The 72,089-nt window shown below is 41.8% G+C and overlaps 1 protein-coding gene across 2 annotated transcripts; it reads left to right on the forward strand.

The window, feature by feature from the left end:
- Nucleotides 1-8,587: 8,587 nt before the first annotated feature.
- On the forward strand, nucleotides 8,588-44,189 carry TBC1D30 (TBC1 domain family member 30). Of its 2 annotated transcripts, none has more exons than XM_069490371.1 (12): nucleotides 8,588-8,744; nucleotides 11,985-12,046; nucleotides 12,583-12,648; nucleotides 14,570-14,695; nucleotides 16,356-16,541; nucleotides 20,756-20,924; nucleotides 23,098-23,266; nucleotides 27,112-27,217; nucleotides 34,870-34,982; nucleotides 36,957-37,096; nucleotides 39,878-40,084; nucleotides 43,205-44,189. In XM_069490371.1, the coding sequence occupies exons 1-12, from the start codon at nucleotides 8,588-8,590 to the stop codon at nucleotides 43,987-43,989; spliced, it is 2,286 nt and encodes a 761-aa protein (XP_069346472.1). In that variant the 3' UTR covers nucleotides 43,990-44,189. The 2 variants fall into 2 exon arrangements, with proteins under 2 accessions (XP_069346472.1, XP_069346473.1); XM_069490372.1 differs by having other exon boundaries at nucleotides 43,277-44,189.
- Nucleotides 44,190-72,089: the final 27,900 nt, after the last annotated feature.

Raw genomic sequence — 72,089 nt, forward strand, 5'->3', positions numbered from 1 at the left:
TGAGGAATTGCTGATAATGCATGTTGGAATGTAAAATACATTGTAAAACTTATTTATATTGCAAATAATGAAAATATATTCAAAGACCAGAACTTTCTAATAAACAATGGATTGCATTTGGTAAACTTTTAAAAATAAAATGGTTGAACCAAATTTTAGAAAATTGCATGCATTATTTAAAAAGCTATACTATCAGAGGAATAGGAAGATTGAAAAGAAATTGCACATTTAAACTTTGCTATGAAAGGTTGATTTCTTGTTTGCAGTGATCTTGCAAAGTCCATGACTGTTGGGTAATTAATGCTTTATTAATTTATGAAGAGCAGGAAAGGGCTAGTTCGTCTCCATTGTGGCACATTATCTTTAAGTAACATGTTAAAAAAATCAAGATGATGAAACATATGAGCAATTTGTCAGTTTAAATGGATGTTCCTTCTTATGGGCTTCCTGGAGTGGTTTTGCACTAGATCTCTAGGCCAAATTGGCTGGTAACATAATTAAAGAGCAAAGAAGCTCGTGTGACCTGATGGCATTGTTGTCATCTCTGTCATCTGTTGTAATCTATGACAATGTTGTCATATAAGTTTGAAATGTCTTAAAAATATTCTAAGTGCCTTTTTACTATATATTACTGATGGAATAGGTAATACTTGTATATAGAGCTTACTGTGTGCCAGGCACTATGGCAAGTGCTTTATCTGTATCGTTTGCCCCTGAGAATAACCCCTATGACGTAGGCACTTTAGCTGTCTCATTTTCTGGGTGAGGAAACTCAGACAATTAACTTGCCCAAGTTACATGCTACTGAGTGGTGGAGCCAGGTTTCATACCCAGGCAGCTGGTTCTAGAGTCTGTGGGTTTTTTTTTTTTTAGCTATTATCGTACACTGACTGCCATTATACCTAGAATTTCAAGAACATTTCATCTGATGAATAGAGCAAATAGGTAATATTTGAGTTTCACATATTTTGCAAACTTGTCAGGGAGACTAAGAATAGTAGTTGTGGATTTTTTTGTACATTGTACAAATGTTAGTCAAAATAACTATTTATAAATACATCTGCTAATTACTCTTGGAGTTGGATAAAAAAGTCCTTTTTCAGGGAGTGGGAAGGGTGGCTTTCTTCTTGATATGATGAGTTCATGGTTTTATTTCTTTTTAATGTTCATGTGCTAAGTGTCAAATGTGTACAGAGCCTCATGCTAGCTGCAGGCAGGGGAGGGGAGAGATAAAACAATGAAGTTTATGATCAATTGAGAGGAAAAAGTCTGCCTATAAATAATACAAGGGGCATGAATGAATCAGGTGTTGGGGTGGTGAGAAGTACAGCATATGGAAATACAGGTGTTAAGGCAGGTCCCATTTTTAAAAGTCAAATCAGCAGGTTCCCAGTCTGATATTCTTTGTGTGCCATAGATACAATTAAAAAGACATTTACTTCCTAGCACTCTGGGAGGCCGAGGCGGGTGGATTGTTTGAGCTCAGGAGTTCGAGACCAACCTGAGCAAGAGCGAGACCCTGTGTCTACTAAAAATAGAAAGAAATTATATGTTCAGCTAAAAATATATATAGAAAAAATTAGCCAGGCATGGTGGCACATGCCTATAGTCCCAGCTACTCGGGAGGCTGAGGCAGAAGGATTGCTTGAGCCCGGGAGTTTGAGGTTGCTGTGAGCTAGGCTGATGCCACGGCACTGTAGCCTGGGCAACAGAGTGAGACTCTGTCTCAAAAAAAAAAAAAGACATTTACTGAGTGCCCACTATGTACTAGGCCCTGTGCTAGAAAATTATTTTGAATTTTCCTAAAATACATTGTGGTACTTAGTTTTCAACCATTAAAAGAAGGCTTAAAATTGAGAGAAACCAGAGGTAATTTTTTAAAAATGATATAATCTATTCCCTCCCTAGGAGCTTGCATAGCTGATTGATGCTGGCATTAGGCCAGACTGATGATGTACTGCCAAGTGATGCTGTGTCATGAGCATGGACTAAAGACAGTTGTAATTAAAGGTGCCAGCAGTGCTATATTCAGTACATGAGTATAATAGGCCACACCTGCACTGCTTCTAGGAGAAGAGGAGAATAGAAAAAGTGTATTTATTAAGAGCTATCTGCTTCCTTAGGTGTTTTTCTCTCTTACCAAAATTTTAGGTTGACTTTTGAAAATGAGAACATAAATTTGACCATTAGCAAGGTCCACCATTAGTGGTGGATTCCTGTATGTTTATAACAGTAAAGATAAAAAGTAGATATTCTACCTTTTCAAATGCTGAGCCCTAAAGTGACTGGAATACCATAAAATTTTTCTTATCCCCAAATATCTGTCATCTGTGTAATTCAGGAGAGTTGCACCTTCCTTTTAATGGAGTTCATTACATGATTTAAAATCCCTTTATGTTTATTCCCCTGTGATTCACCCGTAACCTGGCAGCCAAGGAGAATGGACTGGGATGCGCATGCGTGAACAATGACGCCTTCACTGTACTAGTCAGTGGGGCGCTAGACTCCGTTGAGTGAGCTTGTGTACTGTGTGGCTGTTGCATTCAAAATGACTGAGCCAGTAGAGCAACGGATCTGCATCACATTTTGTGTTAAGCTTGAACATTCCTCCGTGGAAACTATTCCGATGACTCAGAAGGCTCTCAGGGACGATGCAGTGAGTGCAGCACAAATAAAAGTGTGGCACAAACACTTCAAAGATGGTCGAGAATCTGTTGAAAGTGATCCACATTCTGGGAGGCCTGCAAAAAGCAGAATACCTGAGAATGTTGAACATGTATGGGTTAGGTGAAGAGACACTGGGAGAAATGTGTGAGGTCTGAAGGTGCCTATTTTGAAGAGGACTGTGGTGTCATTGTCCTATGTACAATGTTTCTTGTATCTTCTTCAATAAATGTCTCTAGTTTTCATATTACATGGCTGGATACTTTCCAGACAGACCTCATATATTTCTTTTATTTATTTATTTTTTATTTTAGCATATTATGGGGGTACAAAAGTTTAGGTTACGAATATTGCCCTTGCCGCCCCCCTCCCCCTGAATCAGAGCTTCAAGCGTGTCCATCCCCCAGACAGTGCGCATCGCACTCATTATGTATGTATACACCCATCCCCTCCCCTCCATCTGCCCCACACCCAATTAATGTTATTCCTAAATGTGCTCTTAGATGATGATCGGTGAAACTAATTTGATGGTGAGTACATGTGATGCTTATTTTTCCATTCTTGGGATACTTCACTTAGTAGAATGGGTTCCAGCTCTATCCAAGAAAATACAAGAGGTGCATATCACCATTATTTCTTATAGCTGGGTAGTACTCCAAGACTGCATATATTTCTAAGCCAAACTGATCTACCTTAGTAGATATGAGAAACTTCTCCTTTTGTATCCCTCAACTGGATCAAAAGACTCTTAGAATGGCTTGGTGTAAACAGTTGGGGAATCTCGCCTAAATGATTAATCATGACCAGGATAAACAATGATTTCGTCCTCTACAGTGATGAGTCTGTCTACTAGCTCCACTCTTGCTATGGAAGTAAAGAGCTAAATACCATAATTATAAGAAGAGCACAAATAAGCTTTGTTCTTGGCATGTTTTCAGGTGAAATTTAATAGCTCAATGAATTTAAGCTCTGGGAAAACGCTGGAACATACAATACTTAGAGATAATGGTATCTCTCTGAGTATTCGCATAGTATTTTAAAGGAACTTTCACACTGTCCTTATCACTATCCACTCAGTAAACAGTAAGCTCTTTGAGGGCAGGGCATGTACTGTGTTCATACTTTTATTTCTCATAGGTCTGAGTACAGTGCCTTTCCCACAGCAGCTGATCAATACATTTTCTTCATGAGTGAATGAACGAATAAAAGAAATACAAAGATGTCTTTATAAGTTAACATAAACCTAGCTCAAGTAGTAGTGAATCAATTTCAGTCATTTTGAAGCAAGAAAATACTTCACAGAAAATAACAGGACAAGAAAAAATAATATGATTTCTAAAACATTTGGTGGGTTATGTGTCTGAGGTTACGTGGATCTGGCTGCAGGGTATTAAGTACATTTCCAGTATGGCATTGTGAGTGTGCTTTGGTATTGGAATTTTAAAGCCCCTCTGTTCCATGCTCGACAGAGCCCTTTCTCTGAAATTAACAAAATACGAAAGCCACACCTGATTGTCTTAAAGGATGTCTATGTTTAAATAGAGAACTTGTTATGACTAAGAAAATCATATAAAAAGCAAATACAATGTCCCATGTATGTAATGTGATGTCATATAATTGTAAAGTTTTTTTCTTCCTCCTCAATTTCTTCCTGCTGCCCTGCTTCTGTGTCTCTTTCTTGAGGGGAAAGCAGTTACGGCAGTGAGTTGAAGGAACTACTTATTAAGGCCCTGCTTCTAGGTGGGTCTGAGGAGAGTGTTAACTTCTTATGGAACTGGCCATGGATCCTGTCCCTTTAGGAGATGTCACTCTTTACTATTGAGGAGCTGTTCACAGACCTTCAAAAACTATGGGGAGAGTGGGGGCAGGGATATGCCACCAGACCCCCATCCTTTTTATTAGCACAAATGCAAAATGTCCCCATCTCCTGCCCAGTGGGCGATAGCATTAGATTTGGTGCTCTGGTAAGATCTCTTCGGACCCTCAGAGATGTGTGTGCTCCCGAACACCTGGCAGGGAGCGCTGTGGCTGGGAGGATGAGTTCCAGGCCCACTTCCCTGGAGCAGTGGTTTGTGTCTCTCCTCGCAGCAGGCTTCCGGAGCTTTTTCTCTTGGTAATCGCCACCACTAGTTCTGCTCAGTTCCTGAAGATAAGCACGTAGGCCCTTTTTATTTTAAGACTTTACTGTTAAACAAAAATAGCAGTATTAGGAAATCACAAAAGTCTCAGACTTGTTTCCCTTCTGGAAGCCCCTTGGGACATAGCTTGTATTCCTTATGTTGGGCTTTCTTTTCCTTCTGACTTCTTCCCCCTTCTCCTGTTAAAGAAAAAGTTTGCTTCCAAGGAAGCCTCATTCCCAGCACGTAGGCCTGAAGATGCAGGAAAGGCCAAATGGTCCATAATTTTTTGTTTTAGCCTGGGGGCTTGCAACTGAGGGGATGTCCTGTGGGTACTGGCTCTGAGACATTCAGAGCATTTCCTCAAAGCCCTCAGTTTGAATCCAAATAACAGTTTCTCATCTAATGCGAAGTTTTCATTGGGCCTTCCTTTCTCCAAATTCAGCTTAAATTGTAACTATTCTGGATCGTGCCAATGTATAGTTTGTCCAAACGTGAATTCACGGATATTATTTGATTAAATAAAGATCCCTCAATTAGTAATGGGTGATGGCAAATTGGCCTGGCTGCTGACATCCTGGGGCAAAGTCCATGCTGGCTTGCTTCCTCTGTAAGTTGAATTCAGATAACATCTTTTGCTTTTGGAAAACAATATTCCAGACATGAAATAAGAAACTATGAGTCACACAATAAATATAATAGTAGGTTTGTGCCATGGCTGCTTTTAGAGGATTGTATTTTAGTGCTCGTTTAATTATCTGTTTGCTATAGAAGTTGGCAGTCCTGCCTTTTCTCTCCTGTAAACAAAATAATATTAATTCCTTCGCTACTTATTGCTGTAATAGTAGAAACTCTTAAATATTTTTAAAAAAACAGATTTAGATTTGTAATGAATCTAAAGGAGGTGAAATTGAATGTTGCTTTTGAAAGTGAACAAGCTCCTTAATATTATTTAGTAAGAAAAGTATTAAAGAATTTCAGAGAGAGGTCTTTTTGTCAGCCCTGACACATGGGTGAGTTGGCAGTCTAGGGTCTAGACTTCAGCTTCGAAAATCTGGAATTTGTTTTCTTTAGCTTACTGAGTGTTGAGTGAAGTCAGAGGTGTTGACTGCTGTTAACTGGTCAGTACCTTTTCTCCTCTGCAGCAAAATATATATGGGAAGCCAAATAGCAATCAGAAGTTTGCTTGCTGAGCGTGGCGTCAGAGCCAGAGGGAGGTGGATAGTCTGAGTGGCATGTGTCCCACAGCCCTGGGAGCTGGATGTTCTCCCTGCTTCAAAGGCTTTGTTGTAGAGCAGAGCCAATTGCTTCTCCTCTTGGCTGGCCCACTGCTAGAAACTGAGTGTGAATAGCCTCTCTTGTTAAAATAGAACACAAAACCCTCTAAGGTTTGAGCAGATGAGAGCTCTGGAAGACGAGACTGTGCATGCAGTTATCAGCTTGTTCTCCTGGATTTCCCCTCTCCTGCCAGTTGTCTCCCTTTTATCTTGGGTGTTCACCACCATCATCAACTCCAGGGGCATTTTGTGGCGCCCTCTAAAAAATCAGCCAAAGGCAAACATCAGATATCTTCCTTTTGTTCTTGGCACAGCTGAGATAGGTCGGAACAGCAATAAATTTCTTATTAAAATGAAGAGAAAACTGTAAAAGCATCAGGCTGATGATAGAGGATAGATTTTCTGAGTTTGGTGCAAAAGGTTAGGAGATGCAAGCTAAACAGTTAATCATAACCAGGTTAGACAATGATTTCATCTTCTAATGTGATGCCTTTTTCAAAGAGTACTGACTTTTTCAAAATATCTTTACCTCAGGCAGCTACAACTGAATAGCTCACATATCCTTTATCAGCCTGGTTTACTTTTGCAGATGACTCATCTCATTTTAACAGACTCTTAGTTCATTCTTAGAGTTGTACCATTTCTGATGTTGTCCTTAAATTCTAGGGGCATGCCACAAAGCCCAGAATGCACTGATTACAAAATAAGTGTGCCAGAGTTGTAGGAATGACTTGTTTTTCTGTCTTGTTCAGAATATCATTATGAAAGCATTTAAAAAATATTCAATATTTTTTCAGTCCATAGCAGCCATTGTTTTTGATGTTCAAATTCATCTTTGGCCAATAGGAAGGGGCATAGTTAGTGGCTCTTGTATCCTTTTGACATGACCCCATTAATCCTGGAGCATTTCTTTCCTTTTTGAGTTCATCAAGATGTTTCACACTTGTACTTTTTCTGGCCCAGACCTGGAATCAGTCACTCCTCAAAGGAGCTTTTTGATCCTTTTAGTGGAGAATGGTCTTCACAACCTGGGGCTGGGGGGTTTTCATTGTTGCTGAGTTGGCTCTACTTCTAAACCTATTTAGTGGCTATGTGGTGGTTTGTGTGTGTGTGTGTGTGTGTGTGTGTGTGTGTGTTTTGAGATAGAGTCTCATTGTGTTGCCCAGTGGCCTGATCTAGATCACTGCAACCTTGAGCTCCTGGGCTCAAGTGATCCTCCTACCCCAGCCTCCCAAGTAGCTGGGACTACAGCCATGTGCCACCATGCCCGGCTTTTAAAATTTAACTTACTAGTATAACATGTTATTCCAAAATCAAAACTATAGAAGGCACACCAAGAGAAGTCTCCATTTTTCATTCGTGTCTCCTCCATGCTGTTCCCTCTTCTGTACCTTTTTTTTAAAAATAGTTTTTGGTTTCTCTATCTAGTGTTTCTATTTCTAAATATTAGCAAACACAAGTATCTTTATATCCCCCACACCCTTTCCTTCCTTATTCATTTTTATGGTAAATAGTCCATTGGTGAAAATACTACATGTTCTCACTTATAAGTAGAAGCTAAGCCATGGTACACGTGGTCACCCAGAGCGGTAATAATGGACACTGGAGACTGAGAAAGGGGGAGGGAGGAAAAATTACCTATTGGGTACAGTGTACACTACTCTAGTGATGGGTACAAGTTCATCCGTGTAACCAAAACCCACTTGTACCCTTAAATTTATTGAAATTTTAAAAAATGCTCTACTGGTGAATATCGTAGTTTGAGTTTTTTTTTTTTTTTTTTTAAACTAATGCTGGCTAATAGTTCAGAACTACTGGAGTCTGGCTGGAGAGATGAGGAAACACTGCCTTTTAAAACTTTATATAGGAACAATTTTTTCTTGAAGCCCACTTTTCTAAGAGAACCCACCATTAAAAATTGTTTTTCATGCTCTCCATGCCTCCCTAAGCCACCAGGAAAAGAGTTCAACGCAATTGGGGATGACACTTGTGTTTCACCGTCTGTCACATTCGTTCTGCAGCGGGTTGACGGTCCCTTCCCAAGCTGCTCGGATGAGGTGGGCAGTTGCATCTTGCGCCCTTTGGTGCCCCCTCCAGCCCCTCCTAGACCTTGGGAGAAGCGCGGAAGTCTCTGCCGCTGTTTCTGGCCCCCGAGCGCAGTTGCTCACCCGCCGGCTCCCCGCCAGGGCTCGGGCGCCCCGCCTGCGCTCAGCGGTGCCGGGATTGGGGGCGGGAGCGCCGCCTCCGTCTCCCGCGCGCTCGCTCCCGCCCTCCCTCCCCGCCCCGAGCCCTCGCCTGCCTCCGCCGTGCAGGCTCCGCACTGCAGATGCCCCTGGCTCCCCTGCGCTCGGCGGCTCCCGAGGTGTCCCGCAGGTCCCCTGGACCCTCGAGCATCGGCTGTACTCTCGCTGCTCCCGAGGGACCCTCGCCTGCGCTCGTTGCCGAGCCCCGTGAGCGAAGCCGTTCAGCCGGTGGGGCAGCGGGGACCGAGGCGGACGGTGGCCGCGCCGGAGCCCGGGGCGCTCTCGGATGCGGCAGGACAAGCTGACCAGCTCTCTGAGGCGCGGGGGAAGATGCCTGAAGCGGCAGGGTGGCGGCGGCGTGGGCACCATCCTGAGCAATGTGCTCAAGAAGCGCAGCTGCATTTCCCGGACCGCGCCCCGGCTGCTCTGCACCCTGGAGCCGGGTGAGGACCCGGGGCTGCAGATGGGGCGCTCCAAAGTAGCTTGGCGCCCCGGAGCTTTTGCTGCTTGCGCCTCTGCCTCAGCTGGACTCCGCCTAGGCCGGGGAGCACCCGCACGCCGCCGGGTGCGGACCACCGCGGCTTGTTGCCGGCGGGGCTCGGTCGGCCTGGGAGGGCAGAGCGCGCGGAGGAGGGCCTGGGCGGGGACAGCGGCCTCCCGAGGCGCAGAGCACCGGCTGCTCCCTCCCGCTGCTCGCGGACGCCCACCCCGCGGCCTGTGCGCTCGGCCTTCTCCGCGCACTGGGGAAGTGCGGGTGGCTGCCCCGGCCGTCAGAGGCCGCGCCACCTATTGTGCTGCGGGCTCGCAGGAAGCCAGACCTTGAAAGAGGTGTGTGGGGCAGAGACAGGCAAAGGTTTGACACTAGAGGTCGGAGGGGAAGGCAGCGGCTGCGAAGGCAAAAATCGGGTGTGTTTTCCGGAGAGTCCCTGCGGCGTGAGTGCCGGGGTCAGCTCGCACCGGAGCCTCTAGTTTGTGTGTCCAGGTGGGGAGCTGGCAGGCGATCCTTTCCATAGGTGAGGTCCGGGAGTGCGTCTGGCGGTGCTAGGCCAGGCCCTTTCTGCCAGCAGCCTGTGTTTACATGTCCCTGCTTCTCCAGGCTGCATGACTCCGCGCTAGCTCCGCCACCCGGCATCCCTCCCTGGGGTTTTAAGAGCCCGGCCCTGCCGCGGGCTCCTGGGCACGGAGGTTTCTGGCACGGGGTGGCCGCAGAGGAAGCCGGCTGTACTCGCACTGGTGCTTGGTGCTCACCTGTCCCTGGAGTGGCCCCAGCTGGGCTCCAGGCGGGTTCGTCGTCCCCAACCCCCGTCTCCCGGTGCCTTTGGGGACTCGCTATCATAGAGCTGCAGGAGAATCGGCCCAGGCACTGAGTCCCGAAGGGTGGAACGCGTCGCTGCCTTTCCGAACCTCGTGGTTCCTTTGTTTTTCTCCCCTAGGAAGTATCTAGTTGCAGAGGCTGTAGTATTTATTCACCGTCTTCCTTTACTTTTTTTTTTTAATCTCCTTCCCACATTAAAACTGTTTTGCATTTCTGAATCCGGAACAGCTGTGATTATCAGATGAAATATAAACCTTCTCCCCTCCCTTATTCAAGTTAGAAGAAAAGGGGGTGAAAATGACCTGGTTTAAGCTTTTGCATGCAGACGCTGAAATGGTCAATCCCAGTTAAATCCTCTTACTCGTTTTTGATCATGAGAAGATAGTTGTGGTTTTGACTAACTAACCCGAGCTGGGTTTCCACACGGGAAGTCAATAGGCGTGACTCCCCCCAGGTGCTCTGAGAAAGTCAGAGGAACATATTCGGTCCTACATACAGGGAATCCGGGGCTTTTAAGTGCAGCGAGAGTAAATCGGCACGGGACCAAATCTGGTCTTTGTTATAATAAAGCAAGCGTCATCATTCTGTGCTCCTCCATTCAGCACCCTGCGTCTGGACAGCAACCTCACAACAGGTCTTGTTTTAATGCCTTAAATCTAGCACTGTAGCTGGGGGCACCCCGGTGGCCGCTGTATCCCCGCTCTGCACTGGGGTAGCACTTCATTAAACCATCTCAGAGAGATGAGGATCCGTGGGGTACTTAATATTCCTTTGGAGAATAAAATCTTATCTATCAAAGCAGAGTATGGTTTTGACGCTGAAGCTTTGAAAAAAAAAAAAAATCAAGGCATTGATTGGATGCTTGGGATTCTCAACAGCTTGACTTTAGAAATGTAGGACCCAACTCATGTATTCACGGGGTTCTTCCAGGGCTCCAAGAAGGGCATCTGCATACTGTTGTGGGCTTGGGCAAATCAGATACATCTCTTTCCAGCTTCTTGACTCCATATATATATTTCTGTAAAAAGACCAGTCTACTTTACTATTATTATCTTATAAATTTTGAAGATTGTTCCTATCCATACCAACCCCTAAGCAGTGGAAGTTGTGGAGAGGTTTTCAATATGCCTAATCTGCAATCAACAGTCTTACAAGCAAAAAGGTCATCATTTGACTTTAGCAAGAAACTGAATGTTATTGATAATGTTTGGTATTTCTTCTTGAACTTTTGAACAATGTCTTTTAAAAAGTGACTTAAAATGTCATTTCATGGATTGTGAAGTTATAGAAAAAGTATAGCATTTTCAGATTTGAGTTTTTAAATAGAATTTAAGCAGAAATAAAAATTGTCATGTATTTTCACTTTGATAACAACACATAATTCTAATATGGAATTCTGAATAAAAGCCCAATATAAATATTAAACATAGAGTCTTTATATATTTTCCCATTTACCTGTATTCTGTAGATTTGGGATTTGAGTTGAAGAAGTTTATCTAAAGTTACAGATTACTTGAAGTTCAGTTCTATTTTTAGTTTGTAGTCTATATTAAACACACTGTTTTATCTTCAGTGAATAAGTATATCAAGATAGGATTTAAAAATATATGAACATTTCCACATGGATTGTTATAATGATCATCCCATAAGAGGGAAGTCAGTGATATTATTTTATAGCTTTTGATACTCCATTGAAATTTCCTTAGTATTAGTCCATGCAAGTGTCCTAGAAAAACAAACTCTGTGAGAGAATTCTCTTCCTAAATTTCACAAATATTAATTATACTATGCTAGGTGATTTGTAGTTAATCATCACAACAATCCTCTGAGGTAGACGTTTTTATCCTCATTTTAAAGACAAAAGAATTGAAGCCTGGCATGTTGGTACAGGCCTGTAGTCCCAGCTACTCAGGAGGTTCAGGCCAGGAGTTCAAGGCTGCAGTGTGCTATGATCACACCTGTTAGTAGCCACTGTGCTCCAACTTGGGCAATATAGTGAGACCTTGTTTCTTTAAAAAAAAAAAAAAGGAATTGAGGCGGGCAGGCTGAATAATTTGTTTGAGTCTAGGAACGAAAGTTGAATGGAGGTGTGTGTGACTCCAAGCCTGTGGTGTCATTTTTTGATTTTGCACTACTCCAGGCAGCTGTGGAAACCAGCATCCTGTGTGATAAGCTACATTCTATTGCCATAGGGTAGTTTCCCATTTTAAAAATCAATATCCTTTTTCTTTTAACAAAACTGACTAAAATTTAGTAAACAAATGTTTTAGAACAATTTATGATGATACAGTAGAATCAAGTTTTTTTATTTTTAATAACTTGTAGTCTCAAAAAGTAACTATTTATTTTATTTTATTTTTTTTTTTAGGAGTTGATACAAAATTGAAGTTCACTCTCGAGCCATCTTTAGGTCAAAATGGTTTTCAGCAGGTAACTTTACTTTTGGTTTTGAAAACACTCTTCTTTAGGGGTACCAACAGGGTGTGTGGAGATGTAGTCTCAAGATGGTAATATTAGCCTGTTCTTTGAGATGCATATGAAGATAAGTCACTTTTGAAAATGTATTTCAGATAAAATAACTTTTGAGCTACAAGTGGCCTGGGTTTATTATACTTGCAATGAAAAATTTTGTACTTTCTATTAATGGTACATATGTAAAAAAATTTAAAAAACCAAATGTCTATTATTCTGAACCCCTAATACGTGTTATGGTTTCTGAATCAGAGCTTCCCAACCACTTTGTGTGTGCTGCACATGGGTCACAGGTATGTTCAGGGTGTCTAAGGGCGGGACTTGGGGCAGTAATAGCCCCACACCAACTACTGGCTGAAAGAAGCTTTAGCTATTACCCCCAGTGGGCAGTTCAAATTTTGTTATACTCTGTGGATGTCAAGATGGAAAAAGTTTGAAAAGTGCTCATCCAGGTCAATGTTATCACTTCCCTGATACTTCTTTTTTGTTCCTAGTGGTATGACGCTCTCAAGGCAGTTGCCAGACTATCCACAGGAATACCAAAGGAATGGAGGAGAAAGGTAAGAGGATTCTTAGGGCTGAAACACAAAAGGACCATCACTCTGTCCTCTTTTAAAGCCTCTGAAATGTCAAAAAGTATATTGTAGATGTAGGACCTTAAAACCTGTCTCTTCATTATTCATTCATGTACTAAGTATTTATTGATTATCTGTTTTGTGTCTGGGTGCTAGGGGTACAGCAGTGGAAAACAAAAACAAAAACAAAACCCCCAAACAGACCAAAGTTTTTGTCCTCATGGAGCTTATGATGAATAAAATATAAAGTATGTCAGATGGTAATGGAGGAAATAAGTGTCAGGGATAAAAATAAAGCATAAAAAGAAAAGAGAGGAGGGTTTGGGAGCAAGGGGGTAAGTAGGTGGAATTTTAAATAGCAAGGTGACATTTGGGTAGGGCCCTGAAGGAGATGATAAGTCAGCTGTGCAGCTACCTGGGCGAAGACCCTCCCTACAGGGAAGAGCCAGTGGAAACACCCTCAGCCCTCAGGCGGGAGCTTCTTGGGACTATTCAAGTGAGGGCGAAGGGGGAAGCAATAGGAGAGAGGGTCATGAGGGGATGTGGTGGGTTGGGGGTAGCAGAGCATGGAGGACCTGGCAGGCTACAGTAGGACTCGGGCTTTTGCTCAGTGTGAGATAGGAAGCACTGGGAAGTTTTGAGCAGAGAAGCGACATGATCTGATTTACATTCCAAGTGGGCCACTCTGGCTACTGACTTGAGAATATGAGAAACAAAGGTAGAAGCAGGGAGACCGGTAGAAGACTTGCAATAATTCAGGCAAGTCTTCTGCTGGTGAGGATGGGTCAAGGTGGTGTAGTGGAGATGGAGAGAAGGGATCAAATTCCAGATATATTTTGAAGACTGAGCTGACATGAATTCCTCTTGGATTGAATATAAAGTATAAGAGGGATGTCAAGGATGACTTCAGGATTTTGGCCTGAGTGATGGGAGGGTGGAGTTACTGTTTACTTAGATGGGAGGATCAGGTTTGTGTGTCTGTCTGTCTAGTTGGTGTGGTGGTGGTGGTGGGTTAAGTGATTGGTTTCGGATCTGTTAAGGTTGAGATGCCTATTAGCAATCTAAGTTGAAAGTATCAAGTGGGCATTTGGACATGTGATTCTGATGCTTAGGAGAGAAATTTGGCTAGAGATATTAAGCAATGTTATTTCTGCTAAATTATGGTCAAATACCAAAATTTGAAATGTGCTCTTAGGTTATTAATTTATAAACCCAGTCTTTATACTTCTAGAATTTGAACATTGAGGGTTCCTCAAAATGTACACTAAAAATGGCATTATGAAACACATCTTTCAGAAACAGATTTTCTGGTTAAGATAATAAAAGAAGTAAAAATATTCAGTGACTCTTTTTAAAAGTTATTCATTATGGGAGGCCATCTGTCAGTTTTGTGTGTGTGTGTGTGTGTGTGAGAGAGAGAGAGAGAGAGAGGGAGAGGGAGGGAGAGAGGGAGGGAGGAAGGGGTAACTTAAAGGTGGAGCCCACTCCGTGGTGAAAAAAGGACCATTTACCATGAGTGACCATGTGGCTCTTGCCCAAGTGTAGAGAGCAATTTGGAGCCATGTAAAACAGCTTATAAGATTATACAGCTAAGTCAATGAACTGGAATAAAAATTGAAACTCTTTTTGGCTTATTTTCTTAACAGTATTCCTAATGCCTCAATTGTTGCTTGACACATAGTAGGAACACAATAAATATTTATTGAAAGAGTAATATGAAAGGACCTACATAATGCAATTCAGTATAGCAAAAATTTCAATGAGGCTCTTGTAGATTTCTACTTATGAGCTGTATCTGGTCTAGGAACAGTTCCCATTTTCCTGTTGGGTGCAATAACTATTTTCTAATAAAGGTGAAATTATGTATTCTACTTTAGCATTCTTCTTTGTCTATGTAACATTTTAGGTTTGGTTGACCTTGGCAGATCATTATTTGCACAGTATAGCCATTGACTGGGACAAAACTATGCGCTTCACTTTCAATGAAAGGAGTAATCCTGATGATGACTCGATGGGAATTCAGATAGTCAAGGTAATGCCCCTGAGCTTGGTCTGTCATCCTCAACGTAGAAGAAAGACTCTAAGAGCCACATGTTTTTTGGACAGAGGATCAAATGATCTCTACCTTATGGTCTGAATATCTGTGTATTTTATGCCTTGTCATTTCATTACTTAATAGGTTTGTTATGGGGAACCTTGACTCTTCATAAATTTAAATGTTGCCAGTAAGAAGAAAATGTTAGTGAATGAGCTTCCATTCATATTCATTTTATTTGCCTTCCTCACAGGATAGGAGATTGAAATTCCTTTTTTTCTTTCTTTAGCATGGGTCAGTGCTGTCAACTGGATTTTTACATAAAAGTCACTGATTGAGAAATTTAAAGTTAAGTATATTTCATATTAGAATCATTTGGCTCTTATTAGGGTCTTTGATGGTTTCTTAACTGTCAGTTTATAAAGATAGTTATGTTGACTGGTGGGTCTACTTTAAACCAAATGGTTGAGGATTCAAGCCAGCTGTGCAGGTAGATGTGGTTTGCCTACGGGATTATTACAGTTGATTAGAGCCTGGTGCTAGAAGCCAAGGATGCTGATTCCATTTGATCCCAGTATTATCCTCTTACGTAAGGTTCTAGCACATGTTTTAGTATTTTATATGGGTACATTACAGTGTGATGCTAAGCTGGGGTTTTAAAAGGAAAGTTTTTTCATCCAAATTTTGGCCATCACAAGATGGCTAATGTTTTGGCATATTTGAAGATACTTTTTTAGGAAGGAAGTACTAAAATGAGCTACTTTCTGATCTAACTTGGTCTGTTTCAGATAAATGCTAAAAAAATTATGGAATTTTACATTGTATACTAAAAAACATTGCATTATCCACACTTCAGCTGTTTATTTGAAATTTCAGAATATGTTTCACAGATGAAGTATCTCATATTTGAAATATTTTCTTTCTGTTTAACTTGTGAATGAATGCACTGCACATTTGGTAACAATCATGCTATTAAGAGGATCTTTTATTTTCTTACTGAAGTGAATGATATGTCAGTAAAATGACTTCAGCTCCTGAAAATTGTAGTCTCTGCATGGTAATTAAATTGTAGATATTGCCCTCATTAAATACTAAAGCACAGCAAATGTTTCTGGTCTTCTTACACAAATTCATGAAATAATTTGGATAGAATGATTTTTTTGTCTTTCTACAATACAGATTGCATATTTTGCTATTTTGGTTTTATTCCTTAGTAGTATTTAGAGTTTTGATAGCTAAATATACCATTTTTTTGTGAAAGGAATAATGTTAACATCAATACATGTGTTGAGATGACTATTGTATCTAAGGAATATTATAAAAACTGTCAATCTGTATGAAATTATGTGATTTTTACTGATTCTGAGTCAGTTTTTATATCAATTCTGGAAACACTTTAAGTAGAAAATTTGCCTACCTGAAATTCCCCTTGTAAATCTCTCTTAGCGTATTAGAAAACATTAGGAAAAAGAAAACTAAAAAAGTGCATTGACTCATGTGTATAAGGTGCATATACATTTTTAAAAACTAAAATCCATGTTGATAATATGACTCTAGTGTGAGGCAAAAAAATAACTGAAAGTATTTTTTTGGTAGAGAGTATTAAGAGGTTTTTTTTTTTTTTTTTTTTTTAAATATTGTTTCCCTTCCATTTTAGGACCTTCACCGCACAGGCTGTAGTTCCTACTGTGGCCAGGAGGCTGAGCAGGACAGGGTTGTGTTGAAACGGGTGCTGCTGGCCTATGCCCGATGGAACAAAAATGTTGGGTACTGTCAGGGCTTTAACATCCTGGCGGCACTAATTCTGGAAGTGATGGAAGGCAATGAAGGGGATGCCCTGAAAGTAAGTATCGGGCTTGACAAAGGCAACTGACATTCTCCTGAGTGAGAAATTGGAACCATAATTCCTCTTCCTTGATGCCTTACCCTTTTCCATGGTGTTTGCCACACCTTTTTAATTACCTCTGATAGTATTTCCCCCAGGTTAGAGCCGTGTCAAGTGGCAGACTAATGTAGTTGCCAATGGTGAGGAGAATGATGATGTGTTTAGTCTCCTTTATAAGACATCGTATTTTTAAAGCAAGTTAAATATTAATCACATTAATTATCCAATGCTGGGTAACAAATTAGGTGCTCAAAACAGCAAACATGCATTGCCTTCACAGTTTCTTTGAGTCAGAAATCTAGACGTGGCTTAGTTGGCTTAAGGTCACATCCCTGAGGTGTTCAAACTGTTGGCTAGGGTCGTGGTCTCATCTGAAGGCTCAGTTGGTGGGGAAAGCATTCCCTTCCAAGTTTGTTCACATGGTTTTTGGCAAGATTTAATTGATCCCAGGCTGTTGGATTGAGAGACTCAGTTCCTTTCTAGCTGTTGACTGGAGGCGTCTTTTAATTTCTTGCCATGTGGGTCCCTTCATCTCACAACTTAGTGGCTGACATCCCTCACTGAGCAAGAGAGCAAGCAAAGCAGAAGAGTTTAAGTTACAGATTTATAGCTGAATATCAGAAGTGACATCCCATCATTTCTCCACATTTGTTAGAAGCCAGTCACCAGGTCCAGCTCATAGCCAAGAGGCAGGGCTTACACAAAAATGTGACTACCAGGAGGTAGGTATCATATTAGAAGCTGCCTACCACACCAGTTATGCTGAATTCTGATTGAGTTGTCTTATTAGGTTGCTTTACTCTTTCATATTTGGAGTAAGGTAAGGAGGAGTTGGGCTGAGAATGAGTGTCTGTGGAAGGTGTTTGCATGGAGAAATGTTATGGAACTGAATTATATTATTATCTGTTAATCTTTGAAGCCTAGGATTTTTTTTTTTTTTTTTTTTGAGACAGAGTCTCGCTCTGTTGCCTGGGCTAGAGTGCCGTGGCGTCAGCCTAGCTCACAGCAACCTCAAACTCCTGGGCTCAAGCAATCCAACTGCCTCAGCCTCCCAGGTAGCTGGGACTACAGGCATGTGCCACCATGCCCGGCTAATTTTTTCTATATACATTTTTAGTTGTCCAGATAATTTCTTTCTATTTTTTAGTAGAGACGGGGTCTTGCTCTTGCTCAGGCTGGTCCTAGGACTTTTATTATTTAAAAAAAATGCTGGAAACACTTTGAGATGGGACATAGCAATTTAAGCTTATTGGTCTGAATGTGAGTCAGTGAGTCACCAGAAATAGTCTTCATGAGAAATGAAACATTTTAAATGTGGAGATTGGCCGGTGCGGCCTTTGCTGAGGGCAATGTGGGGTTGCTAATTCATATTTGAACCTTTAAACTGCAGTTGATTGCAATGCTTTGTGATATATGAGATAGATACTTGATCTTCGTATTCAAGACCCCTCCCCTCTGTGTTTGGCTATGGTGAATACCTTATTGATATTCCCAATCACTGAGTAATGTGATAAGGAAAAATAAACAAATGGCCCTCTTGGTTTTATACACATGATGGTGTACTTAATTATAAATCCAGCCTACCACGATGTAAATCAGTATTCACCCTCTCACTTTTTCCATTCACGTAATTAAGGAAACAGCTTTGATGCTAGTTGTTCATCAAATAGGCAGGGGCAGAAGAGGAGGGAGGCAGTGACAAATACATGACTTTAAGATATTTTTTATTAAGAAGCAATTTCATTTACTCAGTCTACCAGTTTTTACCAGTTTTTTTTTCAGATGTAATTTGTATGACTGTAAAATGGGAATTGTTCTGTTAAACAGTCACAATAAGTGGTTCAGGTTAGGGATTGGGATGGGGAAGGGAATGTACATACCAGTCAGATCATGAAAGGGCTCAGTGATATTTGAGAAACTAAAAACTCACAGAAAAAGATGGATTAGGTAAAGCTGAGAAACTGAGTATTTATATTTCTGCCCCCGAGATAATGAGCAATGAGATGCAATGAGATGACATCGTCATCATTTAGGAATGTGTAGATCTTGTGATCAGACATTTAATATGCAGAAGAAACACTTCGAATGCTGAGAAAAATATTGAGTGTCAGTGTTTTTCCAGCAGCTGTTTTGGCCTCTGCAAGTCGTAATTACTGGGGAAGTATATAGTTTTTTAGAAATAGGTGAAACATTTTTCCTGCTTCTTAGCACTTCCTGTTTTTTCTTAGTAACTGAATTTTTAACTATTGGTTAAAAATTCAAAGTTCTTCCATTATTTATCCTAATCTTTTTTTTTTTAGGCTCTAAGATTTGGCCTTTGGAAATATAGTTGTGGGTGGAGTGAGTGAGCAGGCTCTATGTCTTCATGTCAGATTTTGAGATGCCTTTCAATAGAGAATTTCATTATGTCACAGGAATTACTATGATAATTGAGGAAATATTTTTTGTATTTCTTGTTTTCATGTAATTTAAAAGGATCATAATTTCTTAGTAAAAATTAAGTGTTGGCCAGGCACCGTGGCTCACGCCTGTAATCCCAGCACTTTGGGAGGATGAGGTGGGAGGATTGCTTGAAGCCAGGAGTTCAAGACCATCCTGGGCAACATAACGAACGAGACCCCATCTCTACAATAAAAATTAAAAAATTAGCCAGGTGTGGTGGCATGTTCCTGTAGTTCCAGCTACGCAGGAGGCTGAGGTGGGAGGATTGTTTGAGCCCAGGAGTTCAAGGCTGCAGTGAGCTGTGATGACGCTACTGCACTCCAGCCTGGTAGACAGAGAGAGATCATGACTCTAAGGTAAAATAAAATAAAATAAAATAAATGCATGCAGTATCTTTCTCAGTACTGCATATCTTATCCTTAGATGAAAAGTATAGTAATTGAGAGCCTAGTATCTTGAAATTTGCCTTCATGATCCTGTACATCCCTCTTCAGATCTGTAGAGGACTAGGTCCGTGCCAGGGCACCCTACCCTGCTAGGAGTCTGCCCTTCCCCTCAGGTCCACCTCCCAGAACCTCCTCCCTCCACTCAGACCGAATGTCCGCCTTTTCTTGTCACTGAGCTCCTGTTTCCAAGGTGATGATACATTTACCTGGTAAATTTTATCCAAACCTAAGGCTAAGGCTCTCTGGGCCTGGCCACCCTATAACAAAGGGTAAGGGCCTTCTCAAGAGAGTGGCGCCCCCTTATTGACTCATTTGAAACCATGATCCTCAAAAGTAGAAATCATAAGCTGGGGATGAGGGGAAAATGGGCCCTTGGCAGAGATGGGAGATTTCTTTTGCAAGGAAGTAGTTTTGCAGTATCCTGAAAATGAAAATGTGAGGTAGTTACTTCTCTTTCAACAAAGAGCCAACCAGCTATGTATATAGAGCCAGCCATGATCTTGTTCTTATTTGTGTTTTTCTGGTGCTTTGGGGAACGTGCTGGTCTCTTAGGTTATCGATAACATGAAAGCTGATAGGGGAGGGACCAGGGATTGACATACAGAACATGTGTGTATGTTGCTGGGTCATTCTAGTGGTTCTTGATGTTTTAGGAAAGATAATATAAATAGAAAAAAATAGTGATTTGAAGAACTTGTATAACAATCCTATGAAAGAAATACAGATTTTAAAAAGTACCGCTTGTTCAAATAAAACCTAATTGCCTTCTCCCAGGAGGGGAGAGTAGACAGAAAGCCAACATCAGTTGCTCTGATAGCCTGGGTTGGTGGTAAGTGGATCTCGAGACCCGCCTCAATGGGGGTGTTTTAGGATAGGCCAGCTCTTGGTTTTCGTATCGAGGTTGTAAAACTGTGCTGACGACATTGAGCCAGTATTGAGCTTCCTGCCGGCTGCTGCCGAAGCTTGTGCTTTGTCATTTCTCAGAATGAGGCTGAGGTTGTATAATCACAGCTACTTATGGGGTGAACTCAGGTCTAGCGGCCCGTCTAGAAATTTCAGGTAGCAGCAGACTTGGGGTCTGAGTAACTTAGATAATTATGCCCCCCGCCCCTCCTTACCCAGGGGGTAGGTGAGCCTTGAAAATCTGGAACATTTGGTACCGATACGTTTAAAGGATAGTGTGCTTTGGCTAACTGCATTTTATTTGAATATATTATTTCTATTTGGGACATGTCGGGATCCTTGTTTTTACAAAGCAGCCTTGTTCTTTATCTTTTTCTTCAGATTATGATTTACCTTATTGATAAAGTACTTCCTGAAAGCTATTTTGTCAATAATCTCCGGGCATTGTCTGTGGATATGGCTGTCTTCAGAGACCTCTTAAGAATGAAGCTCCCTGAATTATCTCAGCACCTGGATACTCTTCAGAGAACTGCAAACAAGGAGAGTGGAGGTAGTGATGAGTCAGTGCTATTATACTTTTGAAACGTTAGACTTCTCTGATCCCATGGTACATGTGAGCCTAAACCTCGAATGGAAATAAATGTTTCCAGGTATTTTTGTTGGTAGGAGTTTGGTGCAATGAAAGAGTTAAATTTCTAGAGAGAACAAAACCCAAACTGAAAAAACATAGGGCGAACCTGCAGCCTTGGGTCCACATGTGATCTTCTGGATCCCTGAGTGCAGCTTTTGACCAAATCCAAATCTTACGGAACAAATCCCTTTATTAAAAGGATTTGTTCTGTGAAGTTTGGATTTGGTCAAGGGGCCACACTCGGGGATCTGGAGAGCCACATATGGCCCCAAGGGTGCAGGTTCCCCATATGTTGTACTTTATTTATTTTTTATTTTTTTATTTTTTGAGACAGAGTCTTGCTCTGTTGCCTGGGCTAGAGTGCCATGGTGTCAGCCTAGCTCACAGCAACCACAAACTCCTGGGCTCAAACAATCCTTCTGCCTCAGCCTCCCGAGTAGCTGGGACTACAGACATGAGTCACCATGCCCGGCTAAATTTTTCTATATGTATTTTTAGCTGTCTATATAATTTCTTTCTATTTTTAGTAGAGACGGGATTTCGCTCTTGCTCAGGCTGGTCTCAAACTCCTGACCTTGAGCGATCCTCCTGCCTCAGCCTCCCAGAGTGCTAGGATTACAGGCATGAGCCACTGCACCCGGCCTTATGTTGTACTTTAAATGGAGAATAGTGTACGTGTCTTACTACCTAAACTACTCTAAGCTGGCACCAAACCTATAGGTGTTTAAAACTGAGCTCCACGTACAATTTAGCACAGCTGTGGTTTTCCCTGAACCATTGAGGTTATGGGATAGAGGTCTGAGAGTTGCTGCTGTCTAGTGGGCTTCGTCGAGCTTTTAGAAGTACCTGAGTTAGTAACTATAATTATATCCACTGTTTGCATTTTCCCACTGTGCTCAGAATACCAGAAAGAATAGTCAGAAGTTTATTGTGTTTCCTGTAAATAGTGGCCAGTTCCTTGCTGTAGCCCATGCATTTGCAGTCTAGTCTGACCCACAAATTTAAATCTGGGAAAATATTAAAGGATTTTGAAGATCTGGTCTGTGATTAAAATACACTGGAAATTTTAGTGACACTTGAGTGTCTCTAAGCATTTCCTTCTAAGCCATTTGAATAATCTAATTTAATTTGTGCTGTATAACCGTGCATCTGTGTAGATTTTATAAAGGCTTTCAGATAGACCAACCTTGCTTGTCCCATAGTAAGACACACTTTACTGAGCTACATGTTTTTACCCAAGTACTTTGCACTTGGCTATGAGGAACGACTTCAGATTCTAGTCTCTGAACAAAGATACTTACTTTGTTCATAGGTAAGAAAGAAGAAAATGAATGCAGGAAAACAGATCTCTTTTTGCTAACACTTAGGTAATTGTACCTACTGACTGTAATTTGAAGTCAGTTTAAATATCTAAATTTTTATATTTCATTAAAATGCATACTTATCACAGGAAGTGGGAGGGAGCGCTGTGTTTTCAGTTAATTCAGAAATTTCAAAATGGGCTGGATGCCAGATCTTTAAAACCATGTATAATTTAGTTCAAAATATTTTTTAAATTTAATGTTTAATCTCTAAATATTTTGGGATTTTCCAGCTATCTTTTTGTTAGTGATTTCTAGTTTAATTCCATTATGGTCTGAGAACTACTATAATTTAAGAAGTAGACAGATAATTTGTAATGAGCAGGTTTAGTTTTATCAGCAGCATTTGAATAAAAGTGGGCTTTATAAAATTTCAAAAATCTGATGGCTTTTGCTTTTGAGAGGCTAAGGTTTTTTCTTTTTATTCTGTTTTTGGTGAGGAAAACTTGCTCTTTAATTTTCAGAACCCTGCAACAGGTAGAGGCAATGTAAGTTTTAGGATAAGATTTCTGAAGTATTGTAAAGAATTTGTGAAGTTCATATTACTAAGATTTTTATTAAGTACACCTGTGTTTTTCCAGAAACATGGAAGGAAAACTAGGAGGAAAGAATGAGAATTTAAAGATGAAGAAATCGGTCAGGAAATATAACATTTGGGTGGACATGAAAGACTAAAAGAGGGTATTTGTGTACCTTGCATATCAGAATTTAGTGTGTTTGTTTTATTTCAGGTGGATATGAGCCCCCACTTACGAATGTCTTCACGATGCAATGGTTTCTGACTCTCTTTGCCACGTGCCTCCCTAATCATACAGTTTTAAAGATCTGGGATTCAGTCTTCTTTGAAGGTTCAGAAATCATCCTAAGGGTGTCGCTGGCTATCTGGGCAAAGTTGGGAGAGTAAGTGATTTTCCCCCTTCTGCTCTGTTGTGTGGTGTCGGGGCCTTAAGCAATTTTTGTGCTCTCATGTGTAAAGCATGGATATTTAAGTGTGAGGAAAGAAGAAAGTTGTGAATTTCTTCCATTGCTTTAGCCTCCTGAAATTTCAGCTGGCGTATTCTTGGCACATGGAATCTATTTGAGGGCAGGGGACAGGACTTTCTCAGTCCTGAGTTTCTCCCTGTCCTCCTCAGTGCTTGTGTCCTGGCTGTTTCGCTCTTCATCAGCATCTCTTTGGACACTAATTGGGAAGAGGGAGAGGAACTGAGATGGAAGAGAAACTGGAAGATCTGGAAAGGAGTAGGTAGATTTGTTGGTTAAGATCACAATTTAGATTATTTGTGAATCTTTATTTTGTTCTGCCTTTCAGGGCTGTGATAAAATTAAATGAGATAACATGTAAAAGTATCTAGCAGAGTGCTTGGTACATAGTCAATAGTAGAACACATGGAAATTCTTTCCTTTCATCAAGAATTAATTGTGGCTGGTTGCGGTGGCTCATGCCTGTAATCCCAGCTACGTGGGAGGATGAGGTAGGAAGATTGCTTGAGCCTAGGACTTTGAGGCTGCAGTGAGCTATGATCGTGCCACTGCACTCCAGCCTGGGTGACAGAGTGAGACTCTGTCTCTTAAAAAACAAAAACCAAACTTAATTCTATGTTGAAACCTGTTACTGCCAAAACATATTACCAAATAGCTTGTACTTAACATTAACTAGTTAGCAGGGCTGAAAAAGATAGGGTATTTTCCCTCATCTCTGATATATTCTGACTATTACATTAAAATTGTACCTTTTGGGTAATGGAAGAAGCATTAGGATGAAACTGTTACTGTTAAGAAGCAGAGAAGTTTTTAATGTCTCTTTCCTAGAGCTATAGATGACTTGAGTGGGTACCCGTAGACAACATGTCAGGAAGCTAATAAATCACTAACAATGTTCTGTTTCAAAAACCTTTTAACTAGCCTTTTTACTTATAAGTTGTTTCCTGGGAGATTTTAGCATTTTTAACTTTTTTGCAAAGAAAGATCTACCAACTATCAATTCAGGGATTTAAAAAAATCATTATTGTATATATTTTTAAACATCACATAGCTATCTCCTTTGCCTTTGTTTTATTGTACATTGCTTTCCAGCTAGACAAATAAATTAATCTCTGTGGGATTTGGTGTGCTATTTACTTAGCTTTCCTTTTTTTTTGAGACAGTCTTACTCTATTGCCTGGGCTAGAGTGCCATGGTGTTAGCCTAGCTCACAGCAACCTCAAACTCTTGAGCTCAAATGATCCTCCTGCCTCAGCCTCCTCAGTAGCTGGTTCAACAGACGTGTACCACTATGTCTGGCTAATTTTTTCTATTTTTTATAGAGATGGGGTCTCACTCTTGCTCAGGCTGGTCTCGAACTCCTGAGCTCAAGCGATTCTCCCGCTTCGGCCTCCCAGAATGCTAGGATTATAGGCATTAGCCACCGTGCCCAGCATAATTATCTTTCTTTTTCTCCCAACAACTACCTTTTTCTGCAGCCATGTATTTCCAACCTTCTCTGTACTTTATAAAGCTTTTTGAGCTTTGATTGTTTTTCTGGGCGTGATAGTCCAGTTGCTGTGTAACTAGTTTGCAAGGTTAAAGTAGTAAAGCACTTTACTGTGTGATGAGTCACTTATAGTTGCCTCTGTGTTAGTTCTTAATGGAGAGGGGCCAGGAAGAAAAGAGGTGATCTTGGTTTTAGTCCCATCTGTCTATTCTCTGCAGGATCAGAATTTATTCCTGTGATCATTCCAGGGATGTCATGCTGTTGAAATAATAATAGCTGTGAATAATGTGAATCTACTGATAATAAATGGCTACTGTTTATGAAGGTCAGGGGATATATGAATCAGACTGATAGAATTTTAAATGTTTCAGAGTTGTTGCTTATTATAATTCTACATCTTTTGAGCATGAAACTTGTTGAGGGAAAGGAAAGGCAACCAATATACATCATGAAGTGCCTACCATGCCTGCTATTACGGTAGACAGATTAAACACATTATCTCATTCAGTTCTCCCAGTAACGCTGTGACGTAGGCAGGATTATTCTCCCTATCTTTTCAAGTAAGAAAACCCCAGGAAGGTGTGATTCACTGTCATACAGCCAATGAGAAATGGAACTTGGGACTTAAAACTGGATCTTTCTGACTCTGGTGCCTGTAATCAGCCCCACAAACTTTCCTTTGGAAAAACCATGAACAGCATATGGGTGATCTTCAGTTTATGTCTACCTGAGTAACACAGGTGCCTCATGTATGGTTATCCATGGGACATCTCCCTTCACCTTGCTTTTGCAACTTGGAATTTCTACCTTTCATTCACCCTAAGAGTTCTTTTGGGATATGTAAGTTGCAGACCATCAGCTCATGAAGCTAGCATCTCCTTTTGTGTCCTTTTCTCTGACCCTGCTGTTTTGGCTCACTCCCTCATTACCTTGTGACTGGCCCATTATGGTGTGTCTTCCCTGGTCTCCCCGTTGTACCCCACATTGGCCATGCCACACCACCTCCAGGCCAACCTTACCGAGGGCACAGCTGTTCCCTCACTCCCTGTGAAGAGCCTGTCGGCGACTCCTGTCCTGAAGAGGCTTCACCTGGCAGATGAGGCCTTCGCCATCTGCCCTCTGCAGCTCTCTGCCCTCAGCTCTCCCCAGCTTCCTCTGGCCATGCAACCACTCCCCCAGCACTGGTCGTGCGGAGCTATCGCAGTTCCCAGACAGGACCTGCTGTCTGTCTCCTGCACCTGTGTCTTTGGAATGCTTTCTCTTCCTTGTCAACCTGCAGAACGTTTTCCAAAACTCTTCTCAAGCATTATTTCTCTTCCTGACCTCCCAGGGTAAATTTAATCCCCTTTTCATTTGTGCCCACATGCTCCTCTGTGTATTTGTAATAATACTTTAACAGTCTATCTCATTTATTTATTTACATGATTGTGGCAATGAGATTAGAACAACACTCCATAGCCTAAGGATATATATATTTTGGATGGCTCTATGGAAATTCCCCAACCTTAGTGTATGTCAAAGCGTAGATGTTATGGTTGATGGACAGATAGAGTTATTCTAGTATACAAAGGACATTGTAATGGATAAAACAGAAATACCCAGTACTCTTTGCTTTGGACTATCCCTTCCCTCCCCCCACCCCTTCAAGTAGAAAGATTAATCTAACTTGTCTCACAGGTTGCCAGGTATTAAGAGTCTTTACTTGTAGAACTGAATGCAAAAAACAGAGTATGATCTTTACCTAGCAGCAATGCCCTGAGAATTCAGAAAGTTCTGCCTGTGACAACATACTGTTGACTGATGAAATATGCAGATAAAGTTCTTGTATTTTTCATCTTTTACCTTGTGTAGTTTCAATCTGTTAATGGTATCAGTGTTTTCAGATTAAGGCCAACAGTTTCCCTACAGGGGAGGATTGTTCTACAGTACCCAATTTTGTGGTTATGATTTCTGATCAGTGGTGGCTATTCTGATGTGTAGAATGTGTCACATGGAAACAATGAAGATGCCACAGAAAGGGCTTACAGGCTGGGGGAGCATGTGGGAAAGACAGGACTCATCTGTAACAAGTACCTCTAAGTTGCCTTTGATATATTTTCTTAAATCTTTTTTCCACATACAGTGGGCTGTACTGTGACTGTGTCTCAGGATTTTGATTTTTGTTGATTGATAACTTGATTGATTTGATGGCAAGAGGCAACACATCTTATATCTGTAGCACATACCTGTTATACAGCATGAATGCCCTAAACAATTTTTCTATCCGTTCTTCTAGGCAGATAGAATGTTGTGAAACAGCAGATGAATTCTATAGCACCATGGGGCGCCTTACCCAGGAGATGCTGGAGAATGATCTTCTGCAGAGCCATGAGCTCATGCAGGTGAGTGGCTCTGGGATCCCCAGGTACCGTGGGAACAACCAGTGCTGAGCAGTAATGTTCTTGGGAAATGTGTTTGGACAGCCCTCAGACTCAGTTTTTCAAATCGACTAGGAGTCTATAATTTAATAAGAATCTATGTCATAAGAGGAAGGAAGAAACGAATGATCGATATTTGTGGTAGCTTTCATTCCAACTGTTTTGCTTAAAAATCATAAGGTACAGTGTAAAAATAAACTGGAAAACAAGCCCCAAAATCACCAGGTGCTTTTTCTGATTCTTGTTCTTAACCTTCTTAATGGGAGACCTGTGGGGTAAAATAATTATTTTGGGGAAGGTATTATTGAGGATAAAAAAATAGATTATTTTGATCAGTATTTTGGTTTATTTGTTTTGCTCACATTTTGAACTCAGGTAATTATATATTAATCATAAATTTCAATGGAGAGACTTGAAGTGTTTGGTTATTTTTGGCATGTGACTATATCTCAGTATCATATTCATCAACTCGTTAAAACTGACAGCGAGCATAGAAAAGATGGCTGATTTATTAACACTCTCTTTTCCATTAGGTTCTATAACATAATTTTATCCTCATTCTCCTCCAATGCTTTTGACTGCTTCTCTTCCTGCTGCTTCCTCTTGCCAATGACTAAATGTAGGTCTTGTCCAGGCTTGTCATTGGCCTTACTTCCTTCTTTCTCTGTGATTTCTCTCTCCTTTTTCTTGATTTCAACTTTCACCTTTCCGTTGGGTTCCATGCCTGATGGTCTTTTTTGGGTAATGGGGCCCAGTCAACTGACTACAAAACTAAGACTTGGGCACTGATTTAGGACTTGAGAAGTGAGGCACTTCCATTCCTTTGCTCATTCCTGGATCCCCAGCTCCTTCTCAGAATTCCTTTCTCTTGGCAGACAGCAATCTGATGTATTGAGAGTATTGACCATCTGATAGAACTTCCCTAAACATTTGTGTTTTTATTGCATTCTCATCTCTCCTCTCTTCCTTCCTGTCCATCTCAAAGGAAGAAGTGTTCTATCCGACTCCAACATCTGTGATCTGATTCCAGCTCTTCTCTCATATCTCGGGCCATTGCCTCGTTGCTCATTCTCTCTTGGAGGGAAGCACTTTTTGTTGAGCTGAGTATCATTCTGTGCCCCAGGTCCATGCTTGGCATTTTCCATGTGTGAGATTGTAGCATACAGAACTGCCAGATTCATATGCCCAAAGCAGGGCATCATGCTATCATTCCTTCCCTCTCATGCATGAAACTTCAACTGCTACTCACTGCCCACAAAACAAAGCACAGACTTCTCAGCTTCTCATCCAGTGCTCTTGACTATTTAGCATTAACCCATCTTTTCAGCCGTAGTTCCTGTTCCTTGTGTACCCTTGCCCTGTGCTTGTCAAGTCAGACTGTCTTTCATGCTTGAAGAAATGTCTGGGAATATGCCTCTGCCACACCTTTGCTCTCTCTGCTCAGTCCTTCTTCTCTACCTTCATATCTTTAAGTCCTTCCTTTTGAAAGTTTCAAGTCAGTTGCCATCTCCTTTATGAAGCATTGTCTGATAGTCTCCACTAAAATCATCTATTTCTTTGAGTCACCATAGCGCATTTCATTTGTACCTCTCTTCTGAGCTTTCATCATATCCTGCTTCGATTTAAGGTGGTATCTTATGTCCTTAGTAATGTAGGTTCCTTGAGGACAGAGACTGCACTCAGCACTATGTCTTTTACTAGAGTTGCTCAGTACATTTATTATTTCATGAATCAAATGCTTACTGAGAATCTTTGGTTGTCTTCTGCCTTTTCTTTTCCAATCAACGTTTGCTGAATTGACACTTATAGATGATACCTCTCCTTCTAGAATCCCTCTGCTCTAACACAACCAGCATTTTGCTGCCAGAGTAATCGTCCACACTTACTGCTTCAGTCATTTCATTCTTCTACACTGAAACCTTCAGTGCTTCCTTGCGACTAACATCAGTAAATAAAACGCATCGGCCTCGTTTTCTAGGCTCCATATGAACTTCTCCAAATATTTATTGAGCATCTCTAAATGTCAGGCACTGTGCCAGGAGCTTGGATACCTAAGAAAAGAAAGCATGGGCTCTATCTTCAGGGAGCTTACAGTCTCCTATAATACAGCGTGGGAAGGGCACCAAGAGAGGCGTGCACAGGGCTGGGGGCTGAGGAAGAGAGGGGACCTGATCCAGCCTGGGGGGCGGGGGTGGAGTGGGGTGGGAGAGAGGAAGTCAGTAAAGGCTTTCTTGAGGGGATTCATGTCTGGATTTACTTTTAAAGATGAGCAGGAGTCGGCTAGGCCGTGTGTGCGTATGAGCAGATGCACATCGTGTGTGTGTGTGTGTGTGTGCGCGCGCATGTGTGTCGAAGGCACTAGTGCAGAGCAGAGGGGCAGCTCGTGGTTGAGGGAGCAGCAGCGCAAAGGCCTGTAGGAGTGTGAGGGAAGCAGCAAGGAGTTTGGCGTTTAGGGACTGGGTTACGGAAGGCCACGACCCACGGGAAGGAGCTCAGACTTGATCTATAAGGTCAGTGGTTGTGTAATTCACCTCACTGGAGTTCTAGGGGTTCTGCGGACCCTTTGGAAAGGGAAAAAGGAAATGTGAACCCAAAAGACTTTAAGGAGAGAAGGAAAATGGTTGCTGTGTTTATGTCGACTGTGTGGGCAGCTCTGCGAAGGATGGATCTGATAGGGTCAGGTGTGATGGCTGGAAGGCCTGTGAGGGCGCGGTGACAGGTAGAGACAGGATGAACAGAGACAATGCTTCTAAGGCAAAACTGACTGGACTTGGCCATGGAAAAGGGAAATGGGGTGAGAGAGAAAGAAATGGAGACAAGGATACCCCACAAGTTGCTGGTTTAGGAGGAAGAGGGGGAAGAGAATGGGTTCGTGTTAAGACAGGTTGCATTAGGGAGTGTGCTTTGGCTGCCCCTTTCCTTACCTGTCCGAAGGTATTCCCCACTGCTTCACGACAGACTGTATTGCACTGGCCCTAGGTCTGTTGCCACCCAGGCCTCTGCAGGCCACGTGCACTCCGGTGACAGGGCTGTGGCTCCCTTTGATGGTCCCTCTGTGGGAATCCCATCTGCCCACCTGGACCTGCCTGACCTCTTTTCTCGCCCACCCCACAGCCTCCATCATGTCGGCCCTCACTGACAGTCCTCCTTTGTCCTCTTTTAGTGCTAAAAATGTTTATTGATTTAACCATAATTACGGGTTATTTTATATTGTTTGGTATTTTTTTTTTAAAGTATGTTTCTTATTTTTCTCTAAGGAAGTAGCAAGTTCCTTAATGACAGGGGCTTCTTATTACTCTCTCCATAGCACCTGCCAAATGCTAAGAATACAACTGATTGCTCATGGACACAGAATCACAGAACATTAGACAGTGGTTTTCAAACTTCATTGTGTATAAGAAACATCTCAGGAGAGTATTAAAATACAGATATGTGGCCCATGGGTGGTTCGGATACAGGTGGTTTTTAGATTACACTTAGAGAAATGCTGGGTTAAAACAAGCTTAAAGATCAATTCATCTAATTCTATCACTTTATGGAGAAGAAACTAAGACCCGGAGACTGGGCAACTTGGCAGTTTCTTAGGCAGGCCCAGGACTGGGGCCTGGGGCCTCTACTCCTAGCCTAACGGCTTTCCCCATCACCCAACACATTGCTTCCACTTTATTCAAACTAGGTCTTCCTAAAAGCTAAAATCCTCTTTAGAAGTAAAAGGCAACATCTCTTTTCACTTAAAGTTTAAACATTGCCAGCAGGCATGAGAGACCATCTTTGTCCTCTAGGAGTTTCCAATTTTACGTATTAGGAGAAAGAACCACTTCTTTACTCTGCTTTTTTTTAAATTTAAAACACATGAATTGTTTATTTCTGGAATTTTTCATTTAATAGTTTTTTTTTATTTCAGCATATTATGGGGGTACAAAAGTTTAGGTTACGTATATTGCCCTTGCCCTCCCCCAACCCCCCGAATCAGAGCTTCAAGTGTGTCCATCCCCTAGACCGTGTGCATCGCACTCATTATGTATGTATACACCTTCTGCCTTTACTCTGCTTTAAGAGAATTCTAGAGGCAGAGTTGTAGGCTGTGGGTTGATTGATGAGATTCCATTTTAGTAGCATTTCTCCTTTCAAAGAAAACATCTGCATGAAGATGAACTAAGCCTAAATTTTGTACAATTTATGTTTTCAAGGTTCTTGTAAAGTATGTCAATAATGCAAAAGGAAATATAATTCCTTTACAGCAGTGCCTAAGTATGAATTGCCAATTTAAGAGTACGTTGGTAGTTCAGATAGTAAATAGACTTGGTTTTCCTTGACATCGTAGAATGTTAAGGACAAAAATGGTGAATGTCATTTCAAGCCACTCTCTTTTCTGTATTCACTTAAAAAAAATTCAGTAGCTATACGCTGGCTGTGGTCAGCCATAAATCTGTCAGCGCACCTGAATGGGTCCAGATGAAAATGTGGGCTGAATGTAAGGTCTTTATTTTTGAGCTGAAGAGATGAAACGATTCTCCCCTTTTGGCCTTTCCCATTTCTTCTGTTCCTAAGCGCCATACTCAAATTTATGTGCTGTGTGTTCCCCCTTGTACATCACATCACTCTTTCCTTATTAGCAATGATCATTTTTATGTTTGTTTGGGGTTTTTAAAATCAATAGTGTTAAAGAAATCGGGAGAATGCTGATGAAATAGTGTATCTGGATTTCAGCAGGACTTTTGACAGAGGCTCTTGTAAATTCCTTGAGGGCAACATAGAGAAAAGTTAGATGCTGTTATTAAAAGGCTTTGTAGGTCCTTGGAAAACTTAACCCAAAGCATTTGTTAATGATTTATTGTTATCTGGAGGGAGCTCTGATGTACCATGAGGCAGGATCTCCCTTTGGACCTACTCTGTTCACTTTTTTCCATCAGTGATGGAGTGGAAATTATAATACAAGGGTGTGGATGTTCAATAGAAGGATAATGTTTGCTTAATGTTCTGTCAAAAATTGAAACTGTCTGCCCTGCAAAATAGTGTGTGCCTGTAACTGGAAGTGTTTAAGCAGCACCTCTGTGGCTATCTGTTGGAGATGCTCTAGAAGGGGTCCTGCTTGGGAGGGAGGTTGAACCAAATTATGTTTAAATTCATTTCTAACCCTATAATTCTGTTACTGTACGATAGTTTGGTTCTAAAGTGATTAGTAAAATCTCTTTCTTGGAATCTGTTTAAATCTCCAATTTATAAAGTTGGAAACCTAAAGGATTTTGGGTACCCTGAGTGCTATGGTGGTGTGCCTGGGATACTTACACCTCTGCCATCAACATGGCTTCAGACATGTGAGACCTTCCAATAAGTGAGTGAATATTTGAGAAGAAATACTAGAAACAAGTTTGTTTCAGGAACATCGATTTCTCCTTTGGAGGACTAACTAAAAGTGAGAGAAAGGAAGACCTTAAATAGAAGGTGAAAGCTCAGTGGAGCCAGTTTTCTTTTTGGTCAAGCATGTTTAGCTGAGTGTCCCTGAAGGAGCTTGCTCAGAGCCCAGACCGTCTGCCCTGGGGCGGGGGCTGGATGGCGGGAAGGAGGTTGTGCTTCGGTTCCTTTCTTATAAACTTCCTTCCCAAGGTTGAACAAGGGAATTTGCTGATGTCTTGTTACAAAACTGGCAAAAAATAAAACACAGGTGAATCTTCAGTGAGTCACCCCACTTAATGTCTTCAGTGAGACATCTTATGTCACTTGTAAGGAATTTTGAAATTCCTAGCATTAATAATCTCATCTTTCAAAGTTGAATCCAAATCATACAGGTTTCTTACATGTCTAAACCATTAAGAAAAAACTTCACATGAGTGAGGGGCAGGTTGACTCTTGGCCCCACTGTGGGATGGTGTTTGGGGTGCGGTGGTCAGACACAGTCAGGCCAGTGCTGTTCCTCCTGAGCCTGAACAGAGGTGCCACACTCTAAATCTAAAGTTAGGGCACTGAAGAGAGGATTTCACACCTCTCGCTTTCCCTCAGAAGCGGGCGTGGAGCTGAGACATTAGAGCCGGGAGGAATTCTGCAGTGGCCACGAGGCAGCTGTTAGATACCTCTGTGGGATCAATGAACCCGAGCGTTCATTCTGACCACATTATTAACAAAATTATCGGAAGTATTTCAGGCATACAGACTATATTAAGAATAATATAACAAAACCTACATATCCATTACCCAACTTAAGCAGCAAAAATTAACAGCACAGGTAAATACTCTCATAGACTTCATCCTGCTCTTACTACCCTCTCTGCTCTCAGAGGTAACCTGAGTTTCACACCCTTCCTTTTGCAGATGAGGAAAAGGTTGGGAACTGATGTAATCTCACACTTCAGGCTAAGGGGAGCCAGAGGATTCCTTCTGCTTCTTTTCTGAGGGCACAGTTGACTGTTAATAAATTTGTACGGCTTCTCCATCTTTTGGGTATAATCAAGGATGTTGCACATGTGATAGGACAGCTCAGGATGTCTGTGGTCCCTATAAGCTGTGTAGCTTTGCACAGTAAACACGGAGAATTGAACCTTGTTTGGAATCTTGGGCTGATACAGTAAAGTATAAACGAATACCATGAAGTTTGGGGACAGTCAGATGTGCAGGCTGTTAGATTCAAAATTGAGGGGACCATTACAGTGGTGCACTGAGCTATAAAATGAAACAGCAGCACAATAAGCTCCTTTCAGAGCCTGCCTTTTCCTGCATGCATGTCTGCATCTCCTATGCCTCCAGAAAAATAGTCCTGCTGGAATGAAAAATACCACTTTAAAATATTTTTGTAGACAAGCGTCATCAGGATATTTGATTGGCTTCCTGCGAGAAATGAAAGTGTGATTAATATATGTATATACATTTTCTGGTAAATAAGAACCTGAAGGATTGAAGGAATGTGTTTGGAGCCATTAAATTTTGATAAAAATAAGAGAGCAAACAAGATTACTTCCCTCTTGCTGATAGAATGATATATAATTTTGAAATTATGGTGGAAGTACAGGTGCTTTTCCCCATTTTTATTTATAGATTTTTAACAGCCTGTGCTTTACACCCTGTCACTTTTTTTCTTATTTTTTTTTCCCCTTTAAAAACAACAGCTAACAATTTTCACCTAGAACTCGTTCTCAGACATTGAAAAGGTGGTATCTTTGGAGAAAACTTGCTGTTGATCACAAGATCATCCGCTAGACTTAATTTTATCCAGAAGGCTGACATTAAATGTCTTTAAAAATAATCAAAGCTTTGAAAAATAGGCACTACATATGAAGAACATTTATGGGTGCTCTGTTACAGAGGTGAGAGGGATCTGTGGACTTCCAAGTTGGCCCGTCTATGAAATGACAGAAGTCAGACGCCTCCATGGGCCCACCTGAGTTCACCAGTTGGAATGCCCGGTGCAGCTGGGTTGATCGGAGAACACAGTTGGGTTTATCAGCATTCTTTTGTCTTTCTCGAAAGCAGATGTTGAAGTGGAATCTTTGTCACCTGCCATGTATGAAGCAGTGTCTGCTTCTCCACACTCAACTTCTTAAAACTTTCATGTCTTCCCAGTATTGGTAAGAGTTGTTTAAGCTTACTGTTTCAGACTTGGCATTTTCGCTTTTGTTTTTCAGACTGTTTATTCTATGGCTCCATTCCCTTTCCCACAATTGGCAGAGTTGAGGGAAAAATATACCTACAACATTACACCATTCCCAGCCACGGTTAAACCCACCTCAGTTTCTGGGTAAGGATTTTTTTTTTTTCTTTTTGCTTTGTTGTTTTCATGATGGGAGACTTTAATACCTTAATTTGTTATTATAAATTAATATTTATGAAACCCCTAAAATATTTTTCGAAGTAATTTGGTACTTAAAATATGAATGTCTCTTTTCCAATGGTTTTGATTTAAATTCAAGAGAGACTTTTGAGTATACTTTCCAAAGAAGTTTGGAGCATAAACTGAATGGATATTTAGCAATCCCATAACTTATTTAAGGATATCAAATATTGAAAATCTCAATAGTTAAAAGTGTGGAACTGGTGCACACATAGACAAATGGGCTGATTTAAAATACAGTAAAGACCAGAAATTGACAGGAAATGTATAGGAATTTAGTATATGAAAAATTACTGTATCAAATCAATGGTGAAAAGATATACCATTTAGTAAATGGTGATAAGTCCGTGAGACCTAATCTGGAAAAGAAGGGAGGGAGGGAGAGAAAGAAAAGAAAAGAAAGAAAGAGTTATACCTCATCCTATATATCAGGATAAATTCCATATAGGTAAAAGTGTTAAATAGAAAAAATGGGCCCAGCGTGGTGGCTCACGCCTGTAATCCTAGCACTTTGGGAGGCTGCGGCGGGAGGGTCACTTGAGCTCAGGAGTTTGAGACCAGCCTGAGCAAGACCAAGACCCTGTCTTTATTAAAAATAGAAAATTAGCTGGGTGTGGTGGCATGTGCCTGTAGTCCCAGCTACTCGTGAGGCTGAGGCAGGAGGATTGCTTGAGCCCAGGAGTTTGAGGTTACTGTGAGCTAGGCTGACGCCATTGCACTCTAGCCCAAGCAACAGAGCGAGACTGTCTCAAAAAAAAAAAAAAAAGAAGAAGAAAAGAAAAGAAAAATGAAATAATAAAATTAGCAGAAGAAAATGTGGAAGAATACCTGTAGTTCTTTGGAATAGGGAAGGCCTTAATAACTTGCTCAAAATAAAAAAAAAAAACAAAGGAAACAATAAAATCCAGGTATCTTAGAAATAATTTTCTGTATGACCAAACCAGAACAAAACTTTTAAGCAGTCTTAAAAATACTTGTGGGAGAATATTTTTAACATACCACACAAAATAGGGATTGATATCTCTAATGTATAAAATTACTAGAAATCAATAAGAAAATGGCCACCCACTTGAAAAATAATGAAATGATGGGAATGGGCAGTTTACATAAAAGGCAACATCATTAGTACTAAGAGAAATGCCACTTAAAACTAGAAATAGAGATTTGGTTTTTTTTACTTGTAGGATTGGCAAAAATTCAAAAGCTTGATGATACACTCTGTTGATAAGGCTATAGGGAAACAGACACTCTTATGTGTTGCTGGTAAGAGGTTAATTACTACAAGATTTGTGGCAGACAATTTGGCAAGCTCACCAAAATTACCAATGCATAAATTATTTGATTCAGCAATTCTATCCTTATAAATTATCCTACAGGTATATTTGTAGACATACAAAGCACAGTATGTATACAGTTATTTATTGTGGTATTGTTTATAATAGTATGATACTGGAAAGCACTCAAGTGTGCACCATTAGCAGCCTGGTTCCATGACATGGGCCATGTACATACAATACAGCTGGAAGAAAGGTTAAGGAAGCTCTATGTATGAAAGGTTTCTTATATGAATAGAAGCAAGGTGCAGAAGAGTATAAATAGTATGCCAATATTTATGCAAAAAGAGGAAATAAAACTATATTGTTTATTTGCTTATCTATACATAGAGAAACTGAAGAATATATTAGAAACTGGTAACTATGGTCACCTCTGGGAAGCAGGTGGGGCAAGAGCTGGGAAGAAGTTGGACAGAGATGGGAGGGAGACTTTTTGTAAAGTAATTATGTATAGGTATGGCATTTAAGCCACAAAACTGTATTATTTTTAAAAATACCGCTATTTTCTTTGAATATTTCTTTTTTTTTTTTTTTTATGTTTTCCAAGACGACATGGTAAGATCAGAGACAGTGATGAAGAGAATGACCCAGATGATGAAGATGCTATTGTTAATGCAGTTGGGTGTCTTGGACCTTTCAGTGGGCTCCTGGCACCTGAACTGCAGAAGTACCAAAAGCAAATTAAAGGTAAAGAGGCAGCTCTTAATTTAGGTTATCACGATGTGTTGGTTTACTATGTAACAAGGGTATTGTTATTGTATCCTATAGATGCCTCAGTAATTTCCTGAACTCATTATCACTATTAAAAGTCTTTATAAAAATATCTTCTGTTACTTTATCATATAATAGGATCTTTCTGTATTATACATTGCATGCATAAATAGACATTTCTTTTTTCTGAGATAGGGTCTTGCTCTATTGGCCTCAGGCTGGAGTGCAGTGGCCCAGTCATAGCTCACTGCAACCTCCAACTACTGGGCTCAAGTAATCTTCCTGGTTCAGCCTCCCCAGAAGCCTGTACTACAGTTGTGCACCACCATGCCCAGCTGATTTAAAAAAAATTTTTTTGTAGAGATGGGGTTTTGCTATTTTTCCCAGGCTGGTGTTGAACTCCTGGGCTCAAGTCATCCTCCCTCCTTGGCCTCCCAAAGTGCTGGGATTATAGGCGTGAGTCACCACACCTGGCCTTTTTTTCTGTACAGTGACTTTTGCTTCCCATTCATCTGATTCAACTTTATATGCTGAGTTCCTTAGCATAGAGCTTGGCATATAGTGGATGCTTAAAATATTCTGAGTTTAATTGAATTCATTCCAGACTGGCTTCTCTTCCAATAGAATTACCCTTTAAATCCAAAACATTATGGTAGCTTCTTGAATTTCTTGAGTGACAAGAAACTCATTATTTCACAAGATACTTTGCTAGATTCTCAATTCTAGCTGCAAAGAGATAACCTTCACCAACCAGTTCTAATAGTTCTTCCCTTTGGAACAAAACGGAATAAGTCTATTTCCTCTTGTACCTGTCAGCTCTTCAAATCTTTCAGGATAACTATCATATCTCCCAAAGCTTTCTTGAAGGCTCAAGTTCAGAACTTCTCTAAGTACTTCTCTTAAGATACGACCTCTAGACCTTTTAATATTGTATTAGTTTACCTCTAGATACCCTGTAATTTGGTAATATTCCTCTGAAAATGTGGTGCTCTGAATCAAATGCCATTTTTTGTGGGGTTTTTTTTTTTCCCCTGCATAGAATAGACTTCCTGTGGTCAAGACATCGTCAATACTATGAGTTCTTTTGAAAGTTTGTGGTTCTCCTACTATGTCCTTTCCCACCTTTGGTGGCAGCTCTTCCTTTATTCTACCTCTTCTAGTTTAAAACTGATGTGGGAACCAGCTAAAAAAAGGTTAAGAGATTCCAACTATCCTAACATCTGATGAGACTGTTATTCTCAGCAGTGTCATTCTCCTTGTTCAAAGAGGATAGAAACTCACTGAGAGAGGACAGGAACAGAGTAAAAGTGAGGCCCTCTGCATTCTGTCTGCCATCTGCTAACTTTACACTGCCTTCTTCAAATTGGGGGGGGTATCTTCTCAGGTTTTGGTTGTTGCTGTTGTTCTTGTGTAGAAGGTGGCAGTGGTGGTAGCTGCTGCCTTTTTTTTTTTTTTAATTTTGATTGTTTTGAGTATTTTCTCCAAGTCTCAGCTTGTTTCGAGTTTGAACCTACTTAATGGCGGGGTTCACACTGCTCTGTGGGTGTATCCTTGGTATGTGCTCTTCTCTCATCCTTTAAAATGGATTTTAAAAATCTGCACCCAGTCAGGGTCTTCTTGATTTCTGAATTGCCCTCCTCCCCCTTTCTTGTTGCCTGGATTTCAGCTTTTCCCTTCTAGCCGTGGGGTCAATACATATTTTAATGCTAAAGTTTTTGAATCTGCATTCCTGCAGTCTGGGTATATCTTCCAGTTTTTCCTCTATTTTTCTTACTGTGCAGTTATGTGCTCTAGAATGAAATGATCACTGTCTCCTAAATTTCATCATCATTAGTCTTTTTTGTTGATTTTGTTCCGATTAGCAGTTTCCCTTCTAATTTTCTTCTCCTCAGAGAAGTGATTTCAGTAAAAAAAAAAAAAAATGAAGTAAATTTATGAGATGTTCAGCATTTGAATAACACGCTCATCAGATGTTAGGATAGTTGGAATCTCTCAACTTTTTTTTAGCTGGTTCTCACATCAGTTTTACATATTGTGCTAGCCCAGCCTGGTTCTTTCCCCCTTTGGCCTGTGCAGTCTGTGAGTGTACTCCCACTGTGGTAACTTTCGCTTTCTTGGATGTAATCTCAATTTTATTTAAGAGACAAATCTGCCAGTTGTAGGTGTCATAGGAACAGAAGCCATGTCCAACATAACAACAGATAGCAGACAGGAACTGTTTGTTAAATGGAAAAAACCGTTCATTTCCAGTGATACAGTGGTCGGAAGTCTTGCTAATTATGTAAAATGTGTTACTATTTTTAACTTAAGAAAAACTTTTAATGACAGTCTAAATTCTACAAACTATCAGTCCCTTATAAATCCTCATGCAGTTGTGTGGAAATCTGTACAATGATTTTAGATCTCTGGAGTTATATTTTTCTAAGGGACTCTTAGAAAATGGTAGTGATTTTTATCCAGAGGCAGTTGATCTTATGTCTGTTTAATGAACAAACTGGTAACATAATCAAACAATGAACCCACACAGGTCATTTCAGACGCACAGTTAGGTTAAAAAGAAAATGCAGAAATATTTTCAGGAGCAAATCAAAATAAGCACTAGACAAATTCTAGTGTACATTTTTTTTGTTTGTTTGTTTTGTGCTTTAGAATTTCCTGGGCGTTAAGATACTACACTAGGTTGTAGTGCAGTCAGTTCCCATTTAATGCTGTTCCCCTCCACTGATCATCTGCCTGTGTCTCTTCCCTGGGGTGCAGAGCCAAATGAGGAGCAGAGTCTGCGATCTAATAACATCGCAGAGCTGAGCCCAGGAGCAATCAATTCCTGTCGAAGCGAATACCACGCAGCTTTTAACAGTATGATGATGGAGCGCATGACCACAGATATCAATGCACTGAAGCGGCAGTACTCTCGAATTAAAAAGAAGCAACAGCAGCAGGTTCATCAGGTGTACATCAGGGCAGGTAATGTGATTCCTGGAATCAATTTCAACTCTATCACAACTCGTGAAATGAAGAACAAATGATCCTAGAGGGCGTTAGAGTTACTAACGGTAGTTCAGCATCTGTAAACACAGCTGGCATGAGATAATAGCATATTTAGCATCTCATTTTTTATTTTATTTTATCAGGCTCTAAAGAAGAAAAAGAGCAGGCAGCTGATGGTATTAAATGCTTCTCTACTATGTGTGCTTGTGGAGAGGGATTTACAGATGATTAGAATGTTGCAAAGCCATGCAATCCTTGGACTTGAGGAATTTTGGAGCTATTGCCTCATAAATTTTATGCCTTTGAAAACAGAATTTAGTCATTTGTGCACTAGTAAATTAAGCTATACACTAGTCATTTAGGTAGTGTTATAACAGATGTTGTGATCAGAGAAAATGGAAAACAACATTAAAAAGCCTGTGCCTTGCTGTTGGGTTAGCACTGTCTTGGGAGTGGACTATGAAGAACACAATACAATGCAACTGGAAATGCTCTTTTCCAAGGATTGTCAGGCTTCCCTTTCTTTTTTTAATTCCAAAAATCTGAGTGAACGATCTGCTTTATTATTTAATATATACTGATTTGGGAGTTGTTTTTTCATGTTCTAAGTGAATACCCTAATGAAAATGATGCCTGTCCAGAATTAACTGAGATATAAACTTGACGTGCTTTTAAGTGGCTTGTGAGCATGTGACTGATCTTGCACAAAAACTGAATTTATTTAATACCTTCCATTTATCAGAGAGGAATAGGCAACTTCTGGAAGATTCTCACTGTATCCTGAATCATTAAGAAAGCAATCACAAAAGAAACTAACAATTACAGCACTTTAATTTTCAAAAACATTGGCACATACCTTTCCACATTTGTCCTTAAAAACAAATCTATGAGGAAGTCAAGGACAGTTAGTCTTATCTTCTTTTAAATGGTGATTCAGGAAGGCTTAGCAATTGTCCAGGGTTACATAGCTATAGTGAGTGGTCAGGCCAGGGCTGCAACCCACATTCTTTGTATATAGGCTTTTTCAACTACACTATACGAGTCTTTGGGATGGTGGACAATCACCACTGCATACTAAATCAGCCCCAAGGCTTATACTCTCCAGTCAGGGGTCAGAAAACTGTGGTCTGCTGGCCAAATCCTGCCCACTGTGTGTTTTTGTAAAAAAAGTTTTATTGGAACACAGGTATACCGATTTGTTTACAAGTCGTGTAAGGCTGCTTTCACACTACAGTGGCTAAAATATTTACAGTCTGGTCCTTTACAGGAAAAGTTTGCTGACCCCTGTTCTAGATCATGTTCTATGTGGTTCTCTTTAAGGGAGAGATTAGAGCTCAAAGGCAAAGTTCTAGAGCATTGGTTCTCAGACTTTAGTGTGCATGTAAATCACTGCGGGATCTGCTACAGAGTCTGTCGCAGGAGGTTTGGAGTGGGGCTGAGATGATGCATTTCTAACAATGTGCTGCTAATGCTACCAGGTAGGGACCGTACTTTAAGTGGCAAGCTTTTAGAGGAGAGGGTATAGGGCAGGATTAGCAGCGCACAGGTGGAGAGATTAAATGTGAACAAGAGACCTCAGCTTCTGAGACTTAACGGAAGGTGGTGAGGATGGTGGTTGAGGTACCAGCTTCCCAGGTTAGGGAAGATGGGAAGTAGAGGCCTTTCAAACCTGAGAGCTTCTGTTTTCATAGAGAAATTGGGGAAAGTTATTAGCTGGGAGTAAGTTGGGGTTGGGAGTAAATGGGAACTTAAAGTAATGAAGATTTGCACTGAAAGGAGAGGAAAAGGAAAAGATTGTTTAGTGGCATTGAGGACCCAGCAAAATAGGAAGCCATGAATTTGAAGGCCCAGGTTTCCAAAACAAGAATGTGGATTGTGTACCATGGTTGGGGCTGTGCCAGTAATATACGACAAAGGGGTAGGGCTGCCTGGAGCGTGTGGTTATTGGTGAGGCGGTGGTCCAGGTGGTCAGTCACGCATCTGGCAGCGTTGGGATGGAAGGAAGCTGAAGATAGACAAGGGGTTATGAGAAGGAACCAGAAGTGTCTGTGGTTCAGTACGGGCATTGTTAGATTGAGAGCCTGGGAGCTAGAAGAGTCAAAGAGGAATATTAGAGTTAAATATTTTTCATATAAGGTAGAGCCAGGTGATAAGGTTTAGGATGGAGCTGGAGAGGTTGAGGAACTATGAGAATAGGTAATGGCCAAGCCAGTCACAGTGACAGGAAAATAGCCCAGGGAGGTGCTAGGACATGAGGTGAAGAAGAGACAGTTGTCAGAGTTTTCAGTCAATATTGGAGTGTGACCAGAGGTAAATGACAACAGTAGAGAAGGGTGGGAGGAAGCTTAGCCAGATGACCTGGGCATCAAGGAGGAATGAAGTTCACACAAAGACGGGGAGGCCTTCTCCCTACGACTTCTGGCTGTTGCTGTCATCCCTGGGACTGAGTGTGTTGAATGTGGCATTGGAGAGCGGGGCATGGTCATAGCTGTGGGAGGACTGTACTACGACAACAGCGCCCTCTAGGACAACAAAGCTTTTCGTGATTTCTACTTTCTACTTTTCAATTGGCTTTCCAAGTCCATTGGGGACCCAGGAGTGGTTTTTCATGCCTAGGGCCAGACACTGGATAGCTGTAATTTCACTCCCTTCTCATCACGTCTCTCATTTTGCTGTCTCTGTAATATGCAGTGTGTTCTTTTCCTACCTCTCTGAAGCTGACAGATGATAATCCATATGGTCATAGTGTTTGTCATATTACCTTAAAAATCTTCAAAGATTTTCTAGGTATAAGACCTGTGAGGTTGCTGCTCAGGGACAGAAGCTGTCTGTAAAAGACATTAGGGAGTCCAGGCTGTAATTAGTAATGAAGGGTCACAGACCCTATTCCTTTTTTTTCATCTTCAGCCTGCTCTTCTCTTTGGGTTGAATTCAGTTTCTGTTGTCTTCAGTCACATGATTCTGCCAAGCCCTGGGAAATACATGGGAAGGGACATGGGGTGGTGGCGGATGGGGGGACCACCACGTGATTTCTGATCTGTGAGCGATGCGTTTCTCTGTGGTACATTTCACACTACCTTTCAACATTTCTTTCAGACAAAGGGCCAGTGACCAGCATTCTCCCGTCTCAGGTAAACAATTCTCCAGTTATAAACCACCTTCTTTTAGGAAAGAAGATGAAAATGACAAACAGAGCTGCCAAGAATGCTGTCATCCACATCCCCGGTCACACAGGAGGCAAAATATCTCCTGTCCCCTACGAAGACCTTAAGACGAAGCTCAACTCTCCTTGGCGAACTCACATCCGCGTCCACAAAAAGAACATGCCGAGGACCAAGAGTCATCTGGGCTGTGGGGACACAATAGGGCTGATAGAAGAGCAGAACGAGGCCTGCAAGACCCACAACCTGGGGGCAGCAGAGGCGCTCTCCTCTGGTTGTGCGGCGACAGGGCACAGAGAAGGCAGCAGCGCCGAGGGCAGCGCTGGCAGGACAATCGAGGGGCAATCTCCAGAGCCGGTGTTCGCAGATGCCGTAGTGGATGTGTCTGCGGTCCAGGTGAAGCTGGAGGGCTTGGGACTGAACCAGAGGGCTGCTGCTACTGAAACGGAGCCCAGGGCACACCTGCCCCGCCAGCAGCACTTCCCAGAGTCACCTGATGCACCCGGAGAAAACAAAGCCACCAGCAAAGCTCCCCAAGGCAGCAACTCCAAAACCATCTTTAGCCCCTTTCCCAGCGTGAAGCCACTGCGGAAGTCAGCCACCGCCAGGAATTTGGGATTATATGGACCTACAGAAAGAACCCCAACTATGCACTTTCCCCAGATGAGCCGGAGCTTCAGCAAATCCGGCGGTGGAAACAGTGGCACTAAGAAACGATGACGTCCCCCAGAAACTTTGTATCTAGACTCACCTTTTCCTAGTGGCATAAAGGTTCCTGCTGAATGGCTCCAAAAGAGTTTTATTTGTCCAATAGATAGGTTCAGAGATGAGCAACAGTGCATAAAGTGGGGGTTGGAAGTTTTAAAATGGGAGTTAAAATAGGGAGATTTTCCCATCCACGTGATAACTGATGAAGTGGATTCTTGTGGCAAAATAAATATTGTGGTTTTAAAGTGTAAAGTTTTCCCAAGTTTTCATTGTGAGCTACTTAGAAAAGAATGTAAACCTATACTGTTAACCTTCCTTCTTCCATCCTCCTGTTCTGAGGGCCGTAGGGTCCCTGTGACAACACCCCCCAAACCTTCCAGTTCTCTGAGTGTTGTTATACTAATACTCAAGCATGCACATACCAGCCTGCTAGAACAGAAACTGTAAAAAGAAAGTTTCTTTGTTGCAAAAAACTTCCTGATGTTCCTCTTCATGCTCTGTTGGAGGGATTGTTTGTATGTGTGAGTTTTTCCTCAGTGCCAGTCTCAAAATTGTTTTTTTTTTCTTATGCTAAAGTGTAGGAGAAAAATCTAGATAGCCTTTCTTTACCTTTCTACCTGCAAAATGGAGAAAACCTTTAATCTGTTGAAATTTAGGCTCATAACCAGCTTGAAGATCTTCTGCAGAGAAAACACATAGGGTATGCTTTAAGCAGTTGCTCTGAACAGCTTGCTCATGCCACTCAGCTTTTCCCGAGGTTCGTTTTCTCCTCTCGAGGAGAGCTGTGGTCCTCAGTGGTGCGGATAACTTGGTGGGCTCCCCGTGGCGCTCGACCTGCATCCTCCGCCACGCCGTGTAGCCCACTCACCCACCAGCTCTCCACTGTAGACGCACAAGGCCTCTGCTCAGAAGCCAGAACACAGCACCTGTGACTCTGTTACTTGAATTTTGTGCTTTTTTGATTGGAGTCCTTCGCTGAGTACTTTGTTACTTGAACACTGCCTTTCTCCAGAGACGGCCCCAGTGCTTTCTAGCTTTCTCTCACCCACTCCTGCCTGGGCCCAGCGGGTCAGAGAGAGCACCTCTTGTCTCCACTATGCAGATGGGAACTCTGAGCCACGCAGAGGTGAAGTAGCACTTCAGTTACTCAAGGTAAATCCTCCTGGTATTCCATGTGGCTTAGCCACGTTTCCTCCAGTGCAATAGGTAGGTGTAATGCTCTTTGTACACAGGTGCATTGGCTACATAGATGTCAAAACCAAGACCGGGAAGCCATTCACTATACTCCCTCCTGACTCAAAGGACCTTTCTCCAGACGGTACAGAGTCCTGTGATGGCATTTCACAGGACTTCCTTATCCTGAAAAGGGATTTTAAAATGCTTCATGCACCTGCCATTTGGCTAAACAAAAGACTCCCTCCTCAGTCCCCTTCTCCCCACCATCATTAGCAGAATAGACTTAGCATCTTTATCTTCATCTCTGGAAGACTTTTGGTGATGCTTGCAGGAGTATTGTTGATGAAGTCAATATTAATTTGAGCTAATTGGGTTGCTAATTCTGAAACCAAAGCTATAATTTGGGAGAGGACTTTTACTATAAGAGGTACTAATTTTTATAATAAAGTGGAGAATGTGGTTGTGTGGGCTTTTTTGAACAAAACATAAGAATGTCATATTCAGTGAGAAAAGCTATTTTATCCCCTTTGTGGTATTTTTACCCCCAAAGGAACCGAAGATGGAAAATATGACTAATAAGTTGCTGCAGTTTTGGTCTTGAATTCTGTACCATCTGAAGTTAGCACGCAGCTTCTCAAAAAGCAGCCACGCCCGCAGCCTATTTCTCGGGAAGGGTGTGGGTGGAGAGTTGGGCTTACTTTGCATACCACCCCCAGGAAACCCACTGCATTTTCCAAAGTGAAGCAAATGACACAAGTCTCTTCCTTCTGCTAAACTTTACAGATAAGAATGATTCCACCTCATAGTCTTTTCTTCTCCCCCTTCCCAATGAGTCAGAATGGCTGTCTGATTTGACATCCCGCAAGGAGAACATGAGAATTGTTCTTTCCTCTCTTGAATCAGCTCACTAGCTCCCTGATGGGCGAGGTTCAAGGAGACGGGTAATTTGGTGGGGGGGTCAGTTTCCACCGAGTCCTTAGGGATGTACCGTTGCCCTCTACCAGCTGTCTTAGTGTTAACAGCACACGTTGTGCCCTGCGAACTCTCTCTCCTCACCCATTTCCCAGGGTTGGTCTTCCTGAGAAGGGGATGGATAAAATGGCTCACGGTTTGGGATAAGTATTTGTTGAAAGAATGAATGAATAACTAACTGAAAGGATGATAGTCCTTTGAGATAAAAATTACCTTGTCAGAATTTTAAAAATCCAACAGATTCCTGTTAAAGCACTCTTGTACCACTAACATGCATGCGTTGTACCAAGTCATCACAGTGTGAGTTGGTCAATTTATGAGCCTTGCCTACGTTAGAAAATAAAGAATTCTGCAGTAGCCTCTACCACACAGCATGTACAAAGACCAGTACAGACTTGCTATCTTCCCTATGTATTGGACACTGTATGCAAACACCAGAAGTACTTAACAAGTAGCAGTTTCTTGATTTTTAGATATGTCTGTAGCCTCTTAGCACTTCTGCTGGGAGCTGACTCATTCCGATGCCTCTGCACCTCTGTCCTCTTACAAAAGCCTCCAGATGATCTAAACCTAGTTTGTAATGTTACCCTATCGGCTGTAACTGTTTGGAATATTGTATTCCTTTTTTTGTCTCGTTCTGAAGAATTGTATTGATTACAAAGATATATGCATAAAGATTCTCTTTGTTGTAGCTGTTGTGCTGTTTTCTGAGTGCATGGGTGGAACATTGTTGCCACATTCCTTTTTCCCTTCTCTTTTCTCTTCACCTCTCCCTCCCCAGCTCGGTCACATGAATCAGGGAAACAGCATAGTAAGCTCCTCTCCCCGAATCTAATCACTGGGTTGCAGGGTGGCCTATGACCCACCCGGAACTTGCAGAATAGCCGGTTCCTAAATATGAGTAAGCAGAGTTTACTTAAGTGTGTGTGTGTGTGTGTGTGTGTGTGTGTAGAAAGTCAACTGTTTCTTAATATTTGCATTCATGCTGTGACACTTCTAGTTTTCCTTTAGGCAATGCTGATTGCTGGGAAGGAGGTGAATCAATTCCATTAAGGAGCCAAAGGCTTTTCTGGGAGGAAACTAGCTGGTACCTCGACCCATGAATCTCCCTATCCCTGGAGAGTCCAGGAATCTATATTAAAACAAAACAAAGCAACCACAAAACAAGAAACATCCCTTAGTAATTTTAATGTTGAACTAGTTTTGGTGACCACTGATTAACATAACTACAGTCATGTATCGCTTAACGATGGGGATAGGTTTCTGGGAAAGGCACTGTTATGCAAACAACAGAGTGTACTTATGCAGACCTAGATGGTACAGCCTACTACACACCCAGGCTGTGTGGCATGTTGCTCCTGGGCTACAACCTGTGCAGCGTGTTACTGTAGTGACTGCTGTCGGCAGTTATGAGACAATGGTAAGCATTTGTGTATCTAAACATAGGAAAGGTACAATAAAAATATGGTATTATAATCTCATGGGGCCACCGTCATGTATAGGGTCCTTCACTGACTGAAACATTGTTATGCCGCAAGTGACCGTATCTTAATGGTCTCCTGACTAGTCTCACTGCCACCCTTCTTGGACTTCCCACCTCTCTGCTTCTGTGGTTACCCATTGCTGCCAGAGTGAGCTTTCTAAAACGAAAAACTTATCAGGCCACTCTTCTGGTCAGAATCCTTCCATCATCCTCATTTTGTGGAGGATAAAAGCTACAATCCCCTCTTAGCATGATTTTGCCCATGATTAACCTTCCAGCTTGTTTTCCGATTCCTCCCCATTCATCTCATTGCCTCGTGCGACCTGTCATCGCCAGCACAGTAACATCAACCACTTGTTGCGCACCTCTGTGCTCAGCACTATACCAGCTCCTTTCCATATGTGTCTCACTGATCCCTCCCAAGTCCCCTGCGAAGCATTTTAGCACTGTAATACAGATAATGAAAGGGGGGCAAGCAGTGTCCTTGGCCACTGTCACACAGCTGGTAAATAGAGTCTGGATCCTTCTGACCCCAGAGCCTGAGCTCTTCCTTTGCGACGCTGTCTTACAACTTTGCATATAACTTAAAGTTCCCTGAAGGCTCCTCACTCCTCCAACCCCCTCATACCACTGTGTATTCATAAACCTTTGTTTTGAGCACCCTCCTTGCCCAGTCTGCCTGGGAAACCCCTACCAAACATCCCTTTAGTCTTACCACACACATTAATGGGGTCAAATCCAATCCATGATTTGGGGCAAGTTACTTAACATCTGGGAACTTCAATTTCCACATGTGGACAAGGAGAGTAATAATTTTAGCCTCATAGGGTTTGTTGTGGACATCTATCTTTGCTGTCTAGAATTGACTATCTTTGGCAACAATGCTCTGATTTTGCTTGAAGAATCAGCTCACCTCCACCTCTGTCCATGTACCTCTGGTGAGGTTGATGGCCTGAGCTCTGCCACTCACACTCTTCCTTCTCCTGGCCGTGGTGTCTGACCCATGGACAAGCACACGGGCAAAGAACTCAGTTCCTGGGCTCTTGAACTCTCGGGGAAGCAAACTCGTTCATTTTTCCTGGATTTGAACCTGGAGAGAAAAAGCCAGGAGTTGCTGTTGGCCACCATTCTGTAACCATGAGCGGAGAGCTTGTTGAAGAGTCAACATTGAGTAAGCAGAGCTGAGAAACAGAGAGAAACCAGGCCCTTTTCATGGTCTGTAAGCCCTGGATCAGGCCAGACCTGAAGCTATTTCATCTGCAACTATTTCCTACATCAGCTAATATTCCAATTTTTGGATTTAGCCAGTTGGTCAGATTTTTCTGTCACTCATGTTGAAGAACTTTTTTTTTTTTTTTTTTTTTTTTGAGACAGAGTCTCACTCTGTTGCCCAGGCTAGAGTGAGTGCCGTGGCGTCAGCCTAGCTCACAGCAACCTCAAACTCCTGAGCTCAAGCGATCCTCCTGTCTCAGCCTCCCGAGTAGCTGGGACTACAGGCATGTGCCACCATGCCCGGCTAATTTTTTCTATATATATATTTTTAGCTGTTCATATAATTTCTTTCTATTTTTAGTAGAGATGGGGTCTCGCTCTTGCTCAGGCTGGTCTCGAACTCCTGAGCTCAAACGATCCGCCCACCTCGGCCTCCCAGAGTGCTAGGATTACAGGCGTGAGCCACCGCGCCCGGCCTGAAGAACTCTTAATTGGAACAGAGGTGTTGTCAACATTTCAGATTATAAAGGCAAAATAGTGGATGTATCAGGGAACAGTAGCCGATATTATTTTAATGATACAGTAACTCAAACCTCTCCTGAGCTGCTTGCTCTCTTTTTTGGCTGTCTCCCCGTGGTAACAACAGATAGCGTGGAGAGGTGCCAGAGTCAGGGAACATGCTTCCCGTTTCATGAGGAGGGTTCTTTCCTCAAGCCCTTCAAGTCGTCTTTGGTCTCCTATCTCCTTGTCACAGAAGGTGAGGTGATTTTGCACACGAGAAACTGTCTTTCACCAGTTTTGTCTATCATTCCAGTTCCATCTGCATTCACGCTGAGCGACTGTAGGCAAAACATGAAGAACTGTTTTACCAAATTCCATGAAATTTGGGAGCCCAAGCAGCATATTTGTGGGATTCCTCTCACAAAGCGTAATGGAAACAGAGAGCATTTGCTCACCTTCCCCAGGTGGTCAGAAGCTTTCTCGCAGAGAAGGCTCCAGCACATCTCCGATGGTGTCTGCTGGGAGGCAGCAGGACTGGGTGGGGGACTGGGTCTCCCCGGCCCTGCGGAGTTCAGCAGCACCGTGGGAGCACCCGCTGGGAGCACACTGATTTGGGAACATGTGAGAGGCACCCCCTGAGGATTTTCAGAAAACCTTGCCCAATTAGGGGGATGGGAGGACTTTATAGGTCCTGTTTCAAAATATCTGTGAGACCAGTGTTTTGAGTCTCTGCTGATACAGGGACCCTATCTGGACCAAAAATTTGCTAAGGTCTGGGAAAAGTTAGGTTACATATAACTCACGTGATAAATGCCACAAATGTATATGCAACAGTTTAACAGATGGTGAAAAGCTTATGGATTTTCCTTGCATGTCCAGCTACACAGTAGAATTTCTAGTGCATTTTTCAAGTGAGAAACAAAGCATAGTATTATTTAATAAAAGGTGTTTGTATTGGAGTAATAAAAATCACCAAATGCCAGACTCAGAGATCATGTAATTAGGTGGTTTTCAATGTTTTTAAAGCAGCAGAACACTTACAAAATTATTGTTTAAACTTTTATTTTAAATGGGTAATATTTGCACCCATTGGTGCAATTTTTTTTTGCAATGGTGAAAATTTTAAATGTACCAAAAAAGCATATGATGAAAACTAGGTCTCCCTTCATACCTTCTTTTGTATTCTTCCAGAGATATTTTATGCATATGCAAGCACATTAACACACACACACACACACACAATTTTTTCATAAGTAGCAGCATAATGACCTTCTGACCTCTCTTTTTCCACTCTCTTTTCCACCATGCCATAACGATGCAGGCAGAGCTGCCTCATTCTTTTAAACTGCTGCATAGATTTCCAGTGTGGATTTCCATTTTAGGTCTGTGCACAATGCGTTTATCCTCTCTTCCATTATTAGGGAATTTGTTTGCTTCCAATTCCATGCCTGTGGAATATGTATATCCTTGTACATACGTTGTTATATTGCAAATGACCAAATTTAGCTCTGGGATAAATTCCAAGATATGGAATTTTGTCAAATATGTGCATCTATAATTTTGATAAATATTGCCAAATTATTCTCCAGAGATGTTCTATAAATTTCCATTTCCACTGGCAACGTATGGAAGTGCCCAATTCCTCCTACCCTTGCATTACTTAGTAACTTATCAAACTTTTTGATCTTTTCTGATTGGGTGGGTATTTAGTGATATTTTTAAAGTATGTATGAGGTTAACATATATTTAAAAGTGGTTTATATGTCCTTCATTCATAGCTTTTGCTCATTTTTGCTCTTTTTCTCTTACTGATTTGTGAGTTCTTTATGCATTAAGAAAAACATCCTTGTCTGTAATATGAATTACAATATTTTTCTCATTTTGTCAATTATCTTTTGACTTTTTAATGCTAATTTATTGACATGTATCTAGATTTAAAATAATTTTTATTTAGTCACATTTACCAATCTTTTCTATTATAGCTTCTGGGTTTTATATGATATTTGGAAAGGCATTCCCTACTTTTATTATTGTTTTAAAATTCTTGCATTTTTTTCTTCTACTTTTATGGGTTTTTTTATGTTTAAATCTTTCATCCATATGGAATTTACTTTTGTGTAGGATGTGAGCTAAAGTTCCATTTTAACATTTTTCCCAGATGTTTACACAGTGGTCCCAACACCATTTATTAAATCATCCATCTTACCACTATCGATTTTAAATGCCACCTTTATCACACACTAAATTCTCATATGTTTTAGGATGTGTATCTGGACTTTCAGAGTATGACAGAACCCTGTGTTCAAACCAAATCCCCTGAGCAATATTAGAGCTACTCTGGTTGGGGTTGGGGTAGAGAGGCCAAAATCCTGCCCACTTGTTTCTCTTCTTGTTGCCTGACACCACCCCTGGTGCCACTCTGTGGATATCTTGGGGTTCTTGGGAGCAGAGTTTGAAAACCAATGATCTGGCCCATTCTTTCTTTTCCACTGATGGCAAACTGTAGCTCAGTATAATTAAGTGACTTAAAATGATGTTCTGGCAAGAATGCTGTGTACGCCCTTCCCTCCCCACGTGCATGGAGTATGTGCACCGTTGATTTAGAAGCTGCACAGATATGGGAGTGACAGGAAGTTGGTCAGAGAGCCAGAGCTCCTGTCGGGACCACTATAGGATCAGAGGGCATGCAGGCATTTGGGGGAAGGATGTTCTGGAAAGAGGGGACAGCAAGTACAAAGTTCCTGAGATACATATATGGAGACATAGGTATAGGTATAGAAATAGGAATAAAGTATAGATAATACAGAGAAAAAGAGATAGAGATAGGTCTAGAGATTAGTTTGTGCTTTAGCTAAGAGTAGGAAAATTTTTACTTGGCACTTGCTTACATTAATATACATAAATTGCTATAATTTCCAACAATCAACACATCATGTTTTTTATATTATTTTATATTTTATTTTTATTTATATTTTCATAGCACTCCTAAACTGAGCAGAATGATTGCAAAGTGTTGCCAATAAACGAGGATTTTCCCCCAAAGCCCTCTCTACTGCAGCTGCTTCATTTTGGGTTTTGGTGCCAGCAACTCAAGGGTCTTGACTGATACAATATCTTTTCAAGTTTCTAGAAATAGGAGAGTGGGGAGAATAGCATGCATTGTAGAGATTTGTAGAGAGAAAAATACAGCTTTGTACCCAAAGCCTCTCACTGAGAAAGTAAATAGCCCCAGCGAGCCCTGGTTCTACTCTGCTTTTGACAATTATCTTAGAGATAATCCCTGGAATCCCCTCTGAGAGGAACTGTCCATCCCCACTGGGTACAGAGAATGAACCATTGCTTCAATTTGCCTGGTATGTGGTTGAGGGTGTCACCGGGGGGTATAGTGACTGTGATATCACTACTGCGTGTGATGGCACAAGCTCACATACTACACTTAAATAGCTTGAAAGATCAATAAAGAATAAATAAAACACTTTAAAAGGTTCTTACTCAACAACAAAATTTGTGCAAAGACTTGCCAACTCCCCCCAATCCCAAACCTTTAATGATATAAAAATAACAAATAATGCTTAAGTCACAACCATTGGATTTCCAGATTTTAAAAATATTATTTCTAGAAAACAAATTAAATTAAGCAAAGATTTTATTTTTCATGAAGTGGCTCTCTTCCAAAACAAGATAGCAAAGACAAAACAATAGAAACAATTGCTAACAATCAATGAGAGAAATGAGTGGATTTGAAAAACAGTAACAAAAAACAATTGCTAACCATCAGTCCAGAGAAATGGATGGATTTCGTAACAGTCGTATTAGTCACAACCACGTGTCACCCACGCAGGAGAGAAATGGGGGTCTGGCCTTCTGCACGGACTAGGTCTGAGTTTCTGAACCAGAGGTATATGATAGGGTTGGGATTAAGGGGGTTCCTGCCTCATTTCATCAGGGTATGGTCACAGTTAAACCAGCAATCATGTTTTTATGTCCAATGCCATTGGCCTTATAGTCTGTACAAATCCTCCCAGATCTGACAGTGAGCTGACGTGGGACCTGCGACTCTGCCATACTGATATTGATACCAGACAATAAGGACAGCTGCTATGCTCTGTAGCTGCAGTCATCACACGTGGTCTCAGGACCCCTGTGGCACCACGAGGCCCTTTTATGGGGTCCAAGAGGTCGTACTATTTTAATAACAACACTGAGATGTGAATTGCCTTTTCCCCTCTCATTTTCTCACAAGCGTACGAGGAGTTTTTCAGAGGTTACGTGACGTGTGATATCACAGCAGATTGAATGCAGGAGCAGATAAGAGAAACCAGCTGTCTTCTATTAAACCAGACATGAAAGGGATCTGCAACAATAGAGAGCAATGCCACTCTTTCACCAAATATTTTTGTTTTGGAAAATGTGGTTATTTTTCATGAAATGTTATTTATGATAATGGCTATATTGTTGTATTTTAAAAGAATTAAAACATTTTGATTACATTTATACTACAGTAAATATCAAAAAGTATAATGTATATAAACTTAAGCTCTTTAGGGTCCTCATAATTTTTAAGAGTTTAGGTAAAGTTTAACATTTTTGTAAAGGGGTCCAGAGACCAAAAAGCCTGAGAACTCTGGATCTAGTGAAAGAAGAGAAAGATAACAATGTTTCTTGGGTGCTTCCTGTGTGACAGGCACTGTGCTGAGAGCCTTACCTGGATTACCTCCTTTAATTCCCGTAACGGCCCTAGGAGTAGGTACTAGTGTTCCTTCTTATGTGATGGATGAGGAACCAGGGGCGTGGAGAGGGTAAGTTACTTTCTCAAGTTGTAGAGCTGGAGCGTGCTAGAGGGGAACTGAACCCACAGGGAGTGGCTCCAGCTCCCATACCCTTAACCACCTGGTGCTGGTGCTTCTGGAAGCCTGACCCTCTGCGCCCTCATGTGGCCACCTCCCCCCAGTTAATCATTTGATGTAATGAAAGCAGCTAGATCTGGGAGACGCCTGGAGGAGACGTCCCACAGCCTCTGACAAGGTCTCTCCACCCGCAAGTCAGGGTTGGGCCAGAACCACTGCTCGCCTCCCTTGGTGCGCTGGACACCACTGTCCTAAAACGCAGTGACCAACACTGGCATCCCTCTTCTTTTAAGTTACTCTGAGAGCCGAAGAGCCATGATTAGTAAAAAGCAAGTCATAGTTTTGTAAACAGTGCCCTGTTTTTTAGTGCCCCTTGTTAAAACTTTCCTGCCCGTTTCTTAAGGAGGAAGCACTGGCCTTTACCCTCCTCCTTTGCACCAGGCACTCCCTTGCACAGGTTCTCCTTATTTAATTAGGTGCTTGTTTAGAGGTTCTAGAGACTGAGTCTCCCATCCAAGTACTAACCAGGTGCAACGCTGGTTTGCTTCTGAGATCAGATTGTTACAGCAAGTGTTACAGTGGGTGGTCCCGAGGACAAACTGAGTGGCACATGGAGAGAGTCAGAGAATCAAGGTTTATTCGCCGGCGGGCTCAGAGGGGTCTCGCCACCAAATTCTGAGCCCCCTCTACCAGATTTTTCCCACTTTTATTAAGTTGGGGTAGTCCGAGGGGTGGGGTTTCAGGTGGCTAAGGTAATAGATTAGTTGATGCGTCAGGTAATAGGTTAGTGTTATGTTGACACACCAGGGAATAGATTAGTTGATGGGCCAGGTAATAGGTTAGTATTATGCTGATGCGGGTCTTCCGTAAGGGGTGATGTGCCAGGTAATAGATGGGGGTTTTCCTTATCAAGATGAGATTGAGATCAGGTACATTCAGAGCGGCACGGCTGTAGCCCAGAGACTGAGTCTCCAAATAATCCAGACCCCCACCAGCAGATTATCTCAAGGCTGCAGTTAATCTGTAGATAAACAGCCTTCGAGATAACACCACCCATTCACCAGGTGGAGCAATAATTCAAGATGGTGATCACACTCACCAGAAGCTCCTTGCCACTTCTGCATGACCTTCATACCAAATTCCCTTTTTAAACTCCTACCCTCGGCCCAAGACTTCAGAATGGTTTTTTTGAGGCCTGGGCCTTGGCCATTTCCCCACTGCCAGCTCTGGAATAAAGTCACTTTCCTTTCACCACACCTCACCCTTGTTATTGGCTTTTGCAAGCAGCGAGCAGTGGAGCCTGTGCTTGATTAGAGTTTTGCAGGAAATGAAAGCCAAGAACCGCTGTGATGGAGTAGCCAATGGGCAGGCGTGGAATATGAAAGGGGCAGGGATCACTTGGCATCATTTCTCGCTCTTGGATAAAGCTAAAAGGGATCTCAGAACAATGGCACGTTTTAGTCTAAAGATAAAAAAAAATATGTTTCTGATCTAAGGGAAAAATGATGGTGTGTTAAGGAATGTCAATAAGCAGATGCTAACCAAGCCTATTATTACTCACAAGGACTAATATTCACACAAATTTGAATTTGGTTGGGTGGGCAGAAAAATGTTCAAATATTGCCTTCTATACAAAGCATAGATCAAGCATTAACTCCCCGGGGCAATTAGCCTTAAATGGTCACACATTTGCATAAACTGGCACATTGCCTTTCCATTTCTTCTATTACCTTAACTAATTGCTTTACAATGGCTCTTCTATTGCCTAATCTTTGTTGCCAATAACACTTTGTTGTCCTATGAAAGGCATCTGACTTCCATAACTATATGCAAAATTCATTAGCCTTGGTTCTTTGGAGGTGTTAGGTTACACTTGTGGGTCAAAAGTCTGGAACAGTGTCAGGATTCTTGGACTATCAGAGACAGTACAAGTAAGACACCATAGGTTTAACCCTTTGGCTTCCTTAGTTAATGCATTGTGTTTTGCCACGTGATGGGAAGCAGTAGAACTGAGAAAGTATTTGGGAACTGGAAAGTCTTAGTTGTAGCTGAGTTCACAAAACTCAGAGTTGGAGCTGGATAGACATTACTGGCTTCTCCTGGAGGGCAGATGACCTGCAGTCAGCAAGACCTCCCAAGACATGACAAACCACTCTCCTTTGTATTAATATTATCCTGGTGCTCCAGTGAGCCATGATCTGGTTTTATTGACACTAAGAGTAACACTCTTAGGCCAAGCAAGCAGGTGGAGCGTCACAGATCCGTAAAGCCAGGTTCCTTCCCTCAAGGAGCTTAAGGTCTAGCAGGGAAAGAGAGATGGGTGAAAGAGGCAAACGCCAAATGGTAAATGCACCCACTGGAGTTGAGTTCCCCTTTCCTGGAGAGAAGAAGGAAGGATGGAGAAACAGAAATGTTGAGAAGCTGGTGTGGGGAAGCGCAGCAGGTTGAGAAGCGAGGGTGTGAAGGAATCTCTGCTCCAATGGAACAGGAGTCTGTGCTGTAAGTGAAGGAAGTGGAGGGAAATTGAGCTGGAGGAAAGTGGGAGAAAGGTGAAATGAAATGAATGCAGTGGGAGTTGAAAATTTAAATACAATGTTAAAAAAATCCACCCCCCTCCTTCTGCCCTGTGGTTTAGGAATAAAATGAGCATGGGTAAGCTTTACCTGGTTAGCCATCTTCCTGTAAGGTTTTTTTGGTTTGGCCGGTGCCAGAGAAAGAAAGACGAGCAGAGTTGGAAGGGATAAGTAAAGAGGCTTTATTGGAGCGCTCCTGGGTGAGGGTAATGGGGGGAGAGGGAGAGGGAGGGAGAGGGAGGGGGAGAGAGAGAGAGAGAGAGAGAGATATCTCCGAGAAGTTGCATCACCCAGAAGTTTAGAGTGGGTTTATATATGTTTTTAGGGCTGGGGGGTGGGGGTTTCTTTGGTGAGAAGATTTATGGTGGGGAGAGCAAGGAATTTTCTGTTGTAGTTTTAGGGCGGGTATTGAGAAATAGGAGGGGCCAGTGGTATGTGTGGACTCTAGGAACCGTGACTCTTATCAGGGTAACCATCCAGGTGTGGTCGTCCTTTAACTTAGCTGGGCCTGTTAGGGCCTTGCAGGCATTGTTCTCGGCAGGTCTCGTGGGCTTCTTCTTTTTCCATTAGGGAGGGGAGGGGTGCCCGCCACCAGCCTTACACTTCCTTCCATGTCATTTGTTCCAGTTTATATTGGGAGAATTTGTATTTGTCAGATATCTCATAAACAGATGACATATGAGTACAAAGAAAAATTTGCAATTTCTATAAAATCTAAGTTGAAAGCTTTGAAAAGCCTCAATAAAGTTGAGTTGCTGGGAAAAAATGCCATTGAATAAAAGGCAAGAGGGACAACTACAAGAAAAAAAACAGAAAGATCATGGAGGGAATTTTGTTTCACAAGTCTCTTAAGTTTCTCACCCATTTAAGTAAAAACTAGACATTGAAGATGGCATATAATGGTTTGACTTATGCAACACAGACTAGCAACAACTTAGCTGATCTGCATTTAGGAAGGGAACCCTGGCCCTGCATCAAATGATTGGTGAATAAATGCATAGTTCTAGGTTAAAGTGTTTAGTGAGCTCTGCATGTATCATTTTAACAGTTCTCTGTTTTGTTGACTTTTTTGATTTTTCAATCAGCTCCCCATCAGATATGGTTGGCTAAGAGGTACAAAGGGAGAGGTGAGAAGGCTTGTGGTTTTATTACCCAACTGACTTGGGGGGGTGCGATTAACTTACTTGACCACTAGATGCCACTGTTGCTTCATGCAAACGTTGCCAGATACCTCAGCTCTAACCATTGGCTGGAAATTTTACTCTAGGTTCACAGTTTGTGTGAGGGAGGGAGCAGGAAGGGTCCCATTGTTACCTCCACCCCACCCCCATAATCCCATCTTGTAAATTTTAAGAAGTACATACACATGGCTTTTGAATAAGGAGCACACCAATTCCAAGTCCCCCCCCCCCCCAAGATCATTATTTCTTGAAGAATGATTTCAAAAACAACTCCCTTTTCAAACAAGTGTCATTTCCATGGTAAGGGAACGCAAATGTTATGGCTGGTGTAGGACATACACACTACCTGGTGTCCAGTGCAGTCACTCGGTCATAGTGAGATGCCCAACTGGATGGCTACCCCCGTTGTGCAAAGGGAAAAGTGGCAGCCTGGAGCCCAGCTTCCCTCCCTGAAGACCAGCATGCAGAGTAAGGGCTAACACTGGGGAGCGGAGCGGGGGAGGGGAGGGCAGGAGGGCCAGCCGTACTGTGTCTTGAGCTGCCCATGGAGATACCCTCTATAGTCCCTGACATCTGTCCCAGGGACTTCAAAGCTGAAAGAGCTCTTGGATAACATCCGCTTCAATCTCCTACTTAAGTGCAAGCAGTTCTTTGCTAACATCCCTGGTAGTTGAGCATCCACTTGATGGAAAACTCTCTGTACTAAGATCCTTTCTCTGTTGGGCATTCTGTTGTGCTGCGGGCAGCTCTGTTAGAAAGTGCAGTCTTTGTTAAGCCAAAATCTGCCTCCCTTCAACTTCTCTTAATCATTTCTCATATGACTCCCAGACTCCACAATATCAGTTCAGGGTAATTCAGTACTTATTTATTGAACAGCTTTAGGTCCAAGGTCCTGTGCTAAGCAATCCGGGGCATCTTGTAGAGACAATTGGAATTATCAATTGCTGTTCTTCTTAACTATGTTTTTCCTGGAAGGAAGCATAATATTCTAGGTGAGATCTAATCCATGCAAAGTATAGAGACACTTACTGCACTCGATCTGGAAGCTTCCATCTAATAAGATTGTATTAACTTCTTAATATACTATAACAATGCTGATTCATTTGAGTTCGAGGTAGATTTAAATTCCCAAGTCTCTTTTCTCAAGATCTGTGTGTCAAGCAAGTTTTTTTCCATTCTGTACTTTTTAAATGGAAAATTTCACCACAAACCCAGATCTTCATCTTTATCCATCTATTCATTCAATCAGTGGCTATTGAGTACTTCACAGTCATGCATGTCACTTAGCTGGGAGATAACGACAATTATCTACCTTTTGCTCATTTAACCAACCCTTCCAGGGTTGTGTCATTCACAGATTTGAAATGTATGGCTGCTCTGACTTCATCCTAATTGCTAAAACATGATGGCTTGTGCTTGTTTGTTCTATAGGAACTTTAGTTGGATCTGACCAATTTTTATTGAATCTGATTCAATACCAAGGAATATGAGTGAAACTCAGCTTGGATTTGGGATTCTGTTTATCATCTTGTTATAAAAATGGTGCATTTAAAAAAATTTTTTTAATGGTGACTTAGCTCCACATTTTTAGTAAAATTTGGTAGGTATAGATATGTGATTATGTTCAAGGACTTTGCAGAATAATAGTGTATATGAGGGAAATCAGAAATAGGTAATATGAAAACATATGCCATCCTGCACATCCAAAGCCCTGCTGATACTTAGTTTCTGGAGCTCAATTGTTGTTTGAAGGAAATTATGTCCTTAAAGACCTTTTTTGGCATAATCTTGAGAAGCTTCTGATTTAAAAGGGTGAACATAAGCAAAGATCAGGCAGCCTCACTTTTATGGGGGAGTAAATATTTCTAAGAAACCACTTATCTATTGTGCACTAGAAATACACTAGGCATGTCTTTTTTTTACAAAGCATTGATCTGAGTTCCAACTCTGGTTTTGTTTCTGCCTTGCTGTGGTAATCCATGAATGTCACGCAGCCAGATCAATACTAATCTTTGCCCCTGGAAGAAGTAACCAAGTCAAGTGGTTCCAAGTACTCAGTGAGTGTTGGGTGAAACCCTTGAAATTAACTGATTAATTAATATATTGTCTGACAAAATAATTGGTTATTAAATATTAGCCCTTGTATGTTTAAAGAGTTTTGTTATGATGAAATTTAGAGTAGGAATAGCTCTTTCCCCCCAGTTTTGGTCCATAGATACTCATTTTGGCAAATGATAAGATTAAAATAATTAGATAATGTTGCAATTATTATATTTCAGATATTAATCATATGTATTGATTTGATATTTCTATATACATATGCCCTAGTTACATAACACCTAAGCTTCTATTTTATTTAACTAAGTTGTGGCCATCATAAGTAGGAAAACAGGCAAATATTAAATGGAGATGAGAATCTGAACCACAAGAATGCTAAGTGATAAATTAATGGACAACTAAGCACAGTGATGAAAGAGATATTTGCATTGTGTGTGCCATTTTAGTATGCAAATGGCTTGATTGTACATTTCCTGGAAAAGTCCCTGAGATGAATCTAGGTTTAGAGAGAAACCTTAGGCTCACAGATTTTAGTTCATTGACAGACTGTTTTCACTAGCTTGTAGTACATGACACTCCCTTGGTTTCCCTCCCACTTCACTGCCAATTTTCAATCTCCTTCGCTGGTTCCTCCTCTTCTTCCCATCCAATTGATATTGAGGTGCCTCGGGGCTCAGCCCTAGGTCCTCTTTGTATGTACTCCTTAGGTGCCTTGTGCCAGGCTCATGTCTTTCAACACCATCTTTATGGCAACAACTCCCAAGTGTGTACCTCCAGCCCAGAGTTCCCTCGGAGTTCCAGACTTAAGGACATCCAAACATGACGTCTGGGGGCTGATCTTCCCTTCCAGTCCTGCTCCCCTTAGCTTTCTCATCATAGGTGATGATGACTAAGAGTAGCAGATTATGAGGTCAAAAAGTAACAAGGAGTCAGATCACATAGGGGCTTGTGGGCTCTTGCGTGGACTTTGAGTTTTCTCTGAGTAATGAGAAGACATTGGAGGATTTTTAGCAAGAAGTGAAATTATCTGACAAATTATCTGACATATCTGACAAACAAGGCTCACTCTGGCTGCTTTGCAGAGAACTGACAGTAGAGCCACAAGGACATATCCAGAGAGATCAGTTAGGAGGCTACTTCAGTAACCCAGGTGTGTGTCATGGTGACTTGAATCATGGTAGTAGCGGTGGAGATGGTGAGACGTGCTCTGATTCTGGATGTATTTTGAAGATAGAGTTAACAGGATTTCTTGGAAGGATGCAGGGTGCAAAAAAAAAAAAAAGAGAGAGAGAGAGAAGTCAGGGGTGACTCTAAGACTTTTAGTCTGAGCAACCGGAAGGGTGGAGTTACCTGAACTGAGACGAGGAAGACTGCATGTTGAGTTTGGGATGTCTATTAGATGTGGAAGTGAAATATTTCAATGGGAAATTCAAACATTCTAGTTTTAGGAGTTCAGGAAAGAGGTCTGTGCTGGATATATAAATTTCGGAATAATTGGCACATAGTATTTAAAACCTCAAGACTGGAAGAGATCAATAAGATCTAAAACATTTAATGAAGAATTTTCTATAGACCATGAGTGTAGGTTCTAAACCAGAGGTTCTTTCCTATATCTGGCAATGTCTGGAAACATTTTTGGGGTTGTCACAACTGGGGGCTGCAATTGCTACTGGCATTTAGTGGGTCTAGAGGCCAGGGATGATGCTCTGTATCCTACAATACATAGGGCAGCCCCCTGCAACAAAGAATGACCTGGTACAAAATGTCAATAGTGTCAATTGCTTGTGTAGATGGAGAAGAGAATAAGACCAAGGACCAAGTGTGGCACATTGCAACATTTAAGAGGTGAAGTAAAAAGAGGAGGAACCAGCAGAGGAGACTGAGAAGGGGTAATCAGACAAGGAAGAGGAAATCAAAAATTGTGGATCTTGGAAGCCAAGTGAAGAAAGCTTATCAACAAGGAGGTATGTCAAATGCTGGTGATTAGTCAAATAAGATGAGAACTGAGAATTATCTGTTATATTTAGGAACATGCATGCCGTTGGTGATCTTGACAAAAACAGTTTCAGGGTATGTGGTGGGTGGATTTAAGATAGAATGTAGAGAAAGAGTTTGGAGACAACTAGCACTGAAAAGTCTTTGGAGAGGTTTTGCTGCAAAGGGGAGCGAAGAATGGGGCAGTGGCTGGCCAGAGGCCAGCATCAGAGTGCTGGCACGAGTTATGGGTGCTGACTGTCAGACCCCAGCAAGGGCCCCAGAACAAGGACAAGCAGATCCAGGTTGAAACGATTCAGGACATAAGAATGAGGAAGAGATCTAGGGATCAATTATTTTGGGGGTTTGGCTTTCTGGGTCAGAGGCAGGTCTGTTGGCTAGGGCCAAGCTGCACCAGACAGTTGTAAGATATTCTATTTTTTTGATGTTATCCTTTCAAATAAAGGACTGGAGTTGGCTATATGAATTCTTCTCAATAACTCAGCACAAGATTCCCGGGTTTCTATAACTTCTAGGGCTGGACTTATCTTGTGTTGCTCTGAGGGGCAGGTGCATTTCAGGGCCATGGCGGTGTGGATTGTTGCAGATCCACTTATCTGACCCCAGCTGGCTTCCCGGCGCTCCCTTCTGTTTCCAGGGCAATCTTTCTAAATGCTAATCCGACTATACTATTCCCCTGTCTAAAAACTGTTTATAGCTTCCCATCCTGATCAAGATAAAAATCCAGGCTGTTGTCTCAGACTGAGTTCTGCCTGTGTTCTCCAGCCTCCTGTCCTGCTTCTCCCTGCCTTGCCGTGCATACTGGACTTCTCCATATCCACGGTTGCACACACCCACCCTGCAGGCTCACACTTCCCACCTGTGCTCATACTGTTCACCATTCTGGAACACCCCGTCTCCTTGTCTGTGCTTGGCCAACTCCTGATCATTGTTAAAGACTGATTTCCCTTAGGAAGCTGTATAAATTAGAATTAAATTTGGTTGCAAGTGACAAAAACGAACAGTGGGTTTGCTGCTGCTCTGGAGTGAACATGAAGAAGATAGGGCGATTTAGAGGTCCATGGAGAGGAATATCACACGCTCCCACTGTCTGTTCTTGGAACAGCTATCATTTAACGGGGACTGGCAAATCCCAGCTTGATCTTTCTTAGATTTTTGAGACTATGATGTTGTTGTTGGCTGGTACGTGGCTTCAGCTGTACGGGATGGAACGCTCATATGGTTTTTCTTTTTTTTCAAATTTTGTGCTGACCCTTGTTTTAAATTAATTCATTTATTAATTCATTCAATGATGTCTGATTCACATGCTAGTTCACGATAACTTACTATGTAGGCCGGGTGCGGTGACTCATGCCTGTAATCCTAGCACTCTGGGAGGCCGAGGCGGGCGGATTGTTTGAGCTCAGGAGTTCGAGACCAGCCTGAGCAAGAGCAAGACCCCGTCTCTACTAAAAATAGAAAGAAATTATATGCACAGCTAAAAATATATATAGAAAAAATTAGCCGGGCATGGTGGCACATGCCTGTAGTCCCAGCTACTTGGGAGGCTGAGACAGGAGGATTGCTTGAGCCCAGGAGTTTGAGATTGCTGTGAGCTAGGCTGACACCATGGCACTCTAGCCAGGGGAACAGAGTGAGACTCTGTCTCAAAAAAAATTTTATATATATATATATATATATATACTTACTATTTAAAAAGCCTATTTCTTCTGGCTTAATCATCAGAGTTGCTGAAAGTGTAGAATAGCAGCTCAATTATCTCTCTGAAACCTCTTGCATTCTTGAGATGAATTACCCATAGCGTTAATTCTTTGCTCATTCATTTGATTATTTTTTTTAAAAAGTACTTATTGAGCATTTGTCACTTGCTGGACACAGTGCTTGGTGCTCAGAATGCAGAATGAAGATGTTTCTTGTCCTGAAGGAGCTGCAGTCGAGTGTCAGGTGGGCAAGGAAAGTGCCAGAGAGGAGTGTAGTAAGTTCTCAGATCAAGGTACACCTGAGTGTTACGGAGTGCAGAATGGAGCATGCGATTGAGACTCAGGGGAGAATCTCAAAATGAAGTGGCGTCTGAACTGAGTGATGAGAGCCCTAGGAGTCGGCAGGAAGCCAAAGTGAGGTGAACCAGGGGCAACTTGCTGAGAATGGAACTCTCCATAATTGCCACCCACCCTAACTGACACCATCCCCAATAAATATACAATAAAATAGAAATAAATAGAAAACAATGTGCTTGGGAGGTAACATTACTTTATTACAAGTCCCCTAATTGCCATCACCCCACCCCAAGTTACTCCAAATAAATCTACAAGTTCCCTAATTTCAGCTAGACTCCCACCTGGATCCCTTCCTACAGAGATTTCTGGAGGTGTCGCTGTCCTGTATCTTCCACCCCACTCCACCCCTCAAACTCATCTCCACCCCTGTACCTAGAGATCAGCATCATCCTTGGGCTCATCTAAAGAAAAAAATGAGGGACGGGGGGAGCTGAAGGACAAGGTGAAGTTCAGGAGAGGGAGGGGCCTTTGGGATGGTAAGGACCAGGCGGGAGTGGGGTTGACAGCTGCACGTGTCTGGTGGTATCAAGGGTTGTAAGGGTTTGCCTTGTACCCCAGAAGAACTCTGTCTCTGCCTGTGGTGGAGGTGTGGAGGATAAAGTGAGGGTCTTATTTACTGGTCGAGGAGTTGTGGAAATCGTCCAAGTGGGTCTTCCTGGGAGCTATTGTGATGGTCAATTTTATTTGTCAACTTGACTGGGCTAAGTGACACTCAGGTCATTGGTAAAATGTTATTTCTGGGTGTCTCTGTGAAGGTGTTTCTGGAAGAGATTAGCATTTGAATCAGTAGACTGAGTCAAGGACATCCACCTTCACCAATGTGGGCAGGCACCATCCAGTCAATCCATTGAGGGCCTAAACAGACAAAAAGGCAGAGAAAGGGTGAATTTGCTCTTTCTGTTTAAGCTGGGACATCTTTTGCTGCCCTTGTACAACAGCACTGCTGCTTCTTGGGCCTTTGGACTTGGACTGGTACTAACCCAACCCCTCCCCCTTACCCACCCCCGTTCTCAGGTAATCAGACTCCAACTTTGGACTGAATTATACCGTGGGCTTTCCTGGGTGCTCAGCTTGTAGGGAGCAGATTGAGGGAATTCTCAGCCTCCATAATCATGTGAGTCAATTTCCATAAAGAATCTCTCTCTCTCTCTCCTGTTGTTTCTGTTTCACTGAATAATTAACCCTGAATAATACAGCCATGGTGAAGAAGGAACAGAGCTGAGAGATATTATATTATTTATTTTATAACATTCTTTTTTTCTGATTATAAAAGAAAGACATAGTCATTTTATAAAATTTGGAAAATATAGAAGATTCTAAAAAAGAAAAAAATTACCAGAAATTTCAACACCTAGGATAAGAGCTGTTCACTTTGTAGAATATTTTTCCAGTATGTTTTTTATGCATATTCATATGAATTATATATGGTGTACATCTGTCCTCTATAATCAAGATCTCAATTTATGAACAGTTTTTCCTGGTACTTTTTTATTGTGATAAAATATACATGAGACTTACCATTATAACCATTCTTAAGCGTACAGTTCTGTGACATTAAATACATTCACATCATTATACTTTTCCAGTAGTTCTTGAGCTCTTTGTACCTGTAGACACTGGTCCTCCTTTAATTCATGAAAATTCTCTTCTAGCATATCTTGGTTATTTCTTTGGTTCCGAATGTTGTATGTGTAAGAGTGTGTGTGTGTGTGTGTGTGTTTTACACAACGTATCACACCTGGAATCTATATTGTAAGGGGAGTGCAGCAATATGGGTTCTAGTGGTTTGTTTATTCTTATCCTTTTGGGCTGCTTCAGAATTTAGGCATTCAGTTTGATAAGGGTGATGACCTATATTTTGGAGAGAGATGAACAAAATGCTCTGCAGGTAGACCAGGGACTTAGCATGCAAAGGGATTTTGGTAGCTTTCCCAAACAACCAGAGCCCCACGTGGAATGAGTGAATGTCCACAAGCAAACATGTCCTTGCTTTCCCGTCATTTGTGGAGAAAGAAATATCATCTCTCAACAGAGAACCCTTCCCCTGTACGATGCTGCGTGCATCCTGCATCTGGAGTTCAATCGCCTGCCCTGTCTCAGGGCCAAGACACTAGAAAGTGGTTGGGAACATCAGATATGACTCAGTCTTTCACAATGGCACTGAAGAGGACACATCAACACTCAGTTAACAGGCAGCGGCCTCCAGGGGACGATGATGCAGGCTGGACACGTGTGCGGGTGTGAGTGGGGGACAGGGCTGGGCTGGGGATTTTTACGAGGATGTTTCAGTGCCTGGCTCAGTGCTGGTCATATGTTTATTGCTCAACTCTAAGAAGGACATTTCCTTACGGCGAGTCTGATTGGAACTGATTTTCAATGAACGGTTTATTTTGATCTTCTAATTTTCTTAGTTTTAATAGGTTGTTAGCAAAATCAACTTAATGCTGGTTGTATACATTGACTAACTGCTGCGCTGATAATAAAAACACAAATCTTAAATACGTGTGTGTTACAGAGGTAGTTAATTATTGTAAGTATATTTATACTAGAGGCCTAGATCCACAATATGTTGGGAAGGAAGATTTTTCCTTTCTTTTTTTAAAATAAGAAGTAACTTTGACAGGAGGCAGTGTGGTGGTCTAGGAATACTCCTCTCTACTTTGTCTTCTTATCCTTTAAGGTTTAACTGAAATATCCCCTCACCTCCCGAGCCCAGCGTGGTCTTCCCCGGCCCCATCATGGTTCCCTCCCCAGTGCGGCGGCGGACTTTGTGCGCATGCTCCGTGGCGCCGCTCCCGTCGCTGCACGGAGCTGCACGTTTACCTGAGGCAGGGAAAGCGACTCTTATTTATCTTTTGCACATAGTAGAAGCTCAATAAATTCTGATTAGGTTATAACTGAAATTTAAACGGTAATAGAAGACTTAACGTTTTTCCTAATTTTACAAGTAACCAGGCTCATTGAGATAGAATCAGACAATAAAGTGGAAAGTGAAATCTCCCTCAGCCCACCACTTAGAGACAATGACTATGCATATTTTATTAATAAGATATTTATCTCTAGATGTTTTTCTATGTCTTTATGGGCACAGAGGCAGAGATTTTTCTAAATAAAAATGGGATCACACTATAGCTCCTTCTTTGTAAGATGCTCTTTTAACTCAATATGCCACCATAGGCATCTTTCTGTGTGAATAAATATGGAGCTAGACCCCCACTTAATTAACCAATCACCCCACGTGAGATTTTTAGGTTTACAATTTTTTTCCACTACTATAAATAATACTGGGCTAAATATTCTTGTGTATACATCTTTGTGCCCTGTTTCAGTTCTGTTTACCCAAACACTCTTTTAAAAAATCTTTTAGGTGATTGCCAGTATTTTCCTACTACTATAAATAATACTTGAGTAAACATCTTGTACACACACTTTTGTCCCCTTTTCAGTTATTTTCTTAGGATAACTTCTTAGAAGTAACCTCTTTGGTTACTCATTGGTCAAAGGGCACGTGCTTGTAAAAATCTGGGACACATATTGCCAAATTACCCTGCAAAAAGGTCGTGCCAATTTGCACAGTTATTTCTAGTTATGCGAGGATTCCTCTTTCACCCTACTCTTGGCCACATTGGGGTTTATGAATGTATTAAAACTTGATTGGGTATATTTTGTGAACTGGTGTCAGGCTGAACCATAAATGGCAGTTTCTCTAAAGAAGTGTGTCCTGCCTAAATGGCCACCTTAAAAATAGCCTCTCTCCATAAGTGTGTGGTTGCCTGTGAAAAATACCCTAGAATCTTTCTTAACATCATTCACTAGAAAATATATGAAGGTGTGAGGTGGGTCCCTAAGTTGGTTTAGTTACTGGGTACCAAAGGACCACAGAAAAATAGCCTCTTCTTTAAGGGAGTCTCACACCATGCAGCCTCATGACAATATTATCACGTTGTTCTAGGGGATATTTATTGTGCATTGATGGCATAAACAGGTCAGTGGATTTAGAACTATACCCAAGACCCTTTGAAAAGATTCAGGGCAGGAGATTAATTGATGAGGTCCCTCCAACTATGGCTTTTAATCCAGCAAATTATATTTAGACACCCGGCACTAGAAATATGTAGACAAATTGGAGAGAGTTCAGAGAAAAGCAATAAAAATGATGAAGGGAACCGAGGGACTGATTTATGAGGAGAGATTAAAGAAACCAAAAACACGGAGCCGGAACCCAGAAATGACTTCAGGGAGCCTGCTAACTAACAGCAAATATTTGAAAGGTGTAAACCACCAAAGTGAGAACTTGCTTAGTTTGGTATCAAAAACGTAAGACGTAAGTCACGGCAATGAGGTGAAATGAAAGAGAAGACTCGCACTTGCTAATTTCTTCAGGAGTGTCTCTAGAGGGAGGCTAGAAGTTCTCCAACTGGAAACATTTAGCACTAGACAGCACGCAGCCCCCCAAGGAGAGGATTCTAGACTGGAAAACAAGAAAACAGCCTCGCAGGTTAGATCATGCCAAACCTTGGAGCTCTTCCACGTCGTTACCTCATGGTGACCATAAAAATATACTACCTTGGGTCCTGAAGGGAAAGTAATACAGCTCATCTCTTTCTCATTTCCTGACTTTAATGCCTGTGTAAGTTGGCAGGTTCGGTTGTGCTTGGACATACGCTTTTTCGATCAAGTCTCCCCACGTGGTGTCTCAGTGACAGAGGTGGGCTGGAGCCGTAGTTCAGGTAGACACTGGAGATGTCCCTGGTGCCCTTCAGTGACTCTGAAATCGCCGAAGACAGAGAGAAGAGTCAAGAGGTCAGGAACAGAGGCACCCACTCTGAGCCGTCTGTTGGACCTCATTTTTTCTGCCCTTAATGTCATCCCTGTAACAGAAATGTAGAAGCTTCGTCTCCTCAAGAATTCTGCACAATAGCAGGTCCCAGGGGAGACGGGGAAGGCACATGAGGGCCTATCTGGGGGACACGGTCCTGATTTTGGTCTCCTTGTTCTGCTGTCAATCATAGAAAGTTGATTTGCTTGGATTTGCTCCAGCCAAATCCAATTATCCATAAAATGGGGAGCAGAGCAATAAGGATAATTGAGCAATAACACACACACACATCTATTGTTTAGAGCATTTCACCACTGCATCACAAGCCAGTGAGTGTTTCATAAGCAGTTGTCGTGGGCCGGACGCTTGGTTGGTGCTGTGAGGAAGGCCCGAGTGGCTTTTTGTGTGATGCACAGAATTGGTGCTGAGGCAACTAGAAGTGGTAAAAAGAAATCGAGAACTAAGGCCGACCTCGTAAGTATGTACGTGTGAGGGAGGGACAACCGTTACCGTGTTCACATTAGGAGCACGGGCTTTGGCCACAGATAAGGGCTTCTCTGTTTACTAACTCTGCTCTTCTGGTCAAATGATTTCACTTCTCTAAGTCTTGATTTCTTCATCAATAAAGGCAGAGCTAAGAACAGTACCTAGCTCATAGGATTGCTGGGAGGGTTAAATAAATAAAACATACAATGTGCTTAACCACTGTTGTGCAAAGTAAGCACTCAATAACTGTTAGCTGTAATATCCCCTCTTCTTCCTGCACACATACATCTCAAAGTCCATGGGGGCCTCCTGTGCCATGTGTGAGAAAGGCACTTTTACCTCTGAAGTTATTTCTTCTTCCTCTTCTTCTTTTATTTTTTTTGTAGAGAGAGGGTCTCGCTGTTGCTCAGGCTGGTCTCGAACTCCTGACCTCAAGCAATCCTTCCCAGTTGGCCTCGCAAAATGCTAGGATTATAGGCATGAGCCACTGCACCTGGTCTGAAATTATTTCTTTTCTTTGCTTGTTTACTTTTTTTTTTCCATTTTAACCATTTTTTAAAAATTTCAACTTATTACGGGGGTACAAATGTTTTTGGTTACATGGATCACTTTTGTAATGCTTGACTCAGGATTAAAAGTGTGTAGCCATGGATTCCCAGGGGATATAAGAGTTCAGTGAAAAGTTTTACATTTTGGTTTTTTAATTTCAGTATTTTATTGATGAATACATTAATGTTTCAATATTTTTAAAAACCTAATATAACCTGATTTTGGACCATATCTATGGCTACCTTATAACCAAGCACTGCCATTTAATTTTAGTGCCCACATTTGCTTCTAGGTTCATAACTGTGTTGACGCCAAGTGATCACAGAAAGTGACAGCTTTAAACTTTCCCTTAAACTGGGTGCGAGCCCCCCATTTTCTGTATATTTCTGAAGTTTGAGAAAAACTGAGCGATGGTAAACACCATGGTAGGTAGGGGTGGGAATGGGAGGGCATTTGTAGGACAGTCTCAGGAGTACCTGCAAAAAGGAGAAAGTTCCAGAAATAGGAGGCAGCATCAGGGAGCAATGAGCTGTGAGCCAGGCTGATTTGGGTTCAAAGGGCAGCTCAGCCACCTGAGCTGTGGCCTTGGAACTGAGACCATCATAGATGGGTGGGAATTAGAGAATCGTTTATGAGAAATCTCTTGCCCCACCCACCTGCAGATATGGATTCATCCTCACTGGTCACCAACATCCCTTCACTGGTATAGCACAACGTAGGGCAAAAAGAGTGGATTTTAAATGCCCTGAGAAAGACTTTGGCCAATGTACTATTTGGGCAAAAGCTGGGGGCAGCAGAGGCACTCCTGGAGTGGCTGTGGCTATGACAACATCACCCCCAATCTGCCACCATGAAGCAAAGATACAGTGGAGAGGACAACTTTGGTAAAATGCACAAAGAATGAACAGGGGCTGGTCGCTCACCTGCTGACAGGAGTGACAGAAGAGGGTTTCCGGGGAAAGAGATGTCCCATCTGAGAATGTCATAGGGAAGAAAGGAATCAATTGTGTAAAATATATAATGGTAGCACTTTGAGCTCAAGCTTTGTAGATTTGGGGCACCTTGTTGCAATGTTCCTGCCATACCTGGCTGTCCTGGTGTATGATAATGTGAGTTTTGGTTCCATGCTCTTAGTCACCTCTGCTCCAATGCCTAGAGCAGAAAGCACGTGAGGTAGACTTGGCTCAACTTCTGCCCCTCATCTCCTGTGGGGTCCCAGAGCTTCTCCTCCACTCTTGGACAGAGCACAGAGAAGAGCAAACTCCTGTTGGCTGCAACACAGCCAGGAGGGCAGCAGCAGGTTTTAGAGGGAGACCAATGAATTAACCCAGTTGACTCTCAATTTTCAGATTGGAAAAACAGGGGTAATTTCAAAGACAAGATAAAATCACCTCGCCCAGGCCCTGGACTCAATACTTTGTAACTATCATCATAATTTAAATTAGGTACTGTACAGAACAGGGCCTGGGCAAGCCTGGCTCTCAGCCCAGAGAGCACAGGTAGAAGAAAATTTCAGTTGCTCTCTCCTCGAGGCCTTTGAACCTCATCTGGTTGTCCTCAGGGTCTCTAGAAATTAGATAACTATTTCTCACATCAGTCACATGTGTGCACCTGAGGATTTTGCTTGCAGGGCATGAAAGTATCTGGGAGAAAGGGCCACACTCAGTGTCCAGGGACCAGCTACGCCAACTACTCGGTCTTGGAGCCAGCCACCATATTATTAGAAAGATTGGCCCTGGAGAATTCTGTTCTGTGAACCGTCACTTATGGAGAACAAGTGAGGTTCAGCTCAGCCTTTAAATTCCCCTTTTCTACTCTCTGCCTTTGGTCTTGCTCTGCACTGGCACTTCCATGATGAAGAGGAAATATAGAAGGAGGAGAGCTCCTTACGTACAGCTGTGAGGAAAACTTTGCTGCCATTGACTCAACTGCAGTCACCTTCTTACTGTCTAACATTATTTTTGCTCTTGTTTATTGTCTGCCTCATTTTGTCTGGACGTAAATTCATTGAGAGAAGGCTGCTGCCTGTCCTATTTGCGCTCTATCCACAGGGCTTACAAGAGGGCCTCTGCTATAGTGAGTGCTCTGGTTGGAGAATGAATGGAAACTCAAGAGTCAAAGCCAGTTTGGATAAGAAACTTGAATCTGAGTCGGAGATGTTAGCAGCACTCAGACACATTCAGCGGGCAATTGGAAATATGGA

This window comes from Eulemur rufifrons, chromosome 16 (genome assembly GCF_041146395.1).
Source record: "Eulemur rufifrons isolate Redbay chromosome 16, OSU_ERuf_1, whole genome shotgun sequence".
Classification (NCBI taxonomy): Eukaryota; Metazoa; Chordata; class Mammalia; order Primates; family Lemuridae; genus Eulemur; species Eulemur rufifrons.

Coding starts and splice junctions, on each gene's coding strand:
- TBC1D30 (XM_069490371.1), top strand. CDS start 8,588: ATGCGGCAGGACAAGCTGACCAGCTCTCTGAGGCGCGGGGGAAGATGC. Junction 16,542..20,755: donor ATGAAGGGGATGCCCTGAAA/GTAAGTATCGGG, acceptor CTTTTTCTTCAG/ATTATGATTTACCTTATTGA. Junction 20,925..23,097: donor TGCAAACAAGGAGAGTGGAG/GTAGTGATGAGT, acceptor GTTTTATTTCAG/GTGGATATGAGCCCCCACTT.